Raw genomic sequence first — 62,402 nt, forward strand, 5'->3', positions numbered from 1 at the left:
ATTACGTGAACAGTCCCTTTTAAGACAAGTTTTCCATGTTAACTGTAATATTTGTATATTTCGTGTGATTTAGGTTTAAGGTTTGTTTTTATAATCGCTCCACGTCCCGCCTCGGACATATGTAAAAATATTCTTGCTCTTTAACTATTATTATATGTTTAAGAATAAAATGTTTTTTTTGAATATTGTGTTTTGAAATATTTTCTTCTAGGTGTTTTTTTTTCTTTCTTAAACTAATCTTTCATTATGAAAAGAAAATATTTGGTTTATTAATAATAGCTCTGCAGAAAAGAAACAATTTTCGATATATGTATATAATATTTTAATTTATCATTGATATGAATATGACCATACCAAAAAATCCAGCTTTTCAATTATAAATCTGAGTTTTAGGACGATTAGCTAAAAAAAAATTTAGGAAGATAAGTTTATGAATGTTGTCTTTTCATGAATGTTTTGTGACCTAAGGTTTTTCTGAATGATTTCACTAAGTTTATGGTCGGACAAACAAAGAAACAGACACCCAGACAAACAGAGATTACATTCATGCACTATACTTTGATTTCCGTAGACCTACTTTTGGGCACTGTATACTTTTCCAAAATGATTACACATTAGAATGATATGCACAGTTTGTGATCAATGATTTTTGGATTGCACTAAAAACATTTAATAATGTTTTAATTTTTTTTGAAAATACATAAACTCTGAAATAAAAACAAGAAAATAATTTACAAAGTGTTTGCAGTAAAATAGAACAAAGAATAATGTTATTAAATACTAGAAAAGAAATTTTTTTCTGGGATATATGTCAAAATATATGTATTAAGTCCTGGTTGAGTATAAAATCTAAGCTTGAGTCCTATATTATTGGATGCTTGTGTCCCTGTGTGGCATATAGAACCGGTCCTGTTTGATTGTGTTAACTGATAGACCTGGACAAATACGTCTCGAGTAAATTGTCATGGAGTAGGTATTTGCTACATATGTTATTTATTAAACCATTTCACCATATGTTTTTTCTTCTTAATCTCAATATCCACTATTCTAAAGTTTTCAGCTCAGGCAGCAATCAAACCCTGGTTTAGAGTTGCAAAGCACTAAGCAGTCTTGAAGAGGACCCATAACGGCGCGGACCTTAAAACCAATAATTCAAGAACTCCGAGAAAAAAGAATATTATTCGTTAAAAATCCACCAACTGTTTAAAGATAAAAGCATAAGTCTTAACCATTTAAAATAAATCCCTCCTTCTTTATCCGACTCATTTTACTACCAGAGGAGTACTTCTCATATATTCTGGGTGTTTGTTTGTACCAATAAATGTCAAAACGGCTGAACCGATCGGGCCCAAATTTTTTTAGGACCTCTCGTGGCACCAGGGAATGATCGAATTTTAAATTATTTGCCTCTATCAAAATTCGATTTTTGAAAATTTTGAAAATCCAAGAAATTTATTTTATAAAATCCGCGAGTTTTTTGTTTTGTTTTTGTTTTACAATATATAATATACAAAGAGAACATGTTTACAATTGAAATAGAAGATGTGCGCTAAGCGCTCTAAAAGCCTAGTATGTATATATTTGTATGTGTGTTGTAAATCACAGATTATTTTTCCATTATTTGTAAACATATCAGCTATAGCTGGCCTAACGGCTGAACCAAATTGACTGACATTTTTTTAAGGGAAAAAATGGGTACCCTAGGGGTAGCATAGATTAAAAAAATTAGAATTTGTTTTCAAAATAATTTTTTTTTGCAAAATTCGATTTATTTTTTAATAGACTCTGCTTTGATTACGGAGTAATTCTTCTTGGTTAGCAAACAACAAGCGTCCAGATTCCCTCTCTTGAAATATAGAACTAGATTAGGAGTCAATACAGATAAAGTCGTGTCCGGATTGATATTGATAGTAAAGTACTACTAAACTGACTAGCTCTTATGCCTTGTCAACCATAACGAGAGGGAACGAGCATCGATACAGACTGAGCCGTATCCGGATTGATATTGGCTACAGTAGTTGTGTGAACCTTAAATTCTGGATCGAGTTGTATAAGACAGATACCTGAGAGTACAGACTGAGCTGAATCCGGATTGATATTGGCTACAGTATGTTTGTGAATCTTGAGTTCTTGATTTAGTTGAACCTGGATTGATACGGGTCTAAAAGCAGTTTTAGAAGTAGGACATTTACTACAGAATCACGGGATGGTTCAAAGCTGGGTTTAAAAATTGAGTTAAATAGGTTAAATACAAAATAAAACGTTGTTTCAAAGCAAAACTGCGTTCCCAAGCTAAATGCGAAAAAATAACTTGATAACAGGTTTTAAAAAGTATATTTATTAAATATTTTTCTACATCTTATTTTCAAAATGATAATTCAATATAATCCAGTTAACATACACCTAATACCTCCCCCTCCTACAGTCTCAATAGTCTCAACATTTGATGTAATAACCCCACATGAGGCTAGGATTATATTCTGCTGCTCTAAAGTAAGGCTGCCCCAACCACGTGTTGAAATTATCAACTTCCGGTGGCCATCTTGGTTTAGAACTTCCAAGGAGTTTGCCGCAAAGTTTTTAATTTGCTTATTGAAAAGAGAAATCACTTTCCTAAAATAAAAAAAAAAACTTTTAAACTCAAGTTATAATTCCAAATACTCCAATAACCATAAAAACAAAGTAACTGTGCATTAATTTACACAGATAGGGGGACATCTTTTCACTGAAAGGGTGATCGTGCAATATAATGGCGCAAAGACAGTGACTCATAAACATAAGCAGCGCCATAAATGGACGGGCAAAGGGAAGCAAGAAAAAGAGAGCCTGCAGACATGCAGACAGAGAAAGGAGAAAAAAGATGAACATTTGAAATGATCAACTATGCCACTTTATTTTATGAAAATTATTAAAAAAAATTATAAAACACTTGTAAAAAACACCCATGTCAATTTTCAATTAGTACGTTATTTTTTTTTGCTTTCAATATCAAATATACATAAAATAGTTTAATGTCGTCTATCTATTTCATAGTGCACTACGGTATGAGTCTCACTGTATGAGCTATTATTTTCTTGTTAGTTTAAAGTAGTACTTGTCTGGATTTGGGATTATTATCTAATGCTTCCTGGGATACAAGAACAAATCCAGAGCAAAGGAATTGAGTCTTTGCAACAAATCCCAATTTTCTAATACCTATATATCTACAACCAAATTATGTAAACCTTAGATATTTCAAACTTTAATTGTTTGATATAACAGAAGTCATAGTTTGAAATAACTAAGGCCTACAACATTGGGTTGTTAAGATATAGCTATTTAAAAACCAGAGTTTGTGGCAAAGACTCAATTCCTTTACCTATTAGTTTGAAGAAGTACTTGTCTGAATTCTGGATTATTATCTAATGCTTCCTGGGACACAAGAACAAATTCAGAGCAAATTGAAAGAACAACATTTGTGTGGTACACAGCCCGACCTAAACAGAATAATGTTATTGACTCTATAATCCAAAAACAAATGAATCTGAATTATTGAACTTTATAATTAATCTCTATAGCACTGCGGATTAAATGTCATCCTTATTAAATCGTAACTTCATGTGACCCTCCGTGCACAGATTAGTCAGAACTCAGAATTACAATGATACCATTTAAACCTTTGACTGATCATTGAGGATTGAGAACTCAGTGTATATATCTATTACATCCTATGTAAAAATCCATAAATTGGAGTGTTGTATGTAAAGGGTTACCCACAAAGGATGAAAGTTCAGAGACGACTGTACGGAATTTATACTGTTTATTTCCTAATGTTCATGAATTTCTGCAAATGTATACATATTTCGCTCTTTGAGAAATAATTAAATAAAATCCATGATATTTGGAGTGGACGACTTAGTCCAACCATGGGGTTAGCACATTTTATTCTTGATTATTTAGTCTGAGCTGAAAACTTTAGAATGGTTGATATTGAGATTAATGCTTGATCCTCTCTTTTTCTTCATCTCGAGACTAATCTATATAATCTTGTATCCTGAAAAGTGTATAAAATTCAACCAATCAGAGTCGCGAATATGAAGCCGATAAATTTTGCGCGCTATTTAAGATTAATATACAGAAACGGAAGGGACTCTCTAAATTTAAAAAACCGGTTTTTGATTTTTATCTACTATATCCAAGAAAAAACGGTTTAAGAAGAAAATCAAAAGTGTGTCCATTGGATACTCAGATTAAGTAATCGGGATTAAGGATATCTCATTCTAAAATTTTCAGCTCTTGTAAACTTTACAAATTATGGTCGCGGGGGCCTTTTATGTTAAGTAAGATTAGAAAAATCATGCAATTTTAAATTTCGTCGTTATAAACTTGCAATCGATATTTACCGTAATTATGTATTCCCCTCTTTTGATTGAGGATCATTGATTGAGTAAAGTTAAGTTCCTTTTACCTTGCTCGTCTTTTACCTTGCTCGTCTTTTACCTTGCTTGTCTTTTACCTTGCTCGTCTTTTGCACTGAAAATGCATTTATTATAATTGATAAATTGGCAGAGATCGTTTAGAACAGTCTCATGAGTTCTCTCTGATGTGCAGGCAAAAGCAATCCTGAAAAAATGTTAATGTCAATTTTTTTATCTTTAAATAATATTATTCCTTGAATCTTCAGATAACTACATTAAACTTAAATCCATTCAATTTTAGTTTCAAATATTCATATTTTCTCCAAAACTCTCTCATTTGAACACTGAACAGTCATAGATTAGTAGAAGCAAATAATTATAATGTAAAGATCAAAAACTTAGCGCAGTCTTTGGTAAAGATAGTTATTTCTGAGGTGTACGCATTTTTGTCCTGCAGTGTACTGTATCTGAGCTGTAAAGTAAACACAAGACAGATGTCGCATGCCTGACATGGAATCCATCTTTCACATAAAAAATCAATGAAATATTCAGGTCACAGGAAACTATTATGTGAATTATCAAAATTATAATTTATTCAAAGATTCAAATAAAAAGTTCTTCCTTCAGGGCATTTGTATGGAAAAACTGTATTGTAAATTAAAATTTATAATTTTACAAAAATCCTGTTTTGTGGTTCTCCCTGCATGTTGAAAAGAGATGCGATAAACCTGTTTTTGTGATCAAACACAACAGATCCAGTTCCTTCAAGAAACATATTCTCCTTCTCATAGTGGGACAGATCCAATATTCTAGATTAATTGGATTTTCATATAATTAAAGGGAGTGTTCACCTAATTTAAGGGAGTGCTCACAAAATTAAAGGTAGTGTTGACTTATTTGTATAAGATATTAATACAAAACTTAATTTTTTTTATTAAATTTTCGCGTAAAATTCCTTCAAGTAATCGAACATTTTCAATAAAATTAAACATATTTGAATATTTTAAAATATTTATAATGATTTTTTAAAATTTTTTACATCAAAAGTTAACTCCGAGTTGTTTGGTCATTATGACTATACATTTTAATCATTATCATTGCATGTAATCATACATCGAACAGATCATTTTGAAAATTGATTTAAAAATCCGTTAATTAGCGATATATTAAATTAATTGTAATAATTAAACTGACCCCTTAATAGAATAAAACTAAAAAACAATTTCTTCGTATGCTTGCCCTAAGTAATTATGTAACGTAAATAAACAGCAAATTTTGAAAATTAACGGAAAATACAATGGTAACCAGAAAACTCTGGAATCAAATTATAACTATAACTCCAATGAGTATGAGACACAGCAATTGTGTAGACCCATAAATTAAATTATTAATTTGAACTGTGTCTGGTCAAATTATTTAGCGTTTAACAACATGAAATGCTCTCATCAATACCTTGAATATCCATATTTGTCCTGAAGATTAGAAACTATATCCATCCTTCTCTCTTCTCTTCTACAATATCATGATTTTTTAAAATAAAAATTCATTTTTCGAGGCTTTTATTAGGCTTTGCGCCCCCTTTCCTGTTAATGATTTTAGATTTTATAACTGTTGTTTTAAAAGTTGGCCGTTTTAAACATCATAAATTTTGGCGGATTATTTTTTTCGAATTGCACGCATTTTCAAAAAAATTCAACTAATTTGCAGAAATTTTTGTCTAATTTTGATGTTCTATAAACCTTCCCTGGGTGTTTATGTGACAGGGTGGTCCCAAACAAAGTTTGGGCCCTATCGGTTCATCCGTTTTGACGCTTATCGCACGGTTACAAAAAGACCAACACCCAACCAGATAAGCAAAGTTTATACATGTATAGATTTAGATTATTGAAAAATATGTTGGTGTTCGAATTTATCTGTGAACTTTTAAAAAAATTTCAGAATTTTTAGCCAATATTCTTTATATACTCTTAGATTCAACATATTTTCTTTTCTTTAATATTCAAAATTAAACTTTATTTTTAAACATTAGTAAATTCCAAATTAGTGAACTCCTTAACAAAACAATATCCTTTAGGTTTTCCTTAAAATATCATATTTTTAAAGGATTTTTTTATTAAAGCATTATATCCCGGATGCAGGCAATCTTTATGAAGTTTGTAACTAGAAACGCCGCTTATGATTTTGTATTGATCAATTATGAATATGGTACTCCGAATATTTTCAGATATTCTCCATTATACCTTGAAAGTTTGCAAATTACGAAATTCGCAATAGCTTTCACACTTCCACAAATCTCGTAAAAAGATTAGACAAAGACGACCTTCATTCTAATTATTTAGCGGTTATGGTTATACACTACAGTGCTTTAATTGTAAGAAAGCGTAATTTCAATAGACGATCTATGCAATACGGAAATGCTCTGTTTACAATTGGACCCCTAACTGTCACATCAAGTATAAATCCATGTTATTTGTTGCTTTGATTTAATTGTAAATTTTTATTTATGCATTTCTTGCTGACGATTAAGAAACAATGGAGAATTTATCAGAATTACACTCTTGAATTTTGATCGCATGAAGGTTTCAATTGTACTGTCGTAAATTAGGTCATTGCCATGTAATTTCATAAAGTGACAGCGTCTACGCCTTAAATATTTGTCTGAATAAAAAAAAATATTCTTAATTGTGGTAAGCATATTTTTACAGCATAGTCAAAGAAGGAAATTTGAAGGATCTTTACATGCTTTTAAGAAAGAAAAATGAGAAGATCTTCCTCATTGTTAATCCAAATAGGCTAAAGAGATACAGTTGCAAAATTGGTCATGTGACATGTAGTCAAAGAGAATAGATTATATATTAGAGAGGAATTTACTAGAAAAAAGTGTAAAACGGCCATTTTGTTGTACTGTTTCCATAATGCAGGTGTACTTCACATATTTGCGCTATATAACCTTTTGGGCCCTGGAACATCATTTTATAGAAAATCTAAAATTAATATTAAAAGAAAACCAAATTATGAAATAGGCTGGTTTCATAATTGACCAATGATCATTTCACATACACTCTATGCCTTTCACTTTACAAACGATGATTTTCCGTTATAACTATAATCAAATGATGTTTTTTATTCACCTAATTCATTTTATAAAGTTTATTTAACAGCTTTAAAAAATTTGAAATTGAAATGGATAGTCTAGGGAACATACTGTATTAATGTACTAGCTACTGCATATAATTTGTGAACATTTACATGATTTGTACACTTTGAATTCCCTTTCAGGCTAAAAGGGACTGAAAAAATTCATACCGAGGGATTGTCTAAATTCCACTCTAATATATATTCTATTCTCTTTGCATGTAGTGCTTTAAATTGAGAATCACTTTAAATTAGGTTTACAGTACCTTTTAGGCTGCCTCTGGTATAGGATCCTAAAAGCATTTTAAAGTTTTTATTTCTGCGAATTTCTCCTTTGCTTCTTATTAACAAGAAATGTCCGAGTCTGTTTTGTCGAGAAACCGCAAATTAAAATAAACAATTAAAAGGACCAAGATCATTGATATCTAATTCGTACTTGATCAGTCAAATTGGATATTGCCATCTTTGAATGGATCGGGTCACTTGAAATTACGCTTACGGTCCCTTTGACCTGTTAGGGGTTAGCATAGGGTAGAGGATAATTTCCCCTGTTTCGTGACACGAGATCCAGTTGTTAGGGAATATCGAATCTAAACAGGAAAACACTGTGAACTAAAATATTCACATTATCGCCGGGTAACCCTATCAGGATTGTGCGACGAGGTTATAGTATATTATATGCAGTGCAGTGATGATGTACGCTAATCCTTTACCAGAGATAAGTGAGTTACAGAGATCGATTATCACCTATAGTATGCGATATTTTCCACAGCATGTTCTATTGTGTAGAAGTACTGTATACACGACCAATCAGGAGACATCTGTATTCAGTGATATTTATGGACCCTTTGAATAGGAAATGCAAAATCGATAAAAATAGACAATATTCATAAACGTTATGTTTTTTGTTTAAAATTGGAGTATTTCTTTAAAAGTTGTAAAACTTGACCCCTGAATGCTACAAATGGCCGTTAGATGTTAGTCAAAAAAAATTACATATGGAACCGTAGCATGGCGTGCCGGGACACTATAGGCCTGCTCAGCCTATCCAGGTAGAGTGTATTTTACTATTATACTCTTCAACGGTCAATCTGTATTCTGTATATCACAGTATTTGGGGGATTTCTGAAAACAATTTTTTCTGATTGTTCATTTCAACTAATCTATTCATTTAAAGAGGTAGTTGAGCTGAGAATGCATTTTTTAGGAGAAATTTTTAGGATTCATTTGAGACCTATCAGTTGTTTTACGATGCATATTTGTTTAGCAAAAGTGAAAATTCAATCTTTAAAATTATCACAGATGTTTTTTAAAAATTATTCAATAACAACTTTGAAATTACGACAAATATAACAAAAATTCTACAGTAAAAAATTAAATTCTAAGCTCAACTACCATGTCTCGCCAGACACTCCCTTTATAAGTATGATTTTTTTTTAATTCTTTAGATCGCTGTAATTAAGGATTAGTATTATCCACTATAATCCTGTTTTTGTAAACAAAAACCAGATTTTAATATTAATCAAATCCATGACGAAAGCACAAAATTCCAAAATAATACTTTTTTGACCTAAAAACTTATGACACATCATTTGGTGTACTGTACAGCTCGCTATAACCGGTTAGATGTCGGCCAGGTTCTTGAAATGAACCGGACTTAACCATCTTTAATGTCACTTATAGAGTAATAATAAAATAATAACATTATTTTTTGTGAAAAAAAACTTTATATCATTTCTTTTATACCTGGTTTAATTGGAGATTCTGTATCATTAAAAAATGTAACAAGTATTCCAGCATCCTTCGAAACCAATTCAGTTAGACAAATAAGTTTGGTTTTTTGTCTCATGAAATTATAAAAAAAAATTAACCTGTTTGCATTGTTAATCACGCAAGCAAAGTTTAGTTAAGAATTTTGCCATTTTTTAAGTTTCATTCAAAATCTATATATAAATATGTAAAGTCTGCTGGTTTGTTGGCTCATTCGTTTTGGATCAAATATAAATAAAAATGGCTGAGCCGATTAGACCTCAATTTTTCTTGAACTCAAATGACTCAATATGGGTAGTGTATAAACAAATGGTTTGAAAACGGTAAATTTTGTTATTTTCTGATTAAAATTGCATGATATTTTTTAACCGTCAAAAAAAAAATTTTCGCCGTTAACGCTGTTTATACGGTAATTAAAAAAAAAACAGAAAATGCTGTTAACTGAATGAACGTTCCTTTCTAACCTTTGAAATTAACTGCTAACTGAAATTTTTTTAATAGTTGGAACTAACCGTTAACGAAACGGCTAGAAAAAGTTGGAACGTGCCCAGCCCTATCCAAGACGTCCTGAAGTTAAAACTTTACTACTCAGTCACAGGGTTACCCGCAAAGGATGAGACTTCAGAGACTGTACGGAAATAAAACTGTCTGTTTCCTTAATCAATGTCTCCATGCAATTCCAGACTGGTGTTTTCAATGTTAAATGATTAACTAAGCGATTAAAAGACTGAATTCAATACGAAAGACCTAATTACACCATTAGTTTCAGATTGTCTTTACAGGCTCATTCTTTGCGGGTAACTCTGTATTTTAACAGAAATATGGACATAGAACGGCCTGAAGTCCGAACTCATGTGTCGTGAATCTTGAGATTAAATCTTAAAGATTAACGTCATTACGTTTATAAGTTCCGACCCCTAGAAGCCTCAATGTTAATATTTGAAGAAAAACCTGAAGCTTCTGGATCAAATTATCAAATTCAACCAATGCCAAATTCTTCCAATCTCCGTGTGTAGCACTAGCATTCTGCAATAGTTATTACAAAAGATTGAAATTTTATATATGTTTTTATCTTGACTGCTTTAATTGAATAGCCATAGAGAACCTTATTTGTAACCAGATAAATGTCCTTTTCTAATGCTTGTAAATGAAAACTAGAGAAGCTATACGAGGTCACAAAGTCGTATCAGTAATACGCATAGATTTAACTTTCTCCAGTTAGCTTTTGTCCAGTTAGCAATATTATATTGGGCTTAATGTTAAGATTATGGAATTGGGGGCGCCAACCCTTAACAAAATACCCCCCCCCATTAAAAAAATTCCTGAATACGCCCCTGATAACTTGATAATAAATAAACGACCAATGAATATCAAATTTGAAGTGCTTTACTTGCACACCCCGGACTAACCAGAGTGAGAGGCATTCGGTTTATTCTATTTGAAATCATTTTTTGAAATCAATTTTGGTAATCAACAATCTTTAAACCTACGGATTTGTTTGTTCTATACTTTTCATTCAAGACGAATATGCAGACAAAAAAGTACTTAAGAAAAAGGCTAACAAATGATGCTTAATAGATCAAATTGTGATCGAATGTTACATCTTTCTGGAATATTGACAGAACCGTTAAATCCACGTGTGCAGGACACTATGGTGTTTTCCACTGAAAGTAAGCTTTTCAAAATCTAGTAAGCCTTCTTTTTACCTTAAAAATCAGTGAAATTTCAAACATTTCAATAATTGTGTCATTTAATGAATTTAAAACTAAACATATTTCTCAATTTCTTCGTCAATTTTGATTGTGCAAGAAAAAAAACACATTTTGGAATTTCCCGAGACTTGAAGTTTGTCATGCTAACTGTTTAACAGGAATACCACTTAATTGAATACCGTAAAAAAAGACTTTCGTAAAAAAGACAAAAGTCGTCACTTAAAAACAAGAACAAGACTCAAGTGTTGTACATTTTATAATATAAAATAAGGAATAATATTCACACTTTTTAACCACTTCTATTATTCTTTAAAGTTATACCAGCTTGGAAATTAATTTATTATGAAAAACTGGTAAATACAATGTACATACTGTGTCATACTGTATTTAATGATAATTGTTGACTTCAAACTATAAATTTAATCCAACACTCGTCTTCCTATTCCACAACTTTATGAGACCCACTGTTTACATATATAAATCAGTTTGTCTGTTTGTTTGTCTGATCATAAATCAGAAACCCTTTGACCGATTTGTCTCAAATTTTGTTTGTGGAACTCAGCAGAGCCACGGAAATATTTTTAATTTGTTTTTGAGACTTAAAATCGGTAAAAATCGACCAAGTGCGGGTAAACGGTAGATATTTACCTGAAAATGATTTGTTATTGCAGTTTGTTGGTTAAAGCAAAAATGTGATGGTCTGACTGCAATCCATCATTAGATTTGATAAAATAAAATTTTAAAGGGCCTAGATTTTAAAATTTCTATTTTTTATTTTTTATTTTCTTCATTTCGCTTTTTTACCTTTTATAAGTAAAAAAACAAGCAATTTTTATTATATATTATAAAGATATATCAATTAAAGATGTGTTTTTTTTGTTAATTAGCTTCTTTTTATTTTTTAATGTAATCAAAGATAAATCCAAAATATTAGAAAAGTGCAAGTAATGCGTAAGCATAGAATCATTTTAAGCTTAAAAATTTTTAATTGAAAAAATTTAAATATCGATTTTTTAGCCTGTTAATAAAAATTTCGAGTTTTGAAGAAAAACTTTGATTTTTTAAACTTATGTACTGTACATTCAATACAGGGTGAGTAAAAAACCGGGATCATCAATGTTTTAGACAAAAATTCAAAATTTTTTGTTTTGTTCAGATATTTATCAAAAATGATTTTAAAAAATTTTGGAACGTTGAAAAAAAGTCAGCGAAACAATTCATATTTTTAGAATTTGTTGTGGTAACATTTTTATGCACAAAATCCGAATAAACCAAGAATTTTGAAATTTTTTTCCAAAACATCGATATTCCCGGTTTTTTTACTCACCTAGTATAGAAAAACTGAGGAAGGTTTATCATTCTGCCTAAAAATACAGATTTCGGTGATTGTTGTAACACAGGCATTGTTGGAAACTGACTTAATTTTGCATATGTTTATTGTGTATCTCATCCCATATGCGTCCGTTTGAGATTTTAATACAGTGTGTCTCATGCATTAAACAGGGTGTAGTTTATAATATAATTTTTAAATTTCTTTTTATCGATTTTGATTGCTATTATATCGTTAGAACTGACGAGTCCTAGACCGAAATATATTTTCAAAAAATGTGAAACTAACATTTACTTGTTTTACTCTATATCAGAGGTTTGGTCCATCACCATCACCGAATTTTAATTTATATTAGTTTTGAATATCATTTACAATCCCCCAATAAACTTTAAATTGATTGACAAATACGAGATCGTCTTTGTTTAGATGCATCAGTTATTTCAAAATTCAAAATATTATGATGTTTACTAAAATTTATTTCATAAAAATGATAGAAGTCTGCAGAAGTGTTGTGTTATAGAATTTCCAGCGAAAAGGGAAAATCGTTACGCGAAAATTTCGCATTTTTGGGATTTCGTTCGCTCGCAAAAAAAAAAACAAATAAGAAAATTTCGTGGGAGGCCCTAGTTGTGTATGTAATGTCTCTGCGAGATGAACAGCATGAAGACGATTTCGAAATCGTCACTTTCTTCTCATGTTTATCCATGGCACACCCTGGACCTAAAAAAATAATTTCAACTAACCCCGAAACAATAACTTTTCTTTAAAAAAAAGACTCAAAAAACATTTTGCTTGCACCAAATTTCTGTAAACAAATCCAGGAAAGGGGAATTTTTTTCCGGGATGTAGAATAGGAAGACGACATTAAAGCAATACTGAGGTGTATTTGATGTTGTTTCAAAGCAAATACCTTTACTAGTAAGATATTAAATCACCTGCTTAGTTATATGTGTCTGTTTACACTGCACATTAGCTGTGCCTCATTTTCATTGGCCTGTTTAAAGTCGAAACTGGAGTTTAAAATCAACTAAACCTATTTCAGAGTTTTCTGGTTATCACTGTAGACGGGTAAAACTTCGTACAGGTTTGGATCATGCAATAAGACGACAGTAAGGAATTTTCTAAAATTTATTAAATTCCTCAGCTGTACACAACTTTCTCTATCTGTGAAAGATTATTTAATAAACATTTTAAAACACTATTTGAGTAGAATAGTTTCAATTCAACCTTCATATTGTTATATTTAAAAAGTTAGATGTCGTCATTACAGTCTCCTTTACATTGTGCGCAACCCTGGAGCTCGTATCTCTACATTTTTTTATGAAAGTATAATGCAGTGTCCGAATTTGATGAATTTAAGCCGCGTCTCAAATCCCCCAAAAACCGGTTTCAATTGAGCGCCGGCTTAAATCTTAAAAAATTGAATACAATTTTAATTAATTTGAGCCGCAGCTTAAATATAAAGGGACAGACCGGCCATTTAAGGTAGTTAAACAGAGTATGCAATGCAGTGTAGTGGACAAATTCTTTAGGATTCATTTGAGACATATAAAACGTTTCCACGAATTATATTTACTGAGTTTGAGTGCAAAGTCGACGTCAAAATCGTGAATTTGAGTGGGTACGTTTTTTTTAATTATTAAATAACGATGACGAAAAATAAAGTAAAAATTATACAGTAAACTGATTAGATGTTTAGAAACATATTTCTCAAAATCAATTTTCAATAAATCAATTTTCTATGAACTTATTCGCAGATTTCTAAAAATTCTTTAAATGTCGTCTTTTCAATAAAAATTCCAGAAAATCGGCAGAAAGTATTCGTGAATAATCAGAGATCATAGATACTAATAATTGAATAAGATTACTTATTTTCTATTAATTTTATTTTCTCTTAAACAACTAATCAGTTTACTGTAGAATTTTATTTACATTTTTTGCCTTTGTTTTTTAATAATTAAAAAAAAAAACAATTCTGAGAACGAATCCACCCAAAAGTACGATTGAACGTCGACTTTGCGCTCAAACTCAGGATTTACAGATCTTTAAAAAGTTTTATATGTCTCAAATGAATCCAAAAGAATTTGTCTACAACACTGCATAGTACATACTCAGTTCAACTACCTTACATAGCAGGTCTGTCCCATTAAGCCGCGGCTCAAATACATTAAATTCTGCCTCTGAATCAAAAAATGTCATGGAATCTTGCATACATAGACTATAGAGTATTTTAAAAATTCGACTTTGACGTCTTTTATTTTATTTACTTTCAGTGTAGATAGATATCTACATAATGTGACTGATTTATATAGATAGTCTATACTAGCATAGATAAATGGGTAGAAATATATATATATATATTCAGATAGAAAGATAGATAGATAGATAGATGAAAAGATAGATTGATATAGGCTGACCCCAAGCTTTCCCTTCCATGGTCAGCCTTATTTAAGACTATAAGACTACAGGTGACACAGTACATCGTTAACCGTACATGAGATGCTCAGTGTAGACCTGCTGCACACTGTACAGTTATAATTGCTGATAAAACATATGTTATAACCATTAACCGTGCAATATGGTACTGAAGGTAAAGAACAGGGGTAACTTTAATAAAAGAGAACTATAATAAGTTTCTTAATACTAAAATCCGTTAAAAAGACTCAAAAACGTGCTATCGACAATTGATGCCTTATATTTTATCGTAAATTCAAAAATCTCTCACAAAATTCTCCAAAAATAAGTCAAATTAGGAGTTTTTTTTAGACTTTTAAATGATGGTGTCAATGTCATACAGAAAATAAAACAGTGGAAGAACAATCTGGATCGTTTAGAGAAATTAAAAAAGTATCGTTTTTCAAAAACGAACGAAAAAAACATACCAAAAACGTTCATTAACGATTTTTTTCCGAAAAAAAAGTTTTTCAACTATTGTTTTTTCCAAAAAAAAAAAATTTTAACTGAAAGACCGATTTATTGAACAAACAACTTTACGGAATAAACGGTTTTACTTAACGATCGTTCAGTGAAAAAACGAACAAAATGAATAGAAAATTTAAAATAAGAAAGAACGAAATAATGTTTTTTAAGGGTTAAAAAAACGAATAAAATGAGTTGTTTACGAATGATAAACGAATTAAATGAAAAACTGAACGCGCCCATCTTTAAACACAAATCTTGTAAAAATATTTTGTTTTTTGACGTTTAAGATACTTTTGCGTAATATTATAACTTTAACTTTAAAATTCTCACAATTACCTTTGAATTATCTTAATTCTGAATGTTTCCCTAAAATGTGGAACTAGGTGTTGATCGTGTATATAAAACGAGTCAAAAACATGCTAAAAAGTTAAGTTTAAAATTAAAATCTGTTTTCGACGGTTAATGTTTTATTTTTGCGTAATATTGAATAGAAAACTAAAAAATTCTCACTTTTAACCTTTTTCTTTTCAATTCTAAATATTAAAGAAAATATCATGCAACACGACTAAAAAAACATTCTTTTAATCTTAAAATTTCATATAGAATATTCTCTTAAAAAAACTAAAACTGTAATTTCTCATCACACCACTAAATCATCCAAATTAAGATATCTATAATATTTGTAATCTTTTATTTTAGAGAATTTTAAATATTTTAAGATCTTTTTCTAATCTTATATTTACAGGTGGGGGATCGGGTGCTCACAAAAACCCCTGAAAATCTTCAAGAATTCTTTGACGAAAACCCCGAGGTAAACATCTTTATTTTTACAAAAATGATAAATTAGAGATTTCGTGAAAAGAGATCTTTTATTGTAAGGTTTAAAAGGAACATATTTTATTGTTTAAAATAAAAGTATACTTGAAAGCTTTTTCTGGTCAAGCATGAATTATATATCAATGTTTTTAAATAAAAAAATTATTATTTTTAATTGTAGTTTTTCTATAAAAAGTAGGAATTATCAGAATTAAAAACTTTTAAACTTAGAAAAACGATTGATTAGATGAAGGTTTCCAAGGTACCATTGTGAATCAGGCTTTGGAAGGTCACTTGAATTTACGCTTACAGCCCCTTTAATAAATGCTAGGTTTGTGAGAATAATATAGATCTACTGGATACTCCTACTTGCAAAGGGAAGGTGTTCTCTTCCTAACCCAGAGAAGACAAGCAACCAGTGATTACAGGTCTAGGAAACAAACAAACAAACAAACATCCAAATATCCAAATAAACAAACAAATAAATATATTCAATGAAATCAACAAATGAATTTTTTTTCTATAATTAAAAATAATCAAAATCCTTTATTTGATTTGTTTCATTCAATTTTGGGAACCACTGCACTGTATTAAATCAAACTGTAAAGAAATTGCATTTTGTATCTTCACAAAAGAAGACGACACCACTTATGGTTATAAGCAGTCCAAAAAAGATTCAACACAGCAGTTGTGCAGTCAACTCAGACCCAATTTACTTTTATTTTTTTATGTAAACTATTTGCTTGGAGCAACATTAATTACAAATAAAAAGTTGTTTGATTGTCGTCTTTCTTTTCCTAATTTCTACGAGTCTCCATGTTGAATTCTTCGTCTTCATTAAACCCCTGGGACTATTTGATATTTATGTTTGAAATTACCATCACGCAGCAAAAATTGTTCAATTAAACTTACAAAATTTGTTTTTATTTAAAAAAAATGGGTCAGCAAAAGCACTTTAAAAAATCAACAATCTCTAAGGGAGGTCGATTTTTCAATTTTTTCGAAACATGTCCATATGGTTGTCAAAATTGGTTGCTCTCTAGGGCCAAACAACTACTATTTTTAACCAATTTTTATGATTTTCACAATTTTGAATTTAGTGTTTCAAGGCAGATTTTTTTGGTACCAATATGAACATATTTTGAAAAAAATAAATATTTTTCCTGGCACTAGTAAGTCATTATTTACAAAAATGTGATGAATTCAAAAGTGAGAAAAAATATTTTTGTTTTGCTTTTTTAATTAGAAAAAACGTGTATAAAAAAATGCCAAATTGTCCCACCCTTAATTTAAAGTATAACTATAAAGGCTGAAAGTTTAAAAAATTTTAAATAACTTTTTAAGATTATTTTTTTCATCTATTTTAGAGAAAACCCAGCGGTACAGATTCTTGGTTCACATGCTGCTATGACTTGTCACATTGTTATTATGCGACATACAGCTAGTCATGTCGCATCATTAGGTATTGTTATTATGCGACATACAGCTAGTCATGTCGCATCATTAGGTATTGTTATTATGCGACGTACAGGTAGTCATGTTGCATCATTAGGTATTGTTATTATGAGACATACAGCTAGTCATGTTACATCATTAGGTATTGTTATTATGAGACATACAGCTAGTCATGTTGCATCATTAGGTATTCTTATTATTAAACATACAGCTAGTCATGTTGCATCATTAGGTATTGTTATTATGAAACATACAGCTAGTCATGTTGCATCATTAGGTATTATTATTATTAGACATACAGCGAGTAATATCGCATCGTTAGGTATTGTTAATATGCGCCTACTGCTAGTCATGTTGCATCGTTAGGAATTGTTATTATGCGACATACTGCTAGTCATGTTGCATCGTTAGGAATTGTTATTATGCGACATACTGCTAGTCATGTTGCATCCGTAGGAATTGTTTGTATGCAACATACAGCTAACCATGTCACTGAAAATTCAAAATGCTTCATTCCTTTATTCCTTCTGCTTATCTGAATTTAAATAGCATGTCAAGCTAAAGTAAATTACAAGTAAAATCTTACAGTTTAACCAAGAAATACGGATATATCGAAAGAATTTATAAAATGTCGTCTTGACAGTTTTTCAATTGGTTTTTTACTAACATACCTTATCTCAGTAAATGTGAAAATAAATAAATAGCCACGAAATATGCGGGAACAGTTTAAAGAGCTCCATATGATTATTAAATCAAAAAACGAGATATCTGAAGCATTCTATTTCAAAGACGACAATTTATAACTTTGTTTGATGTCTCCAAAGTTTTGGGTTAAACTGTATATATTTTAATCCTTTAACATTCCCATATTGATGAGCTTCTAAGAAGAACGAAATTATTTTAAATTGCTGATATTCAACCAGATAAACTTCTCTTACTTGTAAAATCAAAACTAGAGGAGCTATGAGATCACAAAGTCGTACCTTTAATGTCTCAAATGTTTTACCTTCTTCTGTTAACTAGTTCAGTGTGACCTTTTGAGTATTTTATAAAATCGACAAAACGAATTATGAATTAAATCTGAATTAGTTCAAATTAAGAATTACCTTAACGTTTTTCTAAAGTTTGCAGCAAGGGAAAACTGCAAGGATGTCAAATTTGTTTTTACAAAATAAGCCGAAATATGATTGAAAGATGTACGAATAAGAAGAAAATGAAGAAAAAAAATTAAAATTTAAAAATAAAAATGTAAAAAAATTATCATTTACATCAGACCTATTAATTAGTCCCTTCATGGAACGTGATTTGATTTTGGAAAATCTAATTGAAAACAAGTATATATTACCTATTTCAACGTGTAGTGAAAGCTGGTGTGTCTCTTAAAATAATGACCACTCTCCATTAAACGCTAGTATACCTTCGGCCAGAGTACTGCATAGTACTGCAGAATGCACCGAAAGTTTAGTTGAGTGTGTGACCCCCCCTGTAAAAGATGCCATTTAAAATATTTTGTCAGATTATGTCTTCAAATGTTTAGATAATTTTGACAATTTTGACAATTTGATGGGATACAATTAATTAGAAAATGCAGAAATATTCAAACTAAACATTTAAATATTTAAACAAATTTACCCTCATTAAATTGACATTTTCATAACTTTCGTTACCTCTTACTAACAGAATTTGAAAAAAAAATTGAAATAAAAAAATTTCGATTTTTGAAAAAAATTAGATTTTTAAAAATACAAAATTTAGAATTTGTTTAGCCTATGTTACCCCCTTGGTTCCTTACAAAAATGGTCCAGCCGTTTGGTCGGCCATAGGAAACATACAAATGTCTTGTTTTATTATATAGATGATAACATTCAATAGCTTGTAAAAACTTTTTTCAACTTTTGATAATTATTGAATCTGAAATGCTAAAACTTTTTTAACAGTTTGTTTAATGTGCAGGTCATTTTGACAATTTCTCCTGTTGGCAGTTTGGGGACGAAAATTCAGCTCACAAAGAAGGTTTAAAAACAATGATTGAGGAAATAGAACATTTATCCCAGGATCATCTTGATCAAGGATATATCCAGGTTTATAAATAAGAAAAATTAAACCACAAAAAAGTTTGTTTCATACAATTTTAACTTACATGTTTACCATGTATTATTTGCTTTTAACAAAAAAACACTCATTTAATTTCATTTAATTTTTCCAAAAGTGGCAATAAAAACGTTTTCCTTAATTCTTTTGATAAAGAAGTGTCTTAAGATTTTGGAGAAAAAACTTAAATTGCATTTTTTCAACAGTGTTCTTGTTACCCCCTGTAGTGTTCTTGTTACCCCCATTTAGTGTTCTTGTTACCCCCTGTAGTAATCGTATTTTAGAGGTCAGTTCAGGGTAATGGTGCATTGTCTTTACGCGATATCGTTAACGAAACGTTCGTTTTTGAAAATTAACGAAAGATTCCTTTAACGAACCGCAAAAACCGTTAATTTTACATCGTTAACTAATGGAAAGTAAAGCCGTTCTTGAATAAAAATTTAGCTGTTGAAAAAAGAGTAAACAAATTTGTTTCCAAAAAACAGCGACTTTATTACTTTTTCTGATTAAAATTGCGTGTAATTTTTGTATGTATTTTGATAATTTAAAATATCGTCTTCTGCGTTTGCCTCGCTTATTTCGTGAAAAATAGAGTTATTATGTATCTTGATGTGTTTTTTACGTGCTTTGATGTTTTTAAAAGTTGTTTTTAAATGTTGTTCAGCTATGTTTACATGCAATTACCGTTAATGGCTGGTTTTTGGCCAGGAGTTATTAATTTCTAAAATATTTTTAATCAATATTATTGAGAAATGATCAACTAGCAGCTAGCTGCGAAACCACGTATGTAAGATTTTGAATGAAAATGATGTTTTTAGGTTATATATTTTTGTGTCGGACCCTACAATACTCAACAAGATAAAGACGGTAAAAACTGTGCAGTTCTGATAGGAATAGCGATAGATCTTAGAACTCAAAATATCTTTCCTGCTTCTTTTCCATGGAACAATTTCGAGGATTTTTCTACACAACTTCAGGACCGTTTTCTTAGGTAAGCAGCTCTTCATGACCGTTTTCTAAGGTAGGCAGCTTCATGACCGTTTTCTTAGGTAGGCAGTTTCATGGCCGTTTTCTTAGGTAAACAATTCCATGATCGTTCTCTCAGATAGAGTACTCCATGACCGTTTTCTTAGGTAAACAATTTCATGACCGTTCTCTCAGATAGAGTACTCCATGACCGTTTTCTTAGGTAGGCAGCTTCATGACCGTTTTCTTAGGTAAAAAATTCAATGATCGTTCTCTCAGATAAAAAATTTCATGACCGTTCTCTCAGGTAGAGTACTACATGACCGTTTACTCAAATAAACAATTTCATGACCGTTCTTTTCAAGTTACTTGTGGCACTATTTACTTTGTAACAACATCAACTAGACTCTACGAAGTGATGTTTGTAACAACATCAACTAGACTCTACGAAGTGATGTTTGTAACAACATCAACTAGACTCTACGGAGTGATGCTTGTTGTTAGTTTGTTTGGAATCGGATACACAGGTAAAGAGACTGCAAACCAGGGGGGAAGATAGTTCTCTACCTGTGTGCTCAGTTAGCTGTTCTGTACACTTAAAACTGTTTACTAATATTGATATACTATAGGTTAGGCCAGAATCATCTTTTAATAAACAAATATGCGGTATAGTTTATGGCCTATAAAATTAGTAAAGGATTAGCGTACATCATCTCTCTATACACTATAACCTCGTTGCTGAAAACGTAATGTTCAAATGACCCTCCGTGCAAAGATGACGGCACCATTTAAATCTTAATCTAATAAAAAATATAGAAGATAACGTCGTTGTCCTGACGTGAAAATTGTTTGATTCTGATAATTCTTCATTGTTTCCATTAGCAAGAAATGCGCAAGTAACTTTTGCAAACAAACCTCAAATCAATTAAACAGTTTAAAGAAGCTAAAACATTGATACAGGGTGTCCCACGAAACATGACAGGACTTGAATGTCGTCTTGATTTTTGATATAATTTGCTGCGTTTATTTGTCAACCTAATTTTAGAAGTAAATTTCTAGAGATAATAATCACAAAATTCCCCTAGTCCTGCCATTTCCAAAATGTGGTCTGCCTTTTATGTGCTTTCAATATTGCCCGACATATAAAGAATTTCGTTCAGATTTCGACAATTTTGCTTTTATTTAACAAAATTGAAATCTGAACCAAACTCTTTGTATCTCCGGTAATATTGAAAGCACAAAAAACGCAGACCACTTTTTGGAAATGCCAAGGCTAGGAGAATTATGTGATAATTGTTTCAAGAATCATACATGTTAAAGTAGATAGAAGACTAAATGTCACAAATAAATTCAAATATCAAAGACGACTTTCAAGTCGTCTTTCTATTGTCATGTTTCGTGGGACACCCTGTATCTAATTTATCAGCCAATGCTTTTAGGAGTACCGTTGTAAATCGGAAATTGCCATCTTTGCATGGAGAGTCATTTGAAATTGAACTTCACGGGCAGCCGTAGAACATTTGAATTTCCGAGCCGGGTCAACCTTTCCGGTCCCAGTTTGTACTGTACCGCACGGACATTGGCTTAATTAAGCAGACAATCAACAGGATTAGCCGGTGCAACAAGGTTGACGTGGTCAGACTTTATGCTTCGTATATGTTGAATTTCCTTTTACTTTAAAATCTTTTAAGAAATATTTTTTACTTCAGGCGTACTGGTCAAGGAAGTATCCTAAAGGATGAGGAATACTACAAAACCACGAAATCTACATTCAAACCAAAAGCTTTGAGAAATCCAAACACTTATAAAAACCTGCAGAAAAACCTGCCCAAGGAAAGTGATAAAAAGAAAGAAACAGATTTTAATTTTAGCTCCAAGTTAAAGCCTGCAGTGTTCAATGATAAGTATCTAGATACTATGTCTAAGGAGTTTAAAGAAATGAGCGCTAAAGAGAGTGCTCGACAACTGCCAACTGTTGCATTGAAACCAGTGAAAAAATAAAACAGCAACAATCCCAATTTTGTTTTAGAATATCTTGCAAAAATGTAAAATATAGTCTTTTTTGGTTCGATTTATGAGACACAAAAAGAAAAAGGACAATTTACGCCACGAAAAGATGTTGAAAAGATATAGATTTAGTATTTGTTAAAATTTATCAAAATATCATTCTCTTGTTTTTAACTTTGTTAGGTTTTTATCTTTTAGGGGCTCTTTAGCAAACATTTTGATTAAATCTTCATGTCAGATTTAAACCATAGATGGATGAATGGTATATCCATTATTTCTGTCTGTGTTACGCGTTGTCAATGTAGAACAGGTTGAGAGAGAGCCTGTTCTACGCCAACTACGCGTAAATCCTTTGGGCTTCTGCCTCAGGGTTATTGTGAATGAAACAAACATAAATCCTGAAAAGAGTACATCTAGTGTCCTATTTGTGTTAATTTTCTAAAATGAATTTCCTGTGCTTTTTGTTTCATTGACTTTAAAAGATTAAAGTGATGGTTCATTTTTCTTTCATTTTCTTTGGGTTAGAAGAATTATTGAAGCCTAAGATTAGAATAAAAATAATCTGAGATTGGGAAATCTTGTGTGGAATATCCATAATCCTGATCACTTGATCTCGATATCTACTGCGGGCACTTTTGAAAATCGATGCTTCATCTCTTCATTTCAGTTTGTGATTAGCAAGTGATTGAGATCAAGCATTGATCTCATATTCACAGTACAGGAGTTCCCACCTGTGTTCAATTATTTGTGCCTCCAACCTTAATCAAATATCTGAATAATTCCTTTAAGTTAGCTTATTATTATGTATATTGTATATACAGTGCACAAATATATATATATATATTTATCATTAGAAGAAAATTCTAAAAAAGCTAGTTTCTGTTTGTTTAAAGTCCACAGTCTTCCTCCCAATCATAATCAGAGTCATCACTCTGCTCGTCCTGGACAGGATAAAGGGTTACCCACAAAGAATGAGACTTAAATGACAACAAAAATCATGATATGCAAAGGTTAGATTTGTCTTTTGCCTTCCAATTTTATTCGATGGAAAGAAGCCAATTTTCACTTACAGGAAACCCATAATTATACAGCAAAACTTAGATATATGAATACATACAAAGATCATTTTTAAATGTCGTATTCTCAACATATTCAAGATCAAATGCCGAGGAAAATTAAGTTTAATATTCAATTGTTGTCCTTCATATTTCAGGGCTATTAATTTACCTTGAATTAAAAATAAAAGTAGTTTCTTAAGAATTATCAAAAAACTTATGACTCTACAATGATATTTGAATATATTTTAAAGCTGCGAACATCTCAGCAGCTTACTTTTTGTGCAAACCAATGATAAAGTATTGCAGCTGTCATAAATTTTTAAATAAATTTCAAGACGACATTTCATGCGCTCTTGCTATGTATTCTTATATGTGAGATTGGCTGTTGAAAATTCCGTAAATCTTTCAATTTGTGGGTAACCCTATTTCTACATTTAATAGTGAGAGTTTTCAAAATTGTGATTAAGTTAATGCTGAGAAACTAGACAAAGAGAGGAACCCATTTAAGAAATTAATGTTCTATTACAGAATACCTTCAAAACTCGGACTTTATTAACGTATTTGAACTATACAATAAACTATTTACAGTTGCTGAGAACCAAGAATTTAACGGAGAAAAAAACACTGAATAAATTCTGTGAAGTTTCATTCTTTTTGGGTCACCCAGTTTATCAGATAATTTTTGTTTACTCATAAACTCAAATATATTTTAAAATGATGACCTCTGATTGAAAAACAGGTCTGCGCATGTCCATAACTTTTCTCATGACACCCTCAAACCCAGTGGAAGCCAGGGGATCCTTTATATTCTAAAAGTAAATTTGTTTTTGTCAAAAAATGTCGGAAATATAAGAGAGTATCGTTGAACAAAACATTAGAAATCCCTTAATAACGAATACATCGAAAGAATTCATCTAATGTCGTATTCTTCACTTTCTAATAATGGAATTTTTCAGATATTTAGTTTTTTTAATTAAATGATTATATGGAACTCTTTAAAACTGTTCCCGAATATTCATGGCTATTTATTTATTTTCGCAAATACTGAAATTTAAGTAATATAAAACTCATTGAAAAATTGTCAAGACGACATTTGATAAATTCTTCCGATGTATTCATTTTTAAGGGTTTCACTGTAAAAGAAAAAAAGCATGTAAAGAAACCATATACAAATGTTTCTTAACAAAAATTATTTAACTATGACACAGTTTTGTATCAATTTTTAGAGACAGGAACATCAGATAGAAATAATATTGGTCGCGATCAACTACTTAAATGTTTAGGCTTAAGCCCTTTCATTTTACCTCATCAGTCCCTTTAACATTTTTTTTAAATTTGATTGTTGACAACCGTGCACGACGCATAGGCGCACAATTCAACATTTAAGTTTTTACCGTGCATTACTTCTTTTGAATTTGAAATGTTTAACCTCAGTCCGTTCAACTTTTTTGAGTTGTCTTCCCATCCTTATCTGGGACAGCAGGTCCTGTTGAGGGGCAACTTCTTCACTAATTAAAACATTTTTTTAAACATCCTCTTTAAAATCTGAACAGTCCCTTTTTATCATTTAGATTAAAAATTATACCTTTTTGTTAGAACAGAAATTTTTAGTATTTTCTGATTTGACTGTGAAATGTAGATCTCTGAAATAAATGAACTAATTTTCATGTTTCATTTTGCATGCAGGGTGCATTTCCCAATTAACATAGGTATTAATTATGGTTTCCAGTGCAGCGAACGAAAGCTTTCGCGTAAAAATGCAAAAGAAAATGCGAAAATTTTCGTTCGTATTTCGCAAACGTTTTTGCCATATTTTGCATTTTTTGGCGAAAATATATTAAGTGAAAAAAAGTGGAAAACGTAGCGAAATTTCGCGAAAAAAAGTATTGCTGCTGAGACAATAAATTTCGCAATAAAAACTTGTTTAATTCTCTGCTCTGAAGTTGTATTATGTCATAATTAATAATCTCTCTTCCTTCACTCAATGTTTATTTCGAGAAATTTGCAAAAATTCCGTTTTTTTTCGTGAAAATATCGCATTTTTAATGAAACAGATTAAGGCGAAATTTTGTTTTTATAAAGTGTCTATTTTCTGTTCATTCTCATGATGATTGGTACTAAGATACAGTTTAAAAAAAAACTTAACAAATTTGAATTTGTGCAAAGAGACCTGGACTGTTTAACATTAGTCCCACCCCTTGTAGAATATTGGGAGCCAGGGGAGGAGCAACGGGCATGCTTGGAGCTGTAGGAGGAGCAGGAGGTGAGGGAGCAAATGGAGGAGCATTTGTTTGGGGACCATTTGATGTTGGAGGAGGTAAAAGAATAGTACCCTCTAAAGCAGTGTCTTTTATCAATGATTTAATTGCTTCACGATTTTAGGCTTTAGTTGTTTTGCACAGCAAAATAGAAATTTCCATAGTAAAATTTAAATAGATTTCTGTATTTTTGAATGCGAATATAATTTGATATCCAAAACTACCTATGTCTTTTATGTTACCCTGGAGCCGCATCGCTGATTTTTAAAAAAAAAACTTAAAAGAATGTTTTGAACCAAGTCTAAATGTGCCCATGGCCCTAATAATGTGTATTTTTTATGAAACCAAAAAAATGAATTATTTTTAGGATTAATCAATTTAAAGAAACATAATTTTCAATGCAAATATTGATTCCTGTTGGTGAAGAATTATCAGGTTGAGAGATATTATTAAGCTCTAAATCTACCCCATCAGGTCTAAAAACAATGGGCAAAATTAATATTTCTAAAGTGTCTTTTCTTGCTGGGTGTTTTCAAGGTTGTAATGCAAGAAAAGTTAATTGCTGTCGCGTATACTCTGCGTACATATTGAAACCATTTCTCTCTGGGGAGGTTAAAAGCATTAAATTTTGATAATTCACATAATTTACATAATATGACCAGAATATTTCATTGATTTTTTATATAAAAGATGGATCCCATGTCAGGCTTCGACATCCGTCTTGTGTTTACATTACCGCCCAGAGACAGTACACTGCAGTACAAAAGATGCGTACACTTCTGAAATAATTTTCATTGCATTACATCCTTGGGTGATTTTGGAAAATCAGTTGTAAAGGAATTAAGTTTACGACATTGGGTTGCCAAGATATGGGGATAAAAATGACTGTGTGGCAAAGACTCACTTCCATTGGATAAAATCAAATAAAATGCTACTTCAACATTGTTTTTCATTAAATTTCTTTCTATAGTATTTTTGCAATATTTTGAAATAGCCGCCAAAAAATTCGTGAAACTTTTGTTTATCAAAAATTTATTAAAAATCAAAGATTATGAATAAATGTAAATAAATAGAGGAGGGAAGGGCATCCCCTCAGTTTTTAAGATTAAGTAATATTAATCCTTACTGGATTTTTTGTTGAGGGGGGGAGGGCGGAGGAGGAAGTTTATGAGGAGGAGAGGGCAAACCCGCAACCTTAGGATCATCGCTCACAGATACTACTTTGTCTAAACAATAACAATTATAATTAGTTATTTCAGTTATTAGTTCTTTATAATTAATCTTTAATTAGGTTGCAAAGATATCGGTCTGAGAAAATTAGAATTTGTGATGAATGAACAGTTTAAATCTAACAAACTTTCTGTTTTCAGCATGTCTTAAAGGGAGTGACCGGCAAGGTACAGTTAAACCCTAAATATTAAATACACAGAAAGATGTCGTATTCTTTACTTTCTGATAATGGAATGTTGCAGATCTTTAGTTTTTGATTAAATGATTATATGGAGCTCTTTAAAACTGTTCCCGCATATGCATGGCTATTTATTTATTTTCACAAATACTGAAATTTACGTAACTAGCCTTAGAGGGCGCTTCGCGCCCATCTTCTAAATTAATTGTGAACATGTTCTCTTTGTGTACATCGTAAAACAAAACAAAAATAAATTTCGCGGATTTAAAAAAAAAAATTCGCGGATTTTCACAAAAAATTTCGTGGATTTTCAAAATTTTCAAAAATTTAATAAAGATCGAATTTTGAAGAAGACAAATATTTGAAATTTTGATCATTCATAAACCTTCCCTGTGGTCACGTGATGTCCCACAAAAAATGTGGGCCCAATCGGTTCAGCAGTTTTGACGTTTATTGGATACAAACAAACAGACAGACAAGCCAAATTTATATATAGATATAGTATAAAAACCATTGAAAAATTGTCAAGACGACATTTTAAAAATTCTTTCGATATATTTAATATCTAGAGTTTAACTGTAGTTGAACTGAGAATTTGTTGTATTGTGGAGAAATTATTTAAGCATCATTTGGGACCCATAAGACGTTTTTACGGTTCATATTTGTTCAGCAAGAGCGCAAATTCAATCTTTAACATCCTCATAGAACGTCGACTTTGCGCTCAAACTCAGTAATTACAAATTATCAAAACGTTTTAAATGTCTCAAATGAATCCTAAAAATTCCTCCACAATACTGCATTCTCAGTTCAACTACAACACATTGCCGGTCACTCCCTTTAAAAGCAGATAAATTTAACTGAATCTTTGATGTCAATTCTACAAATAGAAATAAAAATAATTTTTTTTTTCTTTTTTATTTTAAAGAGCACACATCTTACATCTTACCCTGTAAATACTCTGGTAGTTCAGGAGTGTCAGGGAAACTAGACAAATTCGCATTTTTTATTTAAAGGGATGGTTCACGTAATTTCATGTGAAAGTTCAGTGTTAAAAGAAAAATACATTTTTCACTATTAGATGGGCTGTAGGTGTAATTTCACGTGACCCTCCATGTATATATGACAATGTTCGATTCACAACGGTACCCTTAAAAAATTTGTCTCTTCAAATATGAATTAGATATGAATGTAAACACTTTTCCATTCAAAAAACCGGAGGTATATCTAGCTTTCAAATTTTTGATCAGATTTAGGTTTCAAGGGTACCATTGTAAATCGGACATTGCCATCTTTGCATGGAGGGTCCTTTAAAAATACAGTTCCATAAAAAAATGGATAATTTTCCTTGAGAGTAACTCAGGAAGGCTGTTAAGAGACAAATGATAGGAAACAGTACGACCTTAAAAATAAAAATATATATATATATATAATATGAAGCAAAAATCGTGGAAACATGATATTCTGTAAAACTGCAGTATGTCGTACATATTAATGATTCAATGTTGTAAACTTAATGACATTATTCATTTTCAATTGGTTTGGCCTTGATAGATTACATGCTTGTGACTGTATTGACATTCAGAGCTGACGAGATCGTGCCCATTGGTTTGGCATTGGTAGATTACTAGCTTTTGTCTGTATTGACATCCAGAGCTAATGAGTTCGTGTCAATTGGTTTGGCATTGATTGATTGCATAGTGTCTTTATTGACACCGATAGCTGGACTTGTGTCTTTGTGTGACGTAAACCGGAAAAATTTCCGTTTTACGGAATGGAAACCGTAAAATTTCCAGTTTCCTTTTCGTAAACCGGAAAAATTTCCGGTTTCCATTCCGTAAACCGGAAATTTTTACGGTTTACGTAACGTAAACCGGAAAATTTCCCGAACGATTTTCCGGAAAATTTCCGGAACGATATTCCGTAACGTTCCNAATTCCGGTTTTCCGGAACCTTTTCCATAATGGAAATGGAAAAAATTTCCGGATCATTTCCGTACGTAAACCGTAACCCGGAATTCCGGTGGAAACCCTACTTGTGTCCCCGTGTGGCATTTAGAGCCTGGGGTGCAGTCCTGGTTGAGTTTGATAGCGGACAGATTGTACCTAAATAGTTACGTTTCGAGAACTTGTTATGGAGTAGGTGTTTACTTCATATATATTTTTTGCTACGTTTTCAGCTGACTTTTACTTCGCAAAAAATTAATATTCTTTGATTGCAAATAAACATATACGCGAATTTCAAACAATATTAGTCACAATGAGAAAAAACACAAACTACGAACTATTTACGAAAAATGAACATGCATATTCGGTTTTAGGTTGGATTTATTTTCTAACTAGAAAGAAAAAGAGAAAGACGAATTCGCAAAACTAAAACGGAAGGAAAAGATCTAGAAAGAAAACAAATTCAACCTTATTGAGTACTTACATAAAGGACTAGCTGTCCAGAGCTTTAAGATTTCGATTCTAAGCGAATTAACTTTTCACGAATATCCGAGAGGCGAGATATTTTATTAACTGAGTACGAACAAGCTCTGTGTTGACCGAAGAAAGACAATTCGAGAAGAACGTGAACAATAGTTCTATATCCGCACTAATTCAAGAATTAGAGTTTGGAACTTTGGATTCAACAGAAATTAGCGTTCGGACCAGGGAGTAAGGAATAGAAGGGAGATATAACTGACGCGGTTGGCCCTACCATATGATTATACATGCTTTGCAGACATAGAGAATAGAATATATAGAGAGGAATTTACTAGAAAAAAGTGTAAAACGGCCATTTTGTTGTACTGTTTCCATACTGCAGGTGTACTTCACATATTTATGCNAATAAAATTTTTCAAAATTCTAAATTTTGTTTTCCACGGGTAACGCCGGGCAATTCAGCTAGTTTAGCTATTTCAGCTAATTCAGCTAGTTCAGCTAGTTCAGCTAGTACAGCTAGTTCAGCTAGATCAGCTATATATCTCTAAAACAGGTTTACATGAAAAGCACCTGAAAAACGGATCTAAAATTACGTAAATAATTGTAAGTAAAATCAAATATAGTTAAACTTTTTTGTAAAAAGTAGGATAAGAAACATAGATTATATTTTCCTATTTCAATTCTAAGAGAAACATCATCAGAAGGACCCCCCCCCCCATCNGTCAAGTCAAGTCAAGTCAAGTCAAGTCAAGTCAAGTCAAGTCAAGTCAAGTCAAGTCAAGTCAAGTCAAGTCAAGTCAAGTCAAGTCAAGTCGACTTGTCTCCTCTCAGGGTTCGTCTTCTTCTCCTCCTGCCTCTTCTTCTTCCGAACCTGGAGCAAGGATCAGCATGGACTAACAAGGATCAAGAAATCAAATTACAAATATGGACTGTCAAGTCAAGTCAAGTCAAGTCAAGTCAAGTCAAGTCAAGTCAAGTCAAGTCAAGTCAAGTCAAGTCAAGTCAAGTCAAGTCAAGTTAAGTCAAGTCACCTGGTGTTCCTCTTTTTCTTTTTTAAGTTTTTTCATATATTCGTCCCTCCAAATATTGAAAAAATAATCTGGATCTGATACTAGGGTTGCAGGATCAATATCATCAGATCTACATACAAGGTCGTTATCATAGATTAGGAAACAAGAACAGATAGGACATTAGAGTTTGTCTCTTCAAGATTTTTCTCTCTGTCATGACATTCAACGCAGTATCTAGAGTCCTATCTGTTATTGTTAATTAATCTATGATCGTTATTATCAAATTTTGATTAATTTTTTATTTTTTTAGAAATATATTCAGACCTGAATTGCCTAAAACCTCTGATATCTAGCATCGGTAAAGCCTGAAATGATGAAGAAAATGAAACACATTAAAAGATAATAAATCATTACTTGCCTTTTCATAAGCTTCTACTAATGCTTTTGGACGATTATCCTTCCTAAACTGCATTTCTTCAGGCCTATGACAATTAAAATCATAAATGCTTTATATATTAAATTATGTAGACTAAAGAGGTCTTCTACTCTACAATCTACATGCATTTACTGGTACCGCCGTACCGGCCTGTCTAGTGTTGCGTACTGTACTTCATTTACTGGTACCAGTCGATCTAATGTTGAATACTTTACTGGTACTGGTAAGTTTAGTGTTCTGTAGTCCAGGCCGGTCGAGTAGTGTGCACTAAACCAGGCCGGTCGAGTAGTGTGTTCACTAAACCAGGCCGGTCGAGTAGTGTGCACTAAACCAGGCCGGTCGAGTAGTGTGCACTAAACCAGGCCGGTCGAGTAGTGTGTTTACTAAACCAGGCCGGTCGAGTAGTTTGTTCACTAAACCAGGCCGGTCGAGTATAGTTCAAAATAAACTACCTTGAGAACCCTGCTTTGCATGGAAACCAAACTTTCTTTTTTCTACTCAACTTAGAATGCTTTTAACAACCATCATTTTTCAATCAAAATTTTAGATAAATCGCTCAAGGGGTTTATGAGTTATGATCGGACATACAATTAATAAACAGCAAACACCCTAAAAGAGATTATGGATTACTTCTTTACATGTGATAGATGTATAAAGGCAAAAGACCTGTTCTTATTAAGTTGCTCAGTCTGATGACTATATCCAGTTGATTGGCCTTCTTCTAAACTATTTAGGAGGTGTGAGACCCTTCCTGCTAAATTTTTACTTCGAACACTAAATTAAACGTAATTAGAAATAGGCCAGTTCGGTCGTTGTTTTGTTTTGTCCTTTCATCGTTTCTTAACTACCCAATTCGCTTTTTTTGCAATCGTTAAAAAAAGTTTTATTTCGTTCGTTCTCAAAATTATCGCTCAATTGTTCGTTTTATAAAATCGTTCATTCAGTAAAAATTAATCGTTTTTTTCAATTTTTGTTTGGGTAAATTAGTGCGTTCATTTAAAAACGTTCGTTTTTAAAAATCGTTCAAATGATTTAAATAGTTCATTGTATTTTTATCGTTTATTTCTATAAAATGATAGTTTATTAATTTCTCTGAATAATCCAAGTCCTTCGTCCTTCGTTAGTTACTTTTCTGAGAGACACCAACGTTTACAAAAAAAATCGATTAAAGAGGATAAAAGTGTTGTTTTAAACACTGAACTGAAAATTGCAATATTTTTAATTGCCCATTACAAATATTTAATAGCCCATTACAAATTCACTTTTCTAATTATTTAATTCACATGCAGCGATTGCGTATTTCTGAACAATAAGAAAATTGCGATATTCTTTTAGAAAAAGACGTTATCTTGAGGCGTACACAGGAAGGCAAGGAACTTTTGGAGCTCATCTAACCCCCTGATTCAGTGAAATCATTTCAGAGTGTTCATGCTGAAGACTTTTCACAGCTAGATTAGAGTTTAATTTTGGTTAAAAAATTGCTTATAAAATATAACAAGTTACCAAATATTTCTGCATTCTTCGCTTATCCCATCAAGAATATCAAAAGATTTCCTGAAAAAAAATAATTAGAAAACTGTCTAAACAAATAACAAGCAAAAACTAACTTAGGTCGAAACTTTTGTGTGGCGTATTGTTAATCTTGAACACTTCTTCTCAATATCCAATTTAATTTAAGGATGTAAATGCTTGATCTGGGGGATCTGTATAGGTCTACATGTAGTAAATACCCTACTCCAGAATGGTTTCCTTAACCCGTATCTATCCAGGTACAATCTAGTTTCACTTATATATCAACGTCTAAACCCGGAAACAATCTGATCAACTTTCAATGTCTCAACTAGGACATGATCCTCAAGCTCAACCTGTTTATCAAAACGATTACTCTTTAGCCTTAAACAGTACGGAGTTACTATATCAACTAATGTATTTTCGGTTCATATGTTACAAGTTAAAGTTAATAGACGTAAATACAATTCATACCTCGTTATCTATATCACATGGTTAAGACAATCATACGTATATACGTATTACGTATATACAGCACAGTTGAAATCGGCGCAATTAAGATGTAGCGCAGTTTCAATGAAGAATGGTTTTACGTATCAGATTACAAAAATAGATTGTTAATAATATATAACGTACTGCAGGTTTACAGGATATCGAGTTACCCGATATGTACTACATGCATTCAATACTTGATTGTGAGATTCACAACAATATAAGTTATATCATATATAATATTAGATGAATATGTTTGATCAATTGTATAAAATTACCTGTTCAGCAAGTTTAATTGATTAAGAATTGATTGCGTGAACATGAACTGAACATCTTCATGGGTTTTTATCTCGCTGAACAAATTTATGCTTAAAATGATAATAAAATGTGAAGTTAAAACTTTTATGAAGATTTAATTTTTCTCGTTTAAGAAACTCACCATTTTGCAAAATTAAGGGTATAAATCAAGTTTAAAATACAGTTTTAGGATTTTTCCGTATGGTGAATCAAAATCTAATCAAGTCTTTGCAAAGTCAATAATTCAATTCATTTCTGCACGGTATTAAGCAGTTTAATATACCCATCTTTTCATATTGATAAATATGTTTAATTCAACAAATCCTTTATAATCTATGATTTTTGAATTTGTTGAATATTGAAAAAAATCAAATTTTTTTTAATATTATTATTTGTAAATGATGCTTCTTATTTTCTCCAGGAAAAATTTGAGATTTTCAATGAAAAAGTTACTTACACAGGAGTTCCATGTTCCTCTCTTATATGTTCGTCCAAAGTACAATTTTGAATCATTGACTCACAATACGAGCACGGACGCTTCTCAATATCATCATGCAATCTCTTCCTACGAATCAAAAACTTTCGATATACCAAAATGATAAGTTAAGCTTTAAAAGATTATGTTTGATAAAAGAAATTTTATTTTGTAAGAAATACATTGCCACAATTTCAATCATTTAATCAAGACAACCGATAAAACTTGTAAATAGATAGAGGTGTATTGGATGTTATTTTAAGGCAAATAGGTTTATCAGAAGATTAAAAAAGATCAAACAAATTTGCTGTTTTATTCTTATAAATTTTGGCGCGAAATGTTAAGTTTATTCCTGTCTGACAGAGGTATTTTTCCCCCTCCAACTAAAACAATTAAAATAATATTAAAATTATTATTATCATTATTATTATTATTATCATCAATATAAACAATTAATTTTAGAATCAAATTGGTTGATGAACTAGAGTTTATTTTAAATTTGTAAAAACCTCCCCATAAATTGGGTGATTGAAGACAAAACAGATTAAAATTTAGCATTTGAATAAAAAAAACTCATATTTCACCAATATTTCACCGATATTTCAATGATTTTTCACCAATATTTTACCGATTTTTCACTGTTATTTCACCGATATTTCAGAGGCCTTTTGAAAACTTAGGAAAACAACTGAAATAAAACCGCCTGATTATTTTAAACCCTTTTCAAACTTTTAAAAATAGAAATGTAATAAAAAAATTTTTGGAAGGCTTTTCTCACCCGATCTTATTATAAACGGCATTTTGATTATTCTGAAAGTTGTTTCTGAATATTAGTAAAATAGAAATTAAATATTATTTCACATCAGCCTAGGAATTCAGCTTTGACTGGAGATCTGAATGATCAAACAAATATAAGAACATTCCCGGGGTTTTAACAAGTTACAAATTTTTTGTATACAAATCGGGGAAGAGGTAGTTATTATCGGACAAGCAAAATAATACAAATTATTATAAATAGATGAGTGTTAAAGCCATATAAAGCACGGTTTTTTTCCTTTAACACTCTTTTATTGAAATAAATGTGTGGTCCCCAATGTTTTATTCCAACTATTGAAATGTGTAAACCAATCTGTACCACTGCTAATCTAAGGTTCTGAAGTTATGTAGGACCTTATCAAGTCTGCATNCTAAACAGTCCCTTTAACCCTAAACAGTCCCTTTAACCCTAAACAGTCCCTTTAAACCTAAACAGTCCCTTTAACCCTAAACAGTCCCTTTAACCCTAAACAGTCCCTTTAAACCTAAACAGTCCCTTTAACCCTAAACTGTCCCTTTAAACCTAAACAGTCCCTTTAAACCTAAACAGTCCCTTTAACCCTAAACAGTTCTTTAACCCTAAACAGTCCCTTTAACCCTAAACAGTCCCTTTAAACCTAAACAGTCTCTTTAACCCTAAACAGTTCCTTTAACCATAAACAGTCCCTTTAACCCTAAACAGTCCCTTTAAACCTAAACAGTCCCTTTAACCCTAAACAATCTCTTTAACCCTAAACAGTCCCTTTAAACCAGAATACTTAAACCGTCGTCAAAGTAATATCATGCGCTTTTACTTTCTTTTAAATATGCTTTTGTATTTAAAATTTCTATTTAGAAATTATTCCACAAATCATGAAAAGAATTATATTGCCTCTGTATTTTTCTTATATTCTCAAAATGTGAAGAGAAGTTAATAAAAAGTAAAAATATTGAGATTGTTTTTTTGGTTTTTTAGAAAAGATTGGATAGTATTGCCAACAATTTAGTTTTTTGTCAAAACATGAAAAAATTGTTATTTAAATAGTTTAGAAAATGTGAATTGATAAAGAATCTGTAAGGAATTCCTTATTTTTCATAATAATTGATTTTAAAGAAAACGTTTTATTGATTTTAAAGAATTTAACGTTTTTAAAAAATGTTACAAGATGAAACCAATTGGAACTCTCTTTTCCAGACCCTATCTTAGCATCTCACAAGTATTCAAGGATTAATTGTCTTCTCTGTTAAATCTGACCCTTCCTTATAATTTTAGACTGGTCAACTTTCATAATATCCCCGACGTCTAATCATTAATGGTTTCAAGAAAGGACGGTTCAACCCCTTCCCCCCCTTTATTTGTACCACTTCCCCCTCTTTAATAAAAGAACAGAAGCAAAGTTAAATATTATTCACATCATAACTTATATTAGTAAATAAAGAAGGAATTTAAATAATGCTCTTTTGTATTTTTATAACTTGTATATCAATTATGTAACATTGTAATATTGTAGAGAATATTCATTTAAACTTGTTTAATTTGTGTAATATTGCGTAAATCTCCGATGCCCAAGCAAAAACCATAGATTTGGGATACTTAGCATCTGGATCTACTCGAAGAAGGTCATCTCATCCGACCTCTACTCAAACCCTGATGAAGGTCATCTCATCCCACATCTGAGAGCCGAAGTTGGTTCTGCAAGCTGTTCTTCTGATGAATCCTAAACAAGAATATAATGTTTAAAACAAGGTATTCTACAAATAGATCAATATTCTCACATTTCTCTTTTCATTTTAAATCTTCTTATCCTTCAAGGGCTTCATTTGCTTTAGTCATGATAAACCTTTAGAGTAGTGGACACAGTTTTTAAACAAGAAATATTTATATTTAAAAATATTGAAAAAGGAAAAATCTTGTTAAAATTTAGATTTTACGATTATTATCATGCAACATATTTATAAAAGACAAACTTCATTTTTTATCAATTTATCTTACAATTGCTTGTTTTTAGTCAGTTTATAAAAAATTAAGACCAAAATAATAAGGCTTTTAATTCTGGGCGTCACGTCGCTCTGTTGAAAGAATTGTTTGTAATTTCGAGCAACAATTTCGTAATTTCGAGCAACATTTTGGTAATTTCGAGCAACATTTTGGTAATTTCAAGCAACATTTTGGTAATTTCAAGCAACATTTTCGAAATTTTGAACAAAAAGTTCGTATTTTGAACAAAAAGTTCGTATTTTGAATAAAAAGTTCGTATTTTGAATAAAAAGTTTGTATTTTGAATAAAAAGTTCGTATTTTGAATAAAAAGTTTGTATTTTGAATAAAAAGTTAGTATTTTGAATAAAAAGTTCGTGTTTTGAACAAAAAGTTCGTATTTTGAATAAAAAGTTCGTATTTTGAATAAAAAGTTCGTATTTTGAATAAAAAGTTCGTATTTTGAATAAAAAGTATTTTCAAAATGTTTTTAGTAGTTGAATATTATGTCTGCAATGTGCATGCCTACGCAATGAAGCATGCATTAAAGTTTTGATGTGTTTTAATGTTTAAAATCCCAGATTTTTAACTTATTTAAAATTTCTTGATTCTTATTAGGGGGAGAAAAATTGTAAAAATGACGAAAGCGTTTGAGCTTCAGTGGCGGATACCAGTTCATCCCAAACTACTGGAAGGAAGCACGTTTGATCGGTACTTTCACTTTTACTTGAGATCGAATTAAATTATTCGAATTAACGTAATTTCAACAAAGTTTCCATGCATGTCCGACTCTCAAAGGAATAGTAAAATCGTTCGATCAGTAAAAAAATAATAATTTTTTTTCAAAAACTTTTAAAAAAATTGTTTAACAACGAACAAAATCGTTTATGAATGATCGGTTTTTTTGCTTATTTTAAAAACAAATTTCGTTTTTTATTTCTCTGAATGATCCAAGTGGTTCGTTCGTTTTTTCTAAAAAGTCGTCTTCATTATATTGATTTAATTGATATTTTTCATATTCAGAACAGAAAAAAATCTTATCAATAAAATTTGAGGAAATGGGAAATATAGTTTAACTTGTCTGTGTACTGTACAATACTGTACTGTACTATACTGTACTGTACTGTAATGGGAAATAGTTTAACATGTCTGTAATTTTAGATGGAAGAAATATTTTTGACTTCCCTATGTATATGAACTATCAGGGCTATTAACTGTAAATTGTAAATTATCCTTTTTCAGAAATTTTATTATATTAAAAAGATTTAATAACACACATTTATAAATTTGTTTAGCTATTTCAAACATAAAGTTTTACAAAAGATTTAAAAATAGGCGACAATGATCATTCCTCATTACATAACATTTAAATTATGCATTCTTTGTATTTAAATTCTTGTAAAACTAAAACTTTCCAAGTTTCCATGCATGCTCCAATGGGACATCAAAATATAATAAATAGATATAAATTATAAAATTTCAACATTTTCTATTTCTAAAGGTGGACAGAGGACAAGGACAACGGGAGTGATCTGGAGGAAAAATGTTTATTTAAGGTCGCAACTGACGTTAAAGGAATTATTTCATGTAACCTTAAAAGGGAGTGACCTTCAATGTAAAGTACTTGAACTGGGAATGCATTATTATTAAAAAAATGTTATGATTCATTTGAGACCTATAAGATGTTCATATAGTTCATATTTGTTCAGCAAGAGCACAAATTCAATCTTTAAAATATTGAATTTGAGCTCTTGCTGAACACATATGCACTTTTAAAACATCTGATAGGTCTCAAATCAATCCTGAACAGATGCTCAATACTACTGCAATCTCAGTTCAACTACCATACATTGACGGTCACTCCCTTTACAACAGTACTCTTCTCGGGCAGCCATAATACATTTGAATTTCCGAGCTGGGTCAACCTTTCCGGTCCCAGTTTGTACTGTACGTAGCTCTATGGACAGGAATAGCCGGTGCAACAAGTTTGACTTTATGCTTTAGTCTGAATTTACTTTTACTAAAGGGGCAGAGGTGCGTGTCTTAAAAGCCTTATTTGGCTAATCAAAAATATGCAGACGATTGAAATCAATAGTTATAATTTTGAAAACTGATTTTTTTTAATTGTGATTTCTCTACAAAAGTGGTATGCGCTTTTCTACCGAATGAAAACAAATAGGAATTATTATTACCCCAAGATATTCCAATTTAATAATTGTATAAAGGATTTAAGATTGCCGTTATAGATCGTGCATTTCCATTTTTGCATGAAAGGTTGCTCCCTTTGTCGACCTTATTCATACCAAACAGGCTGACATACGCCTTTTTGCCGTGTTTTCGATTTTTGTTTTTCGTTAACGCAGAATTTTCAAAATGTGGTTTTGACAATTTTTAATGGTTTAATACTCTTATACGTAAATCTCAGTAATTTTAAAAATAAATAAACAGCCATGAAATATGCAGGAACAGCTTCAAAGAACTCAATTTATTATTTTATTTTAAAAGACTAAATATCTGCAGCATTCCATTATCAGTAGGCTTAAAAGACGACATTTTACACATTTTTTAAAGACACAGTTCTGAGTTAAACTGAATTTGATTTTTTTGTTTTCAGGTTGATTCTGACGGATTCTTTATATTCTGGAAAAGTGAGGGTCGAGAAGGAGATGTTCTGGATCTTTCTCAAGTTAATGATATCAGGTCAAACCATAACTTCAACAAAGGGGTTCATGATATAAGAGCTGAGATTTTTAAGCTTAAACCCGAGTAAAACCTAGTCTTAGCGTCTGCTTAGACCCAAGTAAAGCTCAAGTCAAGACTAGGGTTTTGGATGGCCTTAAGTTTTGTAAAAACCAACCGCCTCGGGTTTTCGCTTTTTACAATTTGGGTCTTCAACAGCTGATGATTGTAAATTTGTTAAAACTATGTTATTTTTACATTGAAAATCTTGGGAATTATTTGCAGTGTCAAATTTGAGAGAAGGTATGAAGTTTGAATTTTCGAAATTTGCATCTTCTTGTCGCGACTCATCTGACGGCAATCTGTCTGCTATATAGAGAAAACTTTCTAAGCAGTCTCTCATTGGTCAAATCAGAACCAATCCTGACTTGGGTACTATCGAGCCCGAGTCCAGGTTTTACTCAGGTTTAAGCTTTTAAAATCTCAGCACTGGTTAAACCAAAACACAGGGGTTCAGATACCAGGTAAAACATAACACAGGGGTTCAGATATCAGATTAAACCAAAACACAGGGGTTCAAATACCAGGTTAAACCACAACACAGGGGTTCAGATACCAGGTAACCACACAGGGGTTCAGATACCAGGTAAAACACAACACAGGGGTTCAGATACCAGATAAAACACAACACAAGGGTTCAGATATTAGGTTAAACCAGAATACAGGGGTTCAGATATCAGGTTAAACCACAGCACAGGGGTTCAGATATCAGGTTAAACCAAAACACAGGGGTTCAGATACCAGGTAAAACACAACACAGGGGTTCAGATATTAGGTTAAACCACAACACAGGGGTTCAGATATCAGGTTAAACCAGAACACAGGGGTTCAGATATCAGGTTAAACCAGAACACAGGGGTTCAGATATCAGGTTAAACCACAGCACAGGGGTTCAGATATCAGGTTAAACAACAGCACAGGAGTTCAGATATCAGGTTAAACCACAGCACGTAAGGGTTTAGATATTAGGTTAAACCAGAACAAAGGAATGAAGATATCTTCAGGTTGCAACTTCTGTATTGCTAAAGGGACTGTAAGCGTATTTTCAAGTGACCCTCCATGCATAGATGACAATGCTCAATTCACAACGGTACCCTTGAAACATATATGTCTGTCAATATTGTCGAAGATATTTTTGTTTTTCTATATTTAAAGCGTTTAATTCTGCAAATAATTCCTTTATGTTTTCTTCCGTAGAAATGCGCAAGCAACTTTTGCAGAGAAACCACGAATTGAAAATAATCAGTTTTTAAAGCTGATTTATATCTAAATTAAACTTGATCAGACAAAGTTTGGAAGGGCACTGATGTGGATCAGACATTGCCATCTTTGCATGTAGGGCAATTATAATTACGATTAGAATTCACCAAGAATCTGATAACATGATTGATTAGAACAAGATTAAAAACATCTTCTCTTTGATGAGATTTCGAATTTATATGGAGTCAGCTGGTTTTCACGGATTAAGCACTTAATGGCTTCAAAAGTTTTTGCAAGTTTGTGGATTATCGTTATCTCTTTAAATACAAGTTCCAACCTCTGAATTAGTAATCAGGGAGACTTCACTTTCTTCCCTTTCTACAAAATTGTATATTTTTTAGATTTTGAAAAAAAAAAGATTTATGCATTTGAATTAATTAAACCCGATTATAGTTACTCATATCTAAGGTTAATAACGCGATCAGTCTTGACTAAGTTTATTCCAATACAGTTAGAACCTGCTTAGACATAGTTAGTTTAGCGTGAACATGGCTTCATTACAGCCAGGAAATACTTATATCTAGTCAAATTCAAGTGACAAGACTTCATACAATCATGGCATACTTAAATCTAGTTAGTTTCGCATAAAAAGCCTTAAAAACATACTTACATATAGTTATTTTCAAGTGATAAGGGTTCAATGCAGTTATGTGTTAAAAGACTTCAATGCTGTAAAGACCTATTTCGATTTATTTAGTCCCGCATGAAATGAGTTCAAAAGAGCCAGGATTTGCTTATATCTGGTTATTTTCGCGTGACAAGGTTTCAATAATCAATAACAAGGTTGGGAAACATGTGGGACTGGATTTAGGGAAACCTTACGATAATTCCTGTACCAATCATACACTAAGAGAACAAAATTAAGAAAAGAAAAATAATCATAATGAAAATAACAATTATGATATTACTAGTATTAATAATATTAATGTTCAAAATATCTTAATATCAAAAATATATATATTTTTTAATATCAAAACAATAAATGTTTGGATTCATTTTCATAAGAATTGGTTCTATCGGGGACATTTGTAAATGTAACCGTTTGCAATATGCATAAAATAGGTTAATTGTTATAATACATAATTTTAACTAGGAACGATGGAGGGGCTCAAAAATCTATAAATCTTTTAAAAATCTTAAAATACTTTTACTTTATGAAAACCATATTTAGAAAGTTTGGAGATAAATATCCTGATCAAGCATTTATAATCTGCTCTGGACTGGATATGGTGAATTTAAACTATTGCCACGTGGTGTGCCCGGATGTTGCAACAGCTAACGGTAAAAAATCCGCCATCTTGGATTTGGTTTGGCACAGTGAGATGTGTACAACCTTGGAATATATGGACGATATTTTATCAATCTACTGTGTTTTTTGCTGTTGCTACAAAGCAAATACGTAGTGTACACAATACACTTCATAATAAAACTATTTATTAGATTGTTTAAAATCATTACGTGAGTCTGAGCATTGTCTTCACATTCCACAGTTTTCTGGGTCCCACTGTAAAAGTAATTTTATTAAGTTGCAACTTGTTAAAATAATATTTCTTTAACCTTTTGTTCTTTTTTAAAGATTACATTTTATTAAAAAAGATTCTTAAAAAAGGGGTTTGAATGATCAATATTTTTATATTCACATATGTATCAGTTAGTATAAATTAAATAAAAAATAACATTTGTTGTCCCTAAAGGCCAATTTCCCGGGTTGTTACGATCAAATCTCGGTATTTTTGTATTGCAAAAGTTTGTATTTTTTAATTTGCGTTGTAATCTGGCATCCCCCATCCAAGCTTCATTCATACTGAGAAGAGGGCGGCTGACAAGAATCCATCTGCCTAAGGGCTTCTTAAGCCTGAGAATAGTAGAGTGCAGGAAAAAAAATAAAAAATGTTTTCTATATAGTGTGGAAGGAGGGGCTGCGACCTCAAACTAACTCTATCAAGAAGAACAATATCTGTCCTATGTCCAGTTTACAACGACATTGGAAGAAACTACTTCTAAACTCCACCGTTGATGGCAAGGTGGCGGTCAAGACAATTGCTAAAACTTTCGCGTCAGGTGACATATTTTTTCAACTCAATAAAAACTGTAAGTAAATGCCCTTCGAAAAAATCTATTGTTCGCAATATTGAACTTGTAAAAAGGAAATCGAAAGTTTTATTCGAAATGCTGAATATTTTGTTATTAATTTGGATCAAAATCTCCTTAAACCAAAATGTTATACAAAACTATAACGTTGGATACAGTCCTAGAAAACCCTTTAGCTTCACTTTAATAATCTGCAAAAAAAATACGGTGGTATTCGATTATATCAACGTAATGAAGACGACTTTCGATTTAAATTTTATTTTTTTATCAAGCTTTGAAACCGTATGTATACAAAAAAAAACATGGAAACAGAGAGAATCTGTCAATTAAAAAAGCTTCTATTTAATTGCTTGTAAACTTGTAATTCGAAAAAGCTTGCTTACAATTAAACTTAAATAAAAAGTCGTCTTCATTATATTGCTAAAATCGCCTACCACCGTATAATTTACAAAAATTCAAATATTTTTTGCAAAATCTATATTTTAGCAAAAAAAAATGTGGCAAAATGAATAAGTGCCCGAAATATGACAAGTTAAACATTTTTTAAAAGTCCTTGACCAAGCGAATTAAAATTTGAAAATTAAATTAAAGTTATGTCCTAAAAAGGTTAGGGGCGGGGGGACCCCCACTTAGCCGGAATCACTCAGCCGGAATCGGGTTTTACATCATGAATAAAATTATTCTTTCGTTAAAATTTGTGAAATCTAGGAAAAACTGAAAAGCTCGTTTACCAAACCCTGGCTGACTGTGGATTACCAAATGAGAAAGGAATGTCGATTGAACCAGATCTTTTCACATTCGAGGTTTTCTATAAAATCTACCAGGCTATCTGCCCCAGGTATAAATCTACCAGGCTAACAAAAAGTTCAATTTGGTGGTTTTTCATTTTAAAGTTTTAAAGGCCCGGCATCATTGTGAATCAGGCAAGGAGGGTGACTTGAAATTACACTACAGTGATAACCATTAAACAATGTAATCAGAAGAAGACATTTAAGCAATACGTGTATTATATGCTGTTACAAAGCAAAAAGCTTTATTAGACACTTATTAAATCACTAATTAGTAAAATGGGTCTGTTTACACTGCACAATTGATAAGTCTCATGCTCTTTGGACTTTTCAAAATTGAAACTTGATTATGAAGTCGGTTTTCTATTCCAGATTTTTCTGGTTAGCACTTTTTCATTCCCTGTGGCTGTAAGTCCCATTCTTTTCTTTGTGGGTAACCTTTACGTAGCTTTAACTCTGTATCCCAGTTTTAAAAGATATCCTTTTCTCCTTACAGGACGGATATTGAAGAGTTGTTTAAATCCTTGACGAAGACCGAGACGGTCGACTGCATGAAGTTGGCGGAGTTTATGAACGACAAGCAGAGAGACGGCAGGCTGAACGAGATCACATATCCGAAATACGGGAAGAAAAGAATTCTTGAAATAATTAATAAATTTGAACCAAGCGAGGAGGTGAAAAAACAAGAGTCTCTCAGGTTAAAACTTACATTTTTGTTAAAAAATTACAATTTATATGGGACAAGTTGGTTTACACTTTAGGATGTAAATTAAAAATATTCTCAATATTACCCATGATGATAAAAAAAACATGCTAAATTTATAACTCTCAATGAAAAGAAAACTTCCAAAAGAAAGATGGGGGTAAAAAAAAAAAAAATGTTAGTTTATGAACACTTAATAATTTTCAGTCGAGAGGGTTTGATTAGATACATGATGTCGGATGAAAATGCTCCAGTTTATTTAGAACGGCTTGATATTTACCAGGTTATATGATCCTTTTATACAATAATATAATAATAATATTTTTAGAGTAAAATTCACAATTAATTTAGGAGATGGGCGCGAAGCGCCCTCTAAGGCTAGAAAGAAGGGCGCGAAGCGCCTTGAATTTCTAGTAATGTATATTATATATGAATAATAAATATCTTTATAAATATTAGGATATGGATCAACCCTTGTGTAAATACTATATCAACTCTTCTCATAACACCTACCTCTCAGGTTAGTTATTTTACACCTACCTTTCAGCTTAGTTTTTTTTCCATAAAGGGTGATATACATATATACATAAATATTTTCTGACATAAGGGATTTCTGATCTATGGATTTCTGATCTACGGATTTCTGATCTACGGATTTTCCGACAAAAAATGTATTTTGTCTTCAAAAGGTCGTTAATGAAGGGTCGTCGTTAACGGTCATAAAAAAGAAAGGATCGTTGTTAACGATCATAAACAATCATGAAAAATTCAAATAATTGACTACAAGTGCCATTTTACAAATAAACAAGGATTTTAGTACAATTCACGTCCATTTTCTAGTAAAATTGTAGCTTTTAATTCAGCCACTTTTTAACTATTTACTTTGTTGCTTTTTGGGTAAAATTTTTGTAAAAATTTGTTAAAATTTAGGTAAACAATTTGGAGGAAAATCCACTGTAGAGATGTACCGACAATCCTTGTTGGCAGGCTGCAGGTACGTTTATGATAATATACAGTAAGGATGATTATATTAAACTTGATTGTCTTCTTTCTTAGAATAATTAACAAGAGCAGATATAGTCTAGGTTAAAGATCGACAGTAATTATCAGAGAAAATTTTGAAATTTTCCTTTTAAAAAGTTTCTAAGAAATCCGTAAAATGTTTTGTACATAATTTTTCTATCAAAAAATGAAAGAAACCAAAATCAGGATTTTCTGAGGAAGAAATTTTATTTGCAGCAAACATACTTTATCTGAATATTTTTCCTTGAAAGTTACATTAATCTAAAGTAAAGTTAAATTCACGTTTTTACTCAAACGTCTTTATTGAAGTGCTATTGAGAAGACCAAAAGAAATTGGAGTTGACAAAGTTGGAACACATGCAGTAGTAATGTAACATAAATTTGACCTTCTCCTCCTGTCTACCTCACAGTGAGGAATGGTTGATTTTTTTAGTCTGGGTTTGTGTTCAGAGCTGAAAACTTTAGAATGAGATATCCCGTATCTCGATTACTTAATCTGAGTATCCAAAGGACACACTTTTGATTTTCTTCTTCTTTCTTGGATACAGTAGAGTAAAATCGAAACCCGGGTTTTATACTTTAGAAAGTCCCTCCCGTTTCTGTATATTAATCTTAAATGGCGCGCAAAATTTTTAATTTATCGGCTACTTGTAAGCGACTCTGATTGGTTGAATTTTATACACTTTTCAGGATACAAGTACAAGATTAGGTTAGTCTCGATATTAAGAAAAAGAGAGGATCAAGCATTGATCTCGATATCCGCCATTCTAAAGTTTTCAGCTTAGATCTCCTTACAGGAACATAACTTAGAAATAGGGATGTGGCATTAAGTTAGTGTTTTGTCTATACTTTCTTCCAGGGCCTGCACAGGAAATGTTTATAAAATTGTTCATTCTTCACATTTTTTTTCTAACACTGTGCCAAATGTTGATCCTGAAATAAAAATTTCTAATTTTTATTTTGCATTTTTAATAGATAAAATTGATAATATAATTACATATAGTCCGTACAGTTCGTATTACGTCACCAGAACTTTAGCCAATGGTAGTGCAGTATACTGGTCACGTGATTTCCGTCTGTATCACGTGACAATTATCCTGACATAAAATAAATGCAAAAAAACAAGTTACTAAAAGCTATACTGTTCAAAACGAGCGTGCTATAAAGATCGTTTTTGGATCGTTAATGGATCGTTTTTAGATAGTTTTGGATCGTTTTTAGATCGTTTTTGGATCATTTTGGGATCATTTTGGGATCGTTTTTGGAACGTTTTTGGATCGTTTATGGATCGTTTCTAGATCTATTTTTAGATCGTTTTTGGAACGTTTTTGGATCATTTTTGGATTGTTTTTGGATCGTTTTAGGATCGTTTTTGGATAGTTTTTGGATCAATTTTGGATCGTTTAAGGATTGTTTTTGGATCGTTTTTGGATCATTTTGGATCGTTTTTTGGATCGTTTTTTTACCGTTTCTTTGATTATTTTTCCATTTTTTGAAAGGATAAAAACTTATTTCAGTTATAAAATTTTTGGAATTTTATAAAAAAAAATTTTAAGTGATCCACAACGATTAACACTACTAAGAAATAGATAAAGATTTCTGTTCAACATAAAGTTCTATACACGAGTGTCCTTCCTTTCAGGTGTGTTGAACTAGACTGTTGGAATGGGGATGAAAAGGTGAACTTTGAGCCAATAATAACCCACGGAAAAGCTATGTGCACGGATATCATGTTTAAAGACAGCATCCTGGCAATCAGGAATTTACACAATCTTTGCAACCTGAAGTTGTGTGGACCTTTGATATTTTAACCTTTGAATTCTGCAAGATCTAATATATAGTCAAAGTTAAAAATATCAAAGATAAACATAAACTTTTTCATAATAAGGAAAAATATTTAAATTTCTTTGTTTCATTTTTATGTGGACTTGGAATAGTTTTACAAATATTAAAAAATGATGAAAATTTTGTAAAATTTAAGATTGGTTGGGTCATAATTAAAAAAATTACAGTTTTTGATTTTTCTTTCAATATTTGTGTTTGTGCTTGGCGTAGAGACTGTGCGTTTGTTACTTCTGATTATCCTGTAATTCTATCCCTGGAAAACCATTGTAACAGGTAGAGGTGTTAATTCTTCTTAAAATCAACAAAAGGCGAAAGTTATTTTTTGAGTTTTCAAAGCTAATCAATCTTTGTTTTTAGAAAAAAAGGGTTAAAAATATAAAATGTTAGATTTTAACTCTTAAACAACAAAATTATATGATGATATGATAGTTTTACTGAAAAAATATAATTTTTTTATTTGATTTGATTTAAAATTATTTTTCTCTGTTAGAGAAAACTGATCTTTATTATTTTTACCTAAAATTTCTATAAAAGTTTATGGGGATTAGACGTAATCTAGAGAATAAATCAACAAAAGGATTGGGGAGTTTTAACCTCTTCTTGATCGTTTTAATATTTTTGAAGAAGATAAGAAAAGGATCGTGTTTTGAGCGTTTGAAGACCTAGGTCCTAGTTGATGTAGGCACACAGATGGGTTTAACACGTATCTATCACTTAGGCAGCAACAGCTGAAGATGGCAAAGTATATGGAGGAAATATTTGGAGATCTCCTACTTAAAGATTTTCTTAAAGAGTATCCAATGAAAAAAGGTATCAAATTAAATTATCTATAATAGTCAACAAAATTTTCCTTTTATTTTAAATAACCAAATTGAACAACAATTTTAAGTTTTTAATGCCTTTTCAAAAATAACTTTCACGAAAGAGGGTAAATGCCAAAAAATGCAGGATTCATTTGTTACGATTGATAAGATGTTTTTTACGGTGTAAAATTACTAAATAAAAGTGTGCAAACTTTATTAACCAGAAAACAAATTTTTCTATAAACTGATTTGTGGTTCAATAAGAGGTGGTAAACATGATATTAACTCTTATCATCGAAAATAGGTCATTTTAATCAGTCATCTGTTTATGAGATGTTTGATTATTCAAAAATGTTATTACATTTTTCTTCTGTATTATTATGTATTAAATAATTGTAAAAAACATACTTTTCCTCTGATTAAGTACCCTCCTGGATTATCTAGTCTGGTGAAATTTGAAAACAAGTTTGCGCTCTTGCTTAGTAATGACATGTCGGTAAAGTGTCTTTTCATGGTATCAAATGAATTCTAAAATTTCTCTCGAAAATACTGAACTCCAAGTTCAACTACCATACCTAGCCAGTCTCTTCCTTTAAAAGATATTTTTTGCAAGATGCTGTATGAATAAAATTTTAAAATTATACAAAAGCACGATGCATTTATACTTTTTTTCAATAGGAGTAGAGATGCCCCCTCCCAGTGCTCTCAAAAGGAAGATACTGCTGAAAAACAAAAGATTAAAGCTTGACGTGGAAAAAGCAGAGTTAGAACTGTATCTTAAGGGAGAACTCCAGGTATAGAATATAATTTAGAATGGAGCACACAGGACTAGAGCTGTATCTTAACAGAGAACTCCAGGTATAGATTATAATTTAATATGGAGAACACAGGACTAGAGCTGTATCTTAACAGAGAACTCCAGGTATAGATTATAATTTAATATGGAGCACACAGGACTAGAGCTGTATCTTAAGGAAGAACTCCAGGTAAAGATTATAATTTTAAATAGAGAACACAGGACTAGAGCTGTATCTTAAGGGAGAACTCCAGGTATAGATTATAATTTAATATGGAGAACACAGGACAAGAGCTGTATCTTAACAGAGAACTCCAGGTATAGGTTATAATTTTATATGGAGAACACAGGACAAGAGCTGTATCTTAAGGGAGAACTCCAGGTATAGATTATAATTTAGAATAGAGAACACCGGACTAGAGCTATATCTTAAGGGAGAACTCCAGGTATAGGTTATAACTAAAAAATGGAAAAAAAATAGAGTTAGAATTGTATCTGAAGGGTATCTTAAGGGTATCTTTAGGGTATCTAGGTAAAGATTATAATTTAATATGGAGCACACAGGACTAGAGCTTTATCTTAACAGAGAACTCCAGGTATAGATTATAATTTAATATGGAGCACACAGGACTAGAGCTTTTTCTTGACAGAGAACTCCAGGTATAGGTTATAACTTAAAATGGAAAAAAATAGAGTTAGAATTGTATCTTAAGGGTATCTTAAGGGTATCTAGGGATAGATTATAATTTAATATGGAGAACACAAAACTTTACCTCCAAGGTAATTATTAATGCTTGAAGAGAAAAACTAGCCTTAAATTTAAGGCTGAAGCGAAAACTTATGACAGTAAGCGTTGTTAAAACTCCTAAAAGGGATATCTAATCTTTAAAATACTATAAGACTTTTGAAAGTGTTCTTGTAACTTATGATAGCTTAATTGAAACTATTACTATTTAGGCAGAAGAGGAAGCAGGTGAAAGTGCTACTGGGGGTGATGCTGAAAAGAAACCTGATGAAACAGGTAAAAAATGCAAACTTTTTCTTTACAGAAAATTATAAAAAAAAAACAATTTAGACCATAGAGATTGGAGAAAACCAATGAAATATTGAAAAATTAATGAACTAGATCAGTTTTTTGTTTTCTTTTTGCACCTTTTATTCATCTCGATTAGCATGAGCATTAAAAGCCAAACTTGTGTTGTAACTTTGTAAAATCTCTAATATTATATGTTGTTTAAAAACAAATATTTTAGGAGATGCTCCAGCCCAACCAGCCCATACTGGAGCCACAACTCTCATTCATCCTTTACTATCCAGCTTTATCAATTACATTACATCCGTCAAGTTTACTGGCTTTGATGAGGCTTTCGAGAAGAATGAGACCTACAAGATGTCTTCATTTGCTGAAACCACCGCTCTTGGTTATCTAAAGTCTCAGGCGCTTGAGTTTGTAAACTACAACAAGCGTCAGATATCTAGGATTTATCCGAAAGGTGCTCGTGTAGATTCCTCCAACTATATGCCTCAGGTGTTCTGGAACTCTGGTTGTCAGTTGGTGGCCCTAAACTTTCAGACTCCAGATCTGCCCATGCAGCTGAATCAGGGAAAGTTTGAATACAATGGTGGGTGTGGTTATCTCCTTAAGCCAGAGTTCATGTGCAGAGAGGACAAGCAGTTTGACCCTTTTGCAGAGACACCTGTGGATGGAGTTATTGCTGCGCAATGCGAGGTCAGAGTCATATCTGGTCAGTTCTTATCAGATAAAAAGGTTGGAACATATGTAGAGGTTGACATGTATGGTCTGCCAGCTGATACCATTAGAAAAGAGTTTAGAACTAAGGTTGTTCCTGCAAATGGACTTAATCCAGTCTACAATGAAGATCCGTTTTGCTTTCGTAAAGTTGTTCTTCCTGAACTTGCAGTTCTAAGGTTTGGTGTCTATGATGACAACGATAAGCTCCTTGGTCAACGTATTCTACCATTTAATGATCTTCAGATGGGATATCGGCACATTGCCCTTCGAACAGAAGGCAATTTTCCTATGGCTCTTCCCATGCTGTTTTGTCAGATTGATGTTAAAATCTATGTACCAGATGGGTTAGGTGACTTCATGGATGCCTTGTCAGATCCAAGGGCTTTCCTTTCTGCGCAGGAAAAGCGTGCTGAACAGCTGAAAGCTCTTGGTATACAAGAAAATGATATTGGTACTGATGTCATTGAGGGCAAAAAAAAACCTGCTGCAGGTAAATATAGTTTTAACTTATTAAATGATTATTTTCAAAAAAAAACTGTGTAAGGTAACATTTGTTATATCAGGAAAAGCAGGAGCTGCTGGAGGGGCGAAGAAGGAGGAAGAAAAGAAAGAAGAGATAAAATTTGATCCTGTTACACCCGATATGATCAAGAAAGATAAGGGATTCGTCAAAGCAAACAAAAAATACTCCAAAGAATATGAGACACTAAAGAAAAAACAGAATAAGGTTGTACACAAAAAAATAAAAAGCCTTTACATTTTTTCTTAAACTCGCATTATTTAGGAGATAGCAGATGTAACAAAAAAACAATGTACATCCTTTGAGAAGCAAGCTAAAGGAAAGAAAATCGAGAAAGCTGAGGAAGTGGATGCAAAGGTAAAAAAGAGATGTAACACAAAATTATCTCCGTATTTTAAACCTTAACATCATAAATTTAGACTGGGATAACTCTATCTTAGAAGTCCGGGTTAAACACTGTAGGCAAAAGTTTTGTATTTTAAACCCATAACTTTATACTTGGGTTTGCAGCATAAAGGAAAATTCGTTCAACATTTTTTTGCATTTCGTTTGCTCGCAAAAATTGCGAATATTTTTGCTTTTTTCGCGAAATTTCGCCTAAATCTGTTTTGCAAAAAATGCAAAATTTTCACAAAATAAGAATTGCGAAAATTTCGAGAAAAAATTCTGAATTTAAAAAATGCTAAATTTTTGCGAAAATTCATCAAAAAAGACAAAATAAAGCTTTCAAAAAAAAAATTCACGAAAAAATTTTGCAAACAAATTTCTGGAAAATCTTTGGAAAAATGCGAAATTCTTGCGAAATACGATTGAAAATTTACGCATTTTTTCGCAAAGCGTTTCGTTTGCTGCAACCCCTACTTTATACGCTTTGAGCAATGTTGATTTCCCCAATGAAGGTTCAACCAGGCGTTCTCATTGGTGACAGAGATAGACTCTAGACAAATCTTCACAATTTTGCACTTGAGTGAACCCTATCATGATTTTTTGATTTTTGATTTTTTCTCCATAATTTAAAAACGGTTTTTACTAGAGAGTTCGAAATTCTTCACTTTTTAAATTCCTTATAATTTAGCACATATTTTGTCAAATATTTGTTTTATGCCTAAGGTCTGGTGGAGGACGGTGAAACGACTGATGTTTCATAATAATCAAAAATATCTCATATTTTAATTGTTTTTAGCGATTAAAAACTGAAGGGATTGCACCATCGAGCATGCAACTAGGGAATTCCTTTGTTATTCTAATAGAAAACCTCTAGTCAAAGCAAAAAAAAAGATAAATGGGGCTCTGGTCCTTTAAAAACATCGACAGCCACTTAATTAGTCCTTTCATTTAGTTGGTTGAGATAGTAAAAGAGCAGACTGCGGAATGGACGGAGTTAATGAACACCCACAGGAAGGCGGAGTGGGATATGGTCAAGATCCACCTTAAAGCCCAGGTAAACATCTTTAATATCGAGAGGGGGATATTTTGGATATTTTGCACCCTCCATCCGTCTGTTTTAAAGTACCAGGAAAGGGGCGTCATTTTTAAATATGTTAAATTTCCCACAAAATTTTCCTTAATATTTTTAATTAAAACTTATTTTTAATGAGCAGGCCTAGAAAAGTTGGACTATGGACATGTATTACACTCCCTTATCTCAACTCTACGGGCAAAATCATAGGGGGGGATGGAAAACACTCCACCCCCCGTCTATATTAGACAAAAATGTCCCAATCCTTATCGGGTTAAAGGGACTGTGCGTGTAAGTTGAATGTATGTGACCCTCCAGCAAAGATAGCAATACCATTGAAACCTTAATTTGACGAAAAATGTCGTTTTTTTGACGCAAAAAGAAGTTTTTATTTCTGTAAAATGTTTGGCAGAAACAGTTCAAAAACAAAATCATGCTTATACTTACGGTAACGTTGTGATCGGTCTTTACCATCTTCGTTTGGAGTGTTACTTGAAATTGGGATTACAGTACTTTTACAGAATGATTTTGTCAACTATATGTTCTGCTATAGGAGGAGATATTCAAGAAGCACATGGAGGTGATACAGGCCCAGCAGATAAAAGAGTTGGAGGCGTCCTTTGAAAGGAAAAATTCAAACCTCTACTTGTTCACAGATAATAGCACTTTGCCAAGAAATTTATATTTTCAAATATGTTCATTGTTCAACCAGTTTTTAACAGTTTAAAATAATCTTTTACAAAAAAACCAGGGTTGTGATATTTCTTTACATAGATGAAACGAAGATGACAATACTTACACTGAAAAGATTAGAAACTCAAAAATATACTTTTGTCCAAAAGTTTCAATTGCAAAATATAAAAAGTATATCAATACTATTACTACATTACAAAGGCAGATTTGACTAACTGCCATCCTTGTAAAGCTTTCTTTCTTGGAACCCATTTGGAAAACTTAACATCATTTTTTTTAATATTTAAAAAAAGGTTTCTATTGTTATCCATATTGTCGATTTCAAGGATAAAATATTATAAATTCTCTTGCAAATTTATAAGCAAGTTTCTCATTCATCCTTGATCAGGAAACGGTTTTCACAATCACGTTTTACTTTAGAATTATGTCTACAGCCCCTTTAAGTAGAGATGGACTTCGTTTTTTTTAAACGAACTAAACAAAAGTAAACCAACAATTTGAAATTATTTGAACAAACTTGAAAAAACTATTGTTTTACTGAGCGAACTTTTCCAAAAGATTTTAACTTAACAAACGATTTTTTCTTACAAATTTTTGAAAAAACGATAGTTTTTTTTTACTGAATGAACGATTATATTGAACAAACATTTTACTGAACAATCGTTAAGTTATAAAAGAAACAAAATATATGGAAAATTAACAAAATATTGAAAATGAACAATATCAATGTTTTTGAACGATTATAAAAAAAATGAAATGGGTCGTTCACAAATGACGAACGAATAAATGAAAAAAAGCGAACGTGCTCATCTCCACCTTTAAGTTCTAATTATTGAGGTTAAGATGAGAAGGAGATGAAGTTTAAGTTCTGATTACTGAGGTTTAATATTGTTGAGTAGAGATGAGAAAGAGATGAAAGCTGGTCAAGCGAAGATCTCTGTAGAAACTGCTAAAGATGTTCAGACTGATGCTACTCTCAAGACTAAAGCAGAGAAGGATAGAAGACTCAGGTAAGCGAAGATCTCTGTAGAAACTGCTAAAGATGTTCAGACTGATGCTACTCTCAAGACTAAAGCAGAGAAGGATAGAAGACTCAGGTAAGTGAAGATCTCTGTAGAAACTGCTAAAGATGTTCAGACTGATGCTACTCTCAAGACTAAAGCAGAGAAGGATAGAAGACTCAGGTAAACTCCACTCTGCTGGACAGTAGGGGAAGGTCAAAATTTGGCAATTGACGACTTTGTGACCTCGTAGCTCCTTAAACTATAATCTTACGCGCGTTTTAAAAATGATTAATAACCCTTTTTTTAGAGAGAAGAACCAGGCTAATACCAAGAAGTTTATCGATGAGAGAAAGAATATGGGGTTTAAACAGAACAGGGTAATTATAACTCATTTTTTATATAGAGTAGTAATCTTTGTGTTTTTTTGTGTTTGTCCAATCAGAGCTAATGAACCCTTTGACTGATAGATTTGCATGAATTATGATTCAGCTGTAGGGTTTCCAGCAAAATGGAAAAATCTTTGCGCGAAAATTCCGCTGTTTTAATTTTAAAAGGTATCAAAATTTTAAAGTTAACATTAAAATCCTTAACGAAAATTGCGCGGAATTTGATTTTGCGCGAAATTATTTTTTCTCTGGAAACCCTAATAACTGACCGTATTTCATTCTATTTAATGGAAACTGTGTTGGAGCCTGGACGGTATTTTATCTTTTTCAAAACCATTTATGCAAAATATAATTAAATGTTAGACAATGTTAAAATCTTTATAATGTCGAATATTTTGCTATACTGATCTGTCGTACGGTACCGCTTTCATTTCTATTAAAAAATAAAAATTTTAAAAAATTATACAAAGAGCATACAATTAAAATTCACAATTTTCATAAAAAAGACATTGGTTTGTATATACTTTTTTATGTAATAAATTCACTATTTCAACTAAAAAGATTTTAAAAGATAATGATTTATTGCCGGCCAGTTTAAATGAACAATTTTTTCCCAAAGGAATTGAATTTTTACCATCAAACTTAAATTGTCTAATTCCTAAATCTTTGCAAACTAATGACGTAAGCCTTTGATATTTCTATGAATTCTATTGGACCGAATAATTTAAGTTTGAAATATCAAAAGTTTACACAATTGGGTTGTAAAGATAGAGGAGTTTGAAAATTTTAATTCGTGACAAAAACTCAGTTCCTTTAAAATAAAATCGTTTATCTCGGGTTTAGGGTTGAAAGGATCCCAAAATCGGAAAAATTCCTTTTCATTGTAAAACTATATATTTAAGTTCTCTAAAACACAGCTTATAAAGAATAGGTTTAGACATCTATACATTTGTGTAAATATGGAGCACATCTATACATGGTTAAGAACTATTAACTATACTGGATTGCAGATTTTTGTTTTCTTGTTCCTACGTTTCCTCTTTCCATGATAGACGATATCTGGTCGCTACAATTCAAATTAATTTATATCTTTTTCCTTTCAGGTAAAGGAGAAATTGAAGAAAACCCACGCTGGTCAAATTGAAGAGCTCGCTAAATGGGTTGAAACCAGGATCAGGTTTTAATTTTTTTATTTATTCATTTATACATATTTGTTAATTATCATTTTTGTTGAGGAAGCAGCTGGAACATTATTTATTATTAAGGTTTTGGGATGAGGAAGCAGCTGAAATATTTATTATTAATGTTGTGTGATGAGGAAGCAGCTGAAATATTATTACTAAGTTTATGTGATGAGGAAGCAGTTGAAATATTATTTATTATCAAGGTTTTGTGATGAGGAAGCAGTTGATATATTATTTATTATTAAGGTTGTGTGATGAGGAAGCAGCTGAAATATTATTACTAAGTTTATGTGATGAGGAAGCAGTTGAAATATTATTTATTATCAAGGTTTTGTGATGAGGAAGCAGCTGAAATATTATTTATTATTAAGGTTGTGGGATGAGGAAGCAGCTATAATATATAATTTATTATCCAGGTTGTGTGATGAGGAAGCAGCAGAAGTATTTTTATTGTTAAGGTTAAAAGTGATGAGAAAAAAGCTGAAATATTATTTATTATTACGGTTGTATGATGAGGAAGCAGCTGAAATATTATTTATTATCAAGGTTGTATGATGAGGTAGCAGCTGAAATATTATTTATCATTAAGGTTGCATGATGAGGAAGCAGCTGAAATATTATTAATTATTAAGGTGATTTCATGAGGAAGCAGCAGAAATATTATTTATTACTAAGGTTGTATGATGAGGAATCAGCTGAAATATTATTTATTATTAGGGTTGTATGATGAGGAAGCAGCTGAAATATTATTTATTATTAAGGTTGTGTGATGAGGAAGCAGCTGAAATTAAATTTGCAAACAAACGCGAAGCTTTCGTCTGATCCAGTTTATTGATAGAATTAAATTGCGAATGCTAATCTAGAAATATATAATTTATGTTTTATTTTTGTAGAAAGATATCATTTTACATTCACCTTAGCCGATATCAGTATTGAATAAATAAACTTATAACAATAATGGTATTTTTTACAAATTGTTTATTCATCCCAAATCCGTGTTTTAGCTATAGTAAGTTCTAAGTCAAAAATATAAGCAATTCGATTAAGTTTTTACTTTTGAGAAAGTTAAAAGTAAGCAAATATTGTTTTGAGTATTTGGATGTGTTTTAATGCATATATCCCTGGCCTTACCGTAGCTATCAGCTTATCTCTTGCCCAAACGCTCACCAAGAAATCAAAAAAAAAAAATTCAAGAGTTTGAATTTTACGAAATTGTCTTTTACACAACTTGTAATTCATAAGTTTGTTTTGTTTATCAGGAATTTTGCATGGCACGGTTGAGAAGGAGGCTGGGGGGGGGGAGGCTGAAAAAATGCAAGTTGTTTTGTTGTTTGGTAAATATTTCAAAGTCAAGAATTTAACTATGAATAATCAATCTCTTGCTGTTAATATGTTGAAAAATATAATTTTTCTTAATTCTCGAGTTCTGCCATCATCAAGCCACAGCATGCATACAAGGGCTGTTCATGAATCACTAAAAAACCGGTTTCACATGAATATGAATATCAGCAGTTTAATCTTTTATAAAAGTAGAAAATTAAAATTTTTAATTTTTGGAAAAAATTGATAAAATAGACACACTTTTCAATTGTGTTGATTTTGTTTCATAAAATTCATCTTTATATATTTTGTTCGTCTGTCCGTTTGTATCCAATAAACGTCAAAACGGCTGAACCGTTCGGACCTAATATTATAAGGTAATTCCCATGACCCCAGGGAAGGTTCATGAAAAGTTACGAACATTTGTCTCCATGTTATTTAATTTTCGTAGAATTTTGAAATTCTCGAATTTTCATTAATTTTTCAAAACATCGATTTAAAGTATATATTCTACATATTTTTGTTTATAAAGTTGATATCTCTGTTTGCTAGTTATAGTATTTTCAATAATAATTCAAACACCCTTTGACCGATTTGCCTCAAATTTTGAATTTGTAGAACCACGGAAATTATTGAGTAGGAATTGACGTTTTTATAGGTGAACATTTAGTTTTCCTGGTCAAGATTAGGTTTAAAGCAAGTTGTTAAATAAGTCAAAAGTACTTTTTTTTAATTTTCCAAACTATGCCCATCCCTATATACCCTAGTAACAACAGCCAGTATTTGTGAGCTAGTATTTAAATTAAACATTAACACGAATAAAAATATTTGCTTGAGTTACGAGTAGAGCAATATTTGAGAAAAACATGATTTCATAAGCATAAATTTGCTACAGCTGAGAAGTACAAAGAAACATATACAGAACAATATGAAACAGATATAGAAACCATACTGTTCGTTTATATTGAATAATCGATATAATTGTCAGATTTTCGACTAAGTATTTAGTATACCTAAAGGATTTGAGTCTTTGCCACAAACTCTGATTTTCTAATCCCTATATCTTTTTAATCCAATGGCATAGACCTTAGATATTTCAAACTATGAATTATGTTAAATCAAATAATCCAAGTTCGAAATATCAAAGGGTTACACCTTCCGGTCGCAGAGATAAAAGGATTAAAAAATTTGAGTTTGTGGCAAATACTCAGTTCCTTTGTACGTAAATAATATAAAATATTCTTATATTCTAACAAAACTATCCTTCGCGTTTCTCTTCTAGTAACAATTTAACTTTGCTCTCAAGCTGCCATTTGCTTTGTAAATTGCTTTTAAGGATTTTTCAAAAATAATAAATTTCGGCATTTTGCCAAGCAAAACTTTTAAAATTTTTCCAAACAAACATTTTAAAATTTGATTACAGCATAAATAATATATAACGCAACTGTTTTTAAGACTACTTGTTTTGTTAATGATAAAAAATTAAACCGAAATGGTCGTTTTAAAAACGATCGTTTTAGAAATAAACAAGTGTTGGATATACTTCTAGAAATTTAAAACAAAATTATCTTTTAAAAAAACGAGTTTTTAAAACAATCGTTTTCGAAAGCCAAAAAAAATATTTAAAAAATAACATTACAAACGCTACATATCAAAAAAAAACATTTATAAATCTCGCGTCAGTATTCGTTCCTAATCAATTTTGCTTTAAAAATCTTAATTAAAACGTCCTTTTTTGCTCCAAAAATATGGTTTTAGTTTGTTTTAACTGTTCGTTAGTTTTTACAAATTCAAAACAAAACGAAAAATGTAGATTTCATTTCGATCCTCATCCCTAGTTAGGAAGGAAAGGCTGGAAGGGTTGGTAATGTAAAAATGTGTTGGGAATTCTAAGGGTTGGTTATGTATAAATATGTTAGGAATGGGAAGGATTGATTATGTATAAATATGTTAGGAATGGGAATGGTTGGATATGTGTAAATATGTTGAGAATGGAAAGGGTTGGTTATGTATAATCATGTTGGGAATGGAAAGGGTTGGTTATGTATAAATATGTTGGGAATGGAAAGGGTTGGTTATGTATAAATATGTTGGGAATGGAAAGGGTTGGTTATGTGAAAATATGTTGGGAATGGGAAGGATTAGTTTTGTATAAATATGTTGGGAATGAGAAGGGTTGTACTATGTATTAATATGTTGAGAGGGAAGGATGGATTAATGTATAAATATGTTGGGAATGGGAAGGGTTGATTGAGTTGAGAAGTGAACTCCGAGGAGTGAAGAGCTCTGTGTAAATTATCTCTGAATACAGGCGGGCAAATTATTTCTATTAATCATAATCTTATTGAAATGTTTGTTATTGTTATTATATATTTTATCTTATACTGTTTTAAAATTTTAATATTTAATTCACCATAATATTTTATAATTACTCTTTTAATATTTGTCAGACTATTTTACGATTTAAATATTTTAAGACTTGCAAGACTTTAAGACTTTCTTCTAATTTTTTTGTTTTATTTTATTTTATTTCTTTTGTTACTGTTTTTTCTCCCTATTTATAATCAACTATACCCATTTTTAAATACACGTATCTCAATTCTCAATTGAAAACTTGTTTACGCATTATTGTGATAATAATAACAAAAATAACTTAAGTACCAATAATGATAATAATAAGAATATTAATAATAATGATAACTACAAAAATTGCTGATTTAAACAGGATTGTCCAAAGTTTAAACTGAAATTTCTGAAATTGTAACTTATATATTTTCTCATTTTAGAAGCAAATTAAAAAAAAAACATTTTTCTTACAGTAATAACCAGAAAACTCTGGAATAGAAAGACGACTTTTGAACTCAAATTATGACTTTAGTTAGTCCAATAAGCACGGGAAACAGAAGTTGGTCCGTTTAAAAAGACCCAATTCACTTGATTTGGAATTTTAAAAGTGTCTAGTAAAACTATTTGCTTTCTAACAACATAAAAAACACAAAACTATTGCAACAAAGTCGTCTTCCTATTTCGGAGTTTTCTGGTTGTGACTGTACATCATTTTTTCACTTATTTTCTTCCTTATTATCATACTTTTCCTTCTTCTTTCTACATTTGAACCTGCTAGAACTTGTTAAAACTGGAAAAAACGTATTCTCCAATTCAAAGAACACTGTGGGAATTAGTGATAAACAGAAACATATGTAAACATGATCAAATTACAACACAAGTTGAAATTTAAATTTTCATCTTTAAAAATATTTTTTTTAAATTAACAAAGAATTATTAATGATAAAGCTTATTTCTCTTTGTTAGTATACGTTGCAATACATTGCTATAAGGAAAAATACAAAGTTTCATGTTAGTCTGAAACTATTTAGTTAGAAATATTTTAGCAAATAATTTCGTTGTGTGCATTTTTTATGTTCGTTTGGAGCATTGAGCAAAATACCATTGAGCAAAAAGAGCATAGAGCAAAAATAGAGCAAAGAGCAAAATAGAGTAAAGAGCAAAATAGCAGTATAGAGCTAAATTAGAGCACAGAGAAAAATAGAGCATACAGCTAAAAAATCACATAAAGCAAAACTATAGCATAGAGTTAAAATAGAGCAAAGAGCAAAACAGATTATTGAGCAAAAATAGAGCATAGCGCTAAAATAGAGTACAGAGCAAAAAGACCATAAAGCAAATATATAGCATAGAGCTAAAATTGAGCATAGAGCTAAAACAGAGCAAAAAACAAAAATATATCATATTAAGACAGCTAAAATAGCAAATAAAGCAAAAATATAGAAAAGAGCTAAAATAGAGCATAGAACTAAAATATTGCAAAGAGCTAAATTAGAGCATAGAGCTAGATTAGAGCATAGGACTAAAACAGAGCATAGAGCCAAAACAGAGCATAAAGCAAAAATAGAGCATAAAGACAGATATAATAGCACACAAAGCAAAACTAGAGCATAGAGCTAAAATAGAGCATAGAGCTAAAACAGAGCATGAAAAAAAACTAGAGAATAGAGCAAAAACAGATTATTGAGCAAAAATAGAGCATAGAGCAAAAACAGATTATTGAGCAAAAATAGAGCATAGCGCTAAAATAGAGCATAGAGAAAAAATAGAGCATAAAGCAAAATTAGAGCAAAGAGCTAAAATAAAGCATCGATTAAAAATAGAGCATAGAGCAAAAATACAGTCTACAAACATAGTATAAGAGACTATTAGAGCATCTTGGACAAATAGAGAATAACAGATGAATAGAGCATGGCATAAAATTAGATCATAGAGTAAGAAAGAAAGATAGAGTATGCATAGAACAAACAGTGCAAATAGAGCATTAATTACCTAGATAAATTATCTAGGATTAATTACTATTAGATAGCATCAAATACAAGCAGAGCATAGAAGATGAATAGAGCAATGAGCATAGAGTAAGGTTAGTTCATAGAGTAAGAAAGAAAGATAGAGTATTCATTGTGCAAAGAATAAAAATAAAGCATAAATGATTGATAGAGTATAGCGTAAAAGAAGTACAAAAAGAGGATAGAGTATGCATTGAGCAGAAAGTAGACAGAGCATAAGAGTTCAAATAATGCATAAGTTAAAATAAAACATTGAATACAAATAGAACATTGAATACAAATAGAACATTGAATACAAATANATTGAAGTACGATTAGAAGCGATCAAAGCGCATATTTTTCACCGTAAGCTTGTACCTCCTTTATTTATCGCGAACACTCCCTTTAAGAGGGGCTTCAATAAAAGTGTCGTTTTTATTTTGCCTATAAGATTAAACACGTTGATCCAAAATGTGCTCAATCATACGGAACATTTTGACAATTTCTGTTTTTAAAGCTTAAATAAGCTGATTGTTATTGCTTCTAATGTCTAATGTAAAGGGTTATAGTTAGTTAAAACCACATGCCAAAGCGTTGCTGACCCAATGCAGTCTTGAAAATTGATCAAGGCCAAACGACGCTTTCTACTGGAACTAAGACTATACTCTCAAACAATTCTCCGTTTCTTTTAGAAAATAGAAATTGATCAAAAAATGTTTAGATGCTTGGTTCATTCCTCGGAGGGTTAACATTGATCGTTCTGTGATCATGAAATACATCCTTCCTATTCTATACTTTACAGGTATTTTCTACAGTTTAAACCAGAACTTCGGAGACATCGAAAGAATTATTTTTTACAACTTTTCAATTATACAGTGAAACCCTTAATAACAAATACATCGGAAGAATTTATCAAATGTCGTCTTGGCAATTTTTCAATGAGTTTTATACTATATTACGTA

General features: G+C 31.4%; 5 protein-coding genes across 5 annotated transcripts; 2 read left to right on the top strand and 3 right to left on the bottom strand.

The window, feature by feature from the left end:
- Positions 1-2,318: 2,318 nt before the first annotated feature.
- On the bottom strand, positions 2,319-12,443 carry LOC111699712 (uncharacterized). The gene is made up of 10 exons (XM_023470438.1): positions 12,379-12,443; positions 11,663-11,718; positions 10,254-10,328; positions 9,279-9,333; positions 8,044-8,122; positions 5,850-5,909; positions 5,126-5,206; positions 4,496-4,602; positions 3,359-3,476; positions 2,319-2,613 (listed from the first exon to the last, which is right to left on the bottom strand). The coding sequence occupies exons 1-10, from the start codon at positions 12,416-12,418 to the stop codon at positions 2,379-2,381; spliced, it is 906 nt and encodes a 301-aa protein (XP_023326206.1). The 5' UTR covers positions 12,419-12,443; the 3' UTR covers positions 2,319-2,378.
- A 2,366-nt stretch (positions 12,444-14,809) lies between these two features.
- On the top strand, positions 14,810-22,665 carry LOC111699733 (uncharacterized). The gene is given in 10 exon segments (XM_023470464.1): positions 14,810-14,934; positions 16,012-16,077; positions 16,414-16,446; positions 16,449-16,510; positions 17,450-17,544; positions 19,491-19,618; positions 19,785-19,788; positions 19,835-19,914; positions 20,447-20,619; positions 22,304-22,665. Coding segments are annotated over 10 exon segments (945 nt in total). The 5' UTR covers positions 14,810-14,922; the 3' UTR covers positions 22,596-22,665.
- Positions 22,666-23,428: 763 nt separating this feature from the next.
- Positions 23,429-29,376, bottom strand: LOC111699734 (neural Wiskott-Aldrich syndrome protein). The gene is made up of 10 exons (XM_023470465.1): positions 29,358-29,376; positions 28,670-28,724; positions 28,272-28,309; positions 27,044-27,143; positions 26,332-26,393; positions 25,830-25,994; positions 25,245-25,302; positions 25,089-25,167; positions 24,382-24,468; positions 23,429-23,542 (listed from the first exon to the last, which is right to left on the bottom strand). Exons 1-10 carry the CDS (start codon positions 29,374-29,376, stop codon positions 23,489-23,491), a joined length of 717 nt encoding a protein of 238 aa, XP_023326233.1. The 3' UTR covers positions 23,429-23,488.
- Positions 29,377-30,550: 1,174 nt separating this feature from the next.
- LOC111699735 (wiskott-Aldrich syndrome protein family member 3) lies at positions 30,551-35,126 on the bottom strand. The gene is made up of 10 exons (XM_023470467.1): positions 34,746-35,126; positions 34,320-34,350; positions 33,950-34,057; positions 33,474-33,548; positions 32,698-32,748; positions 31,861-31,968; positions 31,177-31,240; positions 31,083-31,123; positions 30,780-30,888; positions 30,551-30,619 (listed from the first exon to the last, which is right to left on the bottom strand). Exons 1-10 carry the CDS (start codon positions 34,765-34,767, stop codon positions 30,551-30,553), a joined length of 678 nt encoding a protein of 225 aa, XP_023326235.1. The 5' UTR covers positions 34,768-35,126.
- Positions 35,127-37,337: 2,211 nt separating this feature from the next.
- Positions 37,338-56,670, top strand: LOC111699736 (1-phosphatidylinositol 4,5-bisphosphate phosphodiesterase). Its single transcript, XM_023470468.1, has 24 exons — positions 37,338-37,450; positions 38,241-38,295; positions 39,354-39,505; positions 41,910-42,019; positions 42,644-42,799; positions 43,538-43,667; positions 44,114-44,314; positions 44,528-44,603; positions 44,780-44,840; positions 45,251-45,314; positions 46,986-47,102; positions 47,399-47,461; positions 47,907-47,998; positions 48,670-48,785; positions 49,745-49,808; positions 50,041-51,030; positions 51,104-51,267; positions 51,325-51,417; positions 52,400-52,501; positions 53,073-53,146; positions 54,112-54,222; positions 54,524-54,593; positions 55,706-55,779; positions 56,548-56,670. Exons 1-24 carry the CDS (start codon positions 37,377-37,379, stop codon positions 56,606-56,608), a joined length of 3,270 nt encoding a protein of 1,089 aa, XP_023326236.1. The 5' UTR covers positions 37,338-37,376; the 3' UTR covers positions 56,609-56,670.
- The last annotated feature ends 5,732 nt before the right edge of the window (positions 56,671-62,402 follow it).

Source organism: Eurytemora carolleeae, unplaced genomic scaffold (assembly GCF_000591075.1).
Source record: "Eurytemora carolleeae unplaced genomic scaffold, Eaff_2.0 scaffold262, whole genome shotgun sequence".
Taxonomy (NCBI): domain Eukaryota; kingdom Metazoa; phylum Arthropoda; class Copepoda; order Calanoida; family Temoridae; genus Eurytemora; species Eurytemora carolleeae.

Coding starts and splice junctions, on each gene's coding strand:
- LOC111699736 (XM_023470468.1), top strand. CDS start 37,377: ATGACGAAAGCGTTTGAGCTTCAGTGGCGGATACCAGTTCATCCCAAA. Junction 44,841..45,250: donor TCATAACACCTACCTCTCAG/GTTAGTTATTTT, acceptor GTTAAAATTTAG/GTAAACAATTTGGAGGAAAA. Junction 47,462..47,906: donor CTGGAAAACCATTGTAACAG/GTAGAGGTGTTA, acceptor TCTATCACTTAG/GCAGCAACAGCTGAAGATGG.
- LOC111699734 (XM_023470465.1), bottom strand. Junction 25,995..26,331: donor TGATAATTCTTCACCAACAG/GAATCAATATTT, acceptor ACACTGCTTTAG/AGGGTACTATTCTTTTACCT. Junction 25,303..25,829: donor ACTAATGTTAAACAGTCCAG/GTCTCTTTGCAC, acceptor CATTTATTTCAG/AGATCTACATTTCACAGTCA.
- LOC111699712 (XM_023470438.1), bottom strand. CDS start 12,418: ATGCCTGTGTTACAACAATCACCGAAATCTGTATTTTTAG. Junction 4,603..5,125: donor GTGTTTGATCACAAAAACAG/GTTTATCGCATC, acceptor ACATTTTTTCAG/GATTGCTTTTGCCTGCACAT. Junction 2,614..3,358: donor GTACTTCTTCAAACTAATAG/GTAAAGGAATTG, acceptor TTTTTATTTTAG/GAAAGTGATTTCTCTTTTCA.
- LOC111699735 (XM_023470467.1), bottom strand. CDS start 34,767: ATGCCGTTTATAATAAGATCGG. Junction 34,351..34,745: donor GCCGTTTATAATAAGATCGG/GTGAGAAAAGCC, acceptor TAATTGTTTTAG/TTGGAGGGGGAAAAATACCT. Junction 31,124..31,176: donor TAGTAGAAGCTTATGAAAAG/GCAAGTAATGAT, acceptor TCATCATTTCAG/GCTTTACCGATGCTAGATAT.